Source organism: Scomber japonicus, chromosome 2 (assembly GCF_027409825.1).
Source record: "Scomber japonicus isolate fScoJap1 chromosome 2, fScoJap1.pri, whole genome shotgun sequence".
Lineage (NCBI taxonomy): Eukaryota > Metazoa > Chordata > Actinopteri > Scombriformes > Scombridae > Scomber > Scomber japonicus.
In genome coordinates, this window is record NC_070579.1 from 656589 (window position 1) to 722458 (window position 65870).

A 65870-nucleotide genomic window follows, 5' to 3' on the forward strand; every position below is an offset into this window, starting at 1 on the left:
TGTTTTCACAGATGTTGTGGCTTCAGCTTCCTCTTATTGTGTAACGCTGTAATCCATCAAATGTTTAGTATCTTCTTTTAATAATCTTCTGTCCATTTCCCAGCTGATCCAAACAGATCCTGATAATAACTTTCAATCATTTTCTGATGTGAATGGGATCATTGATCATATTGTTCTCCTGATCTATGAGAGAAAAAAGGAAAAATCCCTTTTTCTTCATTTCTTCCTTCTTGTTTTACAATGGAGTCGGGATCAGGTGGATTAAATAAAGTGAAAGAGAAGAAAATAAAGCCACAGAGGTGTTACATGTCAGTGTTGTCCTGCAGAGGGCAGCAAACACCTGCCAACACTGAGTCAGAAGCTCTGTGAGAGAGGAAGATGAGTCTTTCTGAGATGAAGATGTTCCTGTTACACTGAACAATAATCAGCTGTCCAATCACAGCTTGGAGGCAGATGGGAAGTCAAACATGACACACATATACACACATACTCTCAGAAAATGATTAAATCTAAACTAATAGTTTAGATTGATGGGCACATTTTGTGAATCACAGACATATTGTAAGTCATTCAGTTCCATCTTTTTAAAGACTGGCCTTGTCTTTTATGTGTTTTCACAGATACTCTGATTACTGGATGTTAACTTCTTACCTTCCATCAGCAGGTTGTCCATCTTTAAACACAATAGGACGCTCCATAGAGTCGTCACTCTTCATGGACACACAGCTGGGTTCAGGAGAGTCTGCTCTCTGCTGCTGCATCCTGATATGAATAAAGAAGTGAAAAAAGTATGTCGTTAACACCAAAGAACTGCTGTCCAGCTTCACTGAGTCTCTGCTGTCCAGCTTCACTGAGTCTCTGCTGCCCAGCTTCACTGAGTCTCTGCTGCCCAGCTTCACTGAGTCTCTGCTGCCCAGCTTCACTGAGTCTCTGCTGTCCAGCTTCACTGAGTCTCTGCTGCCTCCACAGACACACAGCCAGCTCCAAAAACATCAGCCCCCCTGCTGAGGTCCTCCTGTCTCTTGGTCTCCTTTCTACGTGGTTTTGTTGACAACTTGGTCTCCAAAGTTTCTGCCCTGAGCAGCTCTTTCAGGCTCCAGAGTGGTCCTGCCCATCTGTCCTGCCTTCTTTCTCCTCTTTGTTTTCTCCCTCCTGACCAGCCTGGAGGGACATTTGGGAGCTGTCCCTTGAGGGGCGACTGTCATGTTTCCTGTTTAAGCTCTGTTTGTGTTGTCCTGTCTGTTTCTGTCCCTGCCTTCAGTTTCAAACCCACCTGCTCACCTGCTGCCACTGTGTAATTCCCTCATCAGCTCCTCACTACATATACTGCTCTCACTCATTTTCTTTCATTCTAGACACTAGATTGTGATGCTGTTCCTGTCTGTTCCTGTTCCTCTTGTTACCTGTTCCTGCTGGTTTCAACCTTATTTGAACTGCTTTCCCTTTATGGTCTGTAAGCCTGTCTGTTGGTTTCTGAGCATTAAAGCTGTTTCCATTTAACCTGTCTGTGGTGTTTGTGCCTGGTTCACCTGCTCCGCCCCACATAACACAGGAGGTTTATTCAGCCCAAACAGCCAACCAACCATTTTTAACGTCTTACCTTCCATCAGCAGGTTGTCCGTGTAAAGTGAATTCAGACATTTTCTTCTAAACACATTAAATAGGTCATAAATATATTTCTAAAAAAAGGTGTAAAAAGCATTTCAACCATTCAGAAATGTTTAGTATCTTCTTTTAATAATCTTCTGTCCATTTCCCAGCTGATCCAAACAGATCCTGATAATAACTTTCAATCATTTTCTGATGTGAATGGGATCATTGATCATATTGTTCTCCTGATCTATGAGAGAAAAAAGGAAAAATCCCTTTTTCTTCATTTCTTCCTTCTTGTTTTACAATGGAGTCGGGATCAGGTGGATTAAATAAAGTGAAAGAGAAGAAAATAAAGCCACAGAGGTGTTACATGTCAGTGTTGTCCTGCAGAGGGCAGCAAACACCTGCCAACACTGAGTCAGAAGCTCTGTGAGAGAGGAAGATGAGTCTTTCTGAGATGAAGATGTTCCTGTTACACTGAACAATAATCAGCTGTCCAATCACAGCTTGGAGGCAGATGGGAAGTCAAACATGACACACATATACACACATACTCTCAGAAAATGATTAAATCTAAACTAATAGTTTAGATTGATGGGCACATTTTGTGAATCACAGACATATTGTAAGTCATTTAGTTCCATCTTTTTAAAGACTGGCCTTGTCTTTTATGTGTTTTCACAGATACTCTGATTACTGGATGTTAACTTCTTACCTTCCATCAGCAGGTTGTCCATCTTTAAACACAATAGGACGCTCCATAGAGTCGTCACTCTTCATGGACACACAGCTGGGTTCAGGAGAGTCTGCTCTCTGCTGCTGCATCCTGATACAAACAAACAACAAATCAAAGAGTTTAAAAAGATGAATTTTGAGTAGACTGTCAGCAGCTGAAGTTTTAGAAGCAGAATGAAAATCAGTAAGAAGACAGTGGATGAGAAACGTTCTCCTGTTCATCAAAATGTCATCTGATGAAAGATGCTGTCTCATCTTAGTTGATTAGTTGACTAATCAGTGGTTGAGCTCTTTGTTAACTCACAAAGTTAGTAGTTCATTCTGAGTTATTGTGACTTATTATTCAGTAGTTGAGTGTCAGATGTGACAGTGAGTGTGAATAATGATGGTGGAGTGATGTGAGTGGAGAACAGTGATGGACAGTTAGAGATCCTCATCTCACCTCTGAGCTTTGGTCTGGCTGTCATGTTCCCCACACAGAGAGCTTTTAGAGGGAGGGACTCCCTCCTCTCTGTCCTCACACTGATCCATAGCAGAGAAACAGCTGCTGGGAGAGCTGCACTCACTCACTACAACATGGAAGATGTTCAGCTGCTCAGTTCACATCCAGTCACAGAGACTTTGGAGCTTCAGCTGTGGAGGAAACACAGAGAGAGAAGATGCTGCTGATTCTCCTTCATCAGTCCATCTGATGTGAGGCTGCTGTCACTTCATCATCACTTCACTGTCAAAGTCTACAAACATCAAATGTGCTTCTACTGACAGCTGGAGGAGGGACCACACCACCATCATCCATTACGAACAGCCAGGAGACAAACATCTGACAAGCTGCTGCTCAACATCAGCTAAACCAATCAGCTGATAGATTTTAGGAGACGGGAGGTGAAGACACATGAGTGTGTCTACATGAAAGGAGCTGAGGTGGAACAGGTGAACAGCTTCAGGTTCCTGCATCACTGACTCTCTACTGTTCTCTCTACTGTTCTCTGATGCTCTGGACATCAGCTGTTTCTATTATTTAGTCCACCCTCATTGATAGAAATGGACTAAATATGAGAAACAGCTCTCAGTAGAACAATATCATTCAACAGCAGCACAAAGTGCAGCCTCCAAAATGAGCAAGAAGCTGAATGAACACAAAGTGAACATTAAAGCTTGATGAAGGAGGATTTACTGCAGGACTGTTGGATCACACTGCAGCAGCTGGACCTCACAAACTGACTCTAACTGCTTTATTTCACTTCTCTCATTCTAATGACATGTGTTTGTGTCTCAGCTGCATTTCACTGTACAGTCCTGGGTTGTGTGATGACAGTAAAGCTGAAGCAGCAGACTGACTTTATTCAGAGTTTCCTCACAAGTGAAATGAGTCACATGACTCCCTCTCTCCTCCACCTTGTTACCCTGCTGCTGCTCTCTGACTCTGTTCATTCTCTACTAATCTAATGACATCAGAGTAATGACATCTGTACCTGTGTAACACCACACTATTTCACTGGACAGGAATCTAATCCAACATCATTTCTCACCTGTCTTTTTCTCTCTCAACAATAAATGAAGTTCAAGCTGTCAGAGGAAAACCTCCATTAACATGATGATACATTTAACATCTGCTCCCTGTATACTCTGTAGTATAGACTACTCCATAGTATACAGTATATAGACTACTATATAGTACACAACTGAGTATTTATAATATTATTATAGAAAGACCAAACTGACAAAATGGCGGACTGAGAGAAAAAGTCCGTCTGAGTCTGTTCTGGATCAAAGTTGATTCCCACTCAGTCCTGGACTAATCAGAGTCAGCTGTTAACTGAGCTGAGCTCCTCTCAACACTAACAGCAGCTTCACTTTCTGCTCTTTACACTTTTTACTGTCAAATAACTGAAAACTGTCACTTACCCGAGCTTCACACGGAGAAAATATCTGCGTCACAGTAAAAAGTCCAAAGGTTAAAGTATGAACCAGGAAATAAGCAGAGATAATAAAAACAGGTGCAGTAGAGATAAAATCACACTTCTGTCTGTGAGGATGTTGAATCTAAAAGCTACAACAGTTCAACTAGTTTCTAGATCCTGGAAATGAGTTCAGCAGGCTTCATATTATTACTACTAACAGTACAGGAAGAAGTACTCTGATACTTTACTTTGTCTTCTTGAAGCTGAACATAAACTTGTCATAGACGAGCAAAGTCAGGTTGAAGAGTTACTGCAGTATTATAGTGATGTAGTATGCAGTATTACAGTAAAAGTACTGCAGTATTATAGTGATGTAGTATGCAGTATTACAGTAAAAGTACTGCAGTATTATAGTGATGTAGTATGCAGTATTACAGTAAAAGTACTGCAGTATTATAGTGATGTAGTATGCAGTATTACAGTAAAAGTACTGCAGTATTATGAGTGATGTAGTATGCAGTATTACAGTAAAAGTACTGCAGTATTATAGTGATGTAGTATGCAGTATTACAGTAAAAGTACTGCAGTATTATAGTGATGTAGTATGCAGTAACCCATTATGCTAGTTAGCTTTGGGGCTAATCTGACAAGTTATGTACTAAGCTAGGTAGCTGTTCCTTTAATGTGCTTTTAGCTGCTAATTAGAAAGCATTTAATCAGCTGGATAACGTTAGCTTTCATTATCTGCCAAACTTTGTCATTTAGAGTTAAACTAAAATAAACATTAGCGTTTGTGTGGCTAATGTTAGCGTAGTTAATAATAGTTATAGTAATAATAATATGAATAGTTAATAACAGGACAGTTATCATGCTGGGTTCATTAATTCACTTTATTAAAGACTGATCTTTAGATGATCTCACAACACTGGAACAGTAGCGAACATCTTTTCATGTTTCGTTAAATGAAATGAAACCAGTTAAACATCTTACTGACATTATTCCACTTTTACATTCGGGGACAAAATGAAATAAAAGTTCTACAGTTTCATTCTCAGGATGTCAGATATTCTTTTTCAGGGTATAAAATTCTCCACATTTATGGTTTAATATCTTTAAAATATGTCATTAATATGTAATATGTTGTAGTGTACAAAAATAGTAGATGACAGTAGAGACTCGTCAGTTGTTCATCAGGCTGTTTAACGTTAGCTAGCGGAGGCGTCGCTCTTGTTGCTATGGTAACCTGTGATTGAAGGAAGCGTGTTTGGACCCTGCGGAGCTCCAGCAGGAAACAAGAGACTCCATTAAAGTTTGATTTATTTCTGAAGGTTCAACTTTAACCTCCTGCCTCCTCATATGGAGACGACATTAAACTTCACTCTGCTGAACTTTGACCGGCTGTCCACGTTCATAAACACCTCTTTGTGCCACCTAGTGGTCAAAAAAGCACATTACACATTAATCAGTGTAGAAACCAGATGGCTTCTTGGTCACATCAATCAGCTGATCCCAGATAAAAGTGGAGCAGGAACAAAACCTGTTTAATAATGTTTATTTATGTTTAATAATGTTTATATGAATTTGACTCATTTTAGCAACAAGCTACGACACTGCTAATCAGGACATTTGAGGACGTTGGGATTTTATTATCATTGGTGTAAATGTGAGGAAATAAATGGTTTTATACACTGATGAATTAATTGTGTTACAGTAAAATAATCATTGGATCCTGACAGTAACAACAGCAGAGTCAACTGAGACTAATCAATGAATCATGTAGAAGGAAAAATAACTGAGTGTTTGAGTCTGAGACAGATCTGCTTCACAGTGCAGAGTGTGTGTGATGTTTGATTTCAGCAGCTGATCTTCAGTCAGCAGGGTTTCTGTCCACAGGAGAGACTCTCCCTCCTACAGAGGAACCAGAGAGACTCTCCCTCCTACAGAGGAACCAGAGAGACTCTCCCTCCTACAGAGGAACCAGAGAGACTCTCCCTCCTACAGAGGAACCAGAGAGACTCTCCCTCCTACAGAGGACACAGAGAGACTCTCCCTCCTACAGAGGAACCAGAGAGACTCTCCCTCCTACAGAGGACACAGAGAGACTCTCCTCCTACAGAGGAACCAGAGAGACTCTCCCTCCTACAGAGGAACCAGAGAGACTGAACCAGAACAGACTCTAAACCCAGCACAAAGAGGTTGAGTGAATGTGGTGTTGAAGGTGTGGAGGTGGATCAGTGTGTCAGAGGAGACTCTGTAGAAGGACAGAGTGCCAGCAGGACAGTCCACATACACTGCTACTCTGTTAGAGACAGAGGAGGAGGACGAGGATGAGGAGATGGGTGTTTCTCTCTTATTGTGCCAGACAGAGTAACAACCAGCAGCAGAGCACTTCAGACTCCAGGACTGATCATTACGTCCAAACAAACTGTCAGCACTGTTTCCTTTCCTTCTGATTCTTCTGTAACTCACTGATATAGAAACATATCCTCTCCACTCGACCTCCCAGTAACAGCGACCAGTCAGAACATTTCTACACAACAGCTGAGGACAGTAGTCAAATCTGTCTGGATGATCAGGATATGACTGATCCTCCTCCACACGTGTCACTTTCCTGTTGTTATCAGACAGTTTGAGTCTACTGTTCATTGTGTTTGGATCCAGTTCCAGTTCACAGGCATCTGATGGAGAGAACGAGACACAATACAGCTGCAGTTTATCATCTGTTGATTTATGAACTACTTTACTGAAACCATTCAAACTTAAAGCGTCTCCATGACGACCGTGTTGGCCTCATACCAGCAGACAGAAGCAGGTGTGCACACAGTCACACAGCCTGATAACAAAGGCTGCATATCAACTCTCTTATTTCATATTTCCTCCTCCATCCTGCCTGAACAGGAAGTAGTTCTGGTCCTCCATTTAACGTTGGTCCCAAGTCTTTCTACAGTATTTCTGCTCTGAGGAAACGTGAGAGCAGCCTTCACTCAAGTCTTTTAGCAGCTCAGAGGAAGTTTACAATTAAAGTTTTTAAATTTGATATTTTCCCTGGTCCTTATTTTAAATAGGTCATAAAAAAACTACAATTATGGATAACGACTGATATGAAACACTTTTATCGTGATGCAGTTTTCAGCCGTATTATGTTATTATACACACACACATCATTGGTCTCTGACCTCAGGGAGGCAACACCTACAGTTGAAACCAGAAGTTTACATACACTGTATAATAGAACATATAACCTTTGTTTCTGTCACTGCCTGACTTTATATCAGACGAAACTTTTCCTGTTTTAGGTCAGTTAGGATTACAAAAATATTTATATTTGCTAAATGCCAGAATAATGAGAGAGATAATTTTTAGACAATTTTTTATTACTTTCTTCAAAGTCAGAAGTTTACATACACTAAGATTACTGATGTCATGGCTTTGGAAGATTCTTCCATTTGAGTTAACCTGTTAACACCTGTGGATGTATTTTAAGGCACACCTCAAACACACTGCTTCCTGTGTGTGTGACATCATGGGAAAATCAAAAGAAATCAGCCAAGATATCAGGAAGAGAAATGTGGACTTCCACAAGTCTGGTTCATCCTTGTGTACAATTTCCAGATGCCTGAAGGTGTTCAAACAATTATACACAAGTATAAACACCATGGGAATGTCCAGCCATCATACCGCTCAGGAAGGAGACGTATTCTGTGTCTGAATGGTTAAACCATTGTCGTCTACAACTAAATGTGTCAAAAACCACAAGCATGTATTTCACTAAGAAAGCCAGTAAAACTGTTCAGCCACACATACTTGTACTCGGACAAAGACTAGAAATTGTTAAAGAGGTCAAATACATTGGGATTGTGATAGATTCTTATCTTTCTTTTAAAACTCAGATGAAGAAGGTCTGCAACAGGGTAAAGTACAACCTGTCAACTGAGGCAGCTACAGTGTACATGAATGCCATGATCATATCACACCTAACTTACTGTCTAACAAGTTGAGACCACTGGAATCATTATAACCAAACCATGAAAACACTCGACAAGAAGCCTCATAGCTTTCACCACTGCAACATACTGCAAACATATGCCTCATTTACAAAAGAATTCATGGTCTGGCTCCTCCTCCACTCAGTAGCTTTGTTAGGTGACGAGTAAATCCAAATCAGGTCACTAGAGGAGTCACAAGAGGAAGCTGTATTATCCTACTGCACCAGTCCACATCAGGGACATTACCACTTACAGGTCTTTCTCTAGACAATTAAGAACATGGCTCATAAGTCTCCAAACCTGTCAGCACTAATCTGATAAAACTCATCACCTTACTAAACTGACCTGTTGCTAAAACTGCTGTTTATCGCTCATGTATGTTTTTCCTGTTTTTACTTGTTCCTGCTCGTCTGTCTTTGTGTTTGCTGTTAAAATATCTTGTTGCCTGACCCGTTTCATTTTTATCATGTTTCTTGAACTTGTTTTTCTTCTGTCTGTCCCTGTTCATGCAGTTGAATTGTCCTGTTGTGTTACTGCTGTCCTGCTTCTGGTTTGATTGCTGTTCATATGTGTTTGACCTGCTTACGTCCATTTTATCTCACCTTAGTTCTTGCTTATGTCTGCTGCTGTCTAACTGCTCTGTGACTGTTTGTTTGTTGCTTTGTTCAAACGTAGTTTGCTTTGCTTTTACTGTGTGCTGCTTATGTCACTCTGTGTTTTATACTTATTGTAACTCACTTGTCTTATAATGTTTAAATCTGTTTCTTGATTTTAGGCTGCCAACTCACAGCTGGCCAGGGACAACAGATGAAAACTAGCCTTTGGGCTAATTCTGGCATATTTACAGATATGTTTATTAATATGCGCTGTCCCTGACAAATAAACTAATAAAATAAAATAAATCCACAGTGAAACGAGTCCTGTACTGACATGGGCTGAAAGGCCACTCAGCGAGGAAAAAGCCATTACAATGCAAACAAGGACAAATACCTTTATTTTTGGAGACGTGTCCTGTGGTCCTGTGGTCTGATGAAACTAAAATTGAACAGTTTGGCCATAATGACCATCGTTATATTTGGAGGTAAAAGGGGAAGCTTGCAAGCCTGAGAACACCATCCCAACTGTGAAGTACGGGGGTGTTTTGCTGCAGGAGGGACTGGTACACTTCACAAAATATATGGCATCATGAGGAAAGAACATTATGTAGAAATATTGAAGCAACATCTCAAGAAATCTGCCAGGAAGTTAAAGCTTGGGCGCAAATGATTTGTGGGCAAAGCTGAAAAGGCGTGTGTGAGCAAGGCGGCCTACAAACCTGACTCAGTTACACCAGTTCTGTCAGTTTGTGGAAAGATATTCAAAACGTTTGACCCAAGTCATACAGTTTAAAGGCAATGCAACCAAATACTAATGAAATTTATGTAAACTTCTGACTTTGTAGAAAGTCTAACAAAAAGTCTAAAAAATTCTCTCTCATTATTCTGGAATCAAGTAAAAATAAATAATTTAGGTAATCCTAAATGACTAAAAACAGGAAAAGTTTATTTATGTCTTTTTATACAGTGTATGTAAACTTCTGCTTTCAACTGTAATTATTCATTCATATTCATGTTTTTATTGATTTTTAATGATTATCTTTAATAACTATTACTTATTGCTGATAATCAAACCTGCTCCTACTGAGTCCCAACAACTGAGACATCACTGAGGAAGACCATGAGATGTTACTGAAAGCTTTGGACATACAGAGTAAGTGAACCTTTAACAGTTCAGTTAGAACATGAACAGTCAACATGACAGTGATATTCAGTAATATTCATGTTTGTTCATCAGGTTTGGTGTAAAGTGAAGGTCTTTGCACATCAAGTCTGTTATTTTCATCTCAAACTGTCGTCTGTTACAAACACATTTTAGTCCAAATGCTCCAAACAGCTGAAGTCAGTATGAATGAATGAACTTTATCTGCAGGAGAGACATGAGGGACATTTTGGAGCAGGTAGCGCCACCATGTGGACATTTATAAAACATTTCTCTTTTAACTCCTGAACTGTGACCAACAGAAGGAAATTTCTGTTTCATGGATTCATTGGTTCATGATAAATGTCAGTTTAGGCCACGCCCATTTCTGACTAAACACATTTTCCATCATTTTGAACTTTTTTCACTTCTTTTACATATTTCATCCAGTTTTTCTCAAAGTTCTCATGAATCAAACTGAAAACACACTCACACTTCCTCAGACCAGGTTTCAGTCTCTGCGGTCCACCATGGTCCATCCTGGAGGAAGAGACAAAGACACAATCAGCTTCATACACCTTCACTCATATCCACCATTAAACATGAACCACAGTCCCTCAGTTAGTCAGAGTGTCTGTCCATCTGTCCATACCTGAGAGTGTCCACCTGTCTGTCCATACCTGAGAGTGTCCATCTGTCCATACCTGAGAGTGTCCACCTGTCTGTCCATACCTGAGAGTGTCCATATGTCTGTCCATACCTGAGTGTCCATCTGTCCATACCTGAGTGTCCATCTGTCCATACCTGAGAGTGTCTATCTGTCTGTCCATACCTGAGAGTGTCCATCTGTCCATACCTGAGAGTGTCTACCTGTCTCTCTCTACCTGAGAGTGTCCACCTGTCTGTCCATACCTGAGAGTGTCCACCTGTCTGTCCATACCTGAGAGTGTCCATCTGTCTGTTCATACCTGAGAGTGTCCAGTCTCCAGTGTGGATCCTCCAGTCCAGCAGACAGGATCTTCTCTCCTGAGTCTCCTGGATGATTGTATCTCAGGTCCAGCACTCTCAGATGGGAGGGGTTGGCACTCAGAGCTGAGGCCAGAGAAGCACAGCCTTCCTCTGTGATCAGACATCCTGACAGACTGAACACACACAACACTTCATCTAATGAGCTTAAAAACATTCTCAACTCTCAACAGGATTTTGTCCTTCAGGCCTTTATGTTCACACTCAGCGCCCCCTGCTGTATGTTTAGGTTAGTAGGAGAGGGTTAGGGTTACCACCTGTTGCTGCTGGAGGCTGAATTACTGAAGCTCAGAGTTTAATCTGATGACATTCTGTTTTAACTGTGGCAGAAGAAATGTCTTTAAAGTTAAATATTATTTGACAACATTTCTAAAGACACTAAGAAGATTTAATAGGCTAGACTACTGTAATTCATTATTATCAGGCTGTCCTAACAAGTCTCTATAGACTCTCCAGCTGGTCCAGAACGCAGCTGCTTGTGTTCTGACAAAAACTATCAAGATCATATTACTCCCATCTTGGCTTCACTCTCAACTCAACTCAACTCAACTTTATTTATATAGCACTTTAAAACACTGCATCGGCTTCCCGTAAAATTCAGAATAAAATTCAAAATCCTTCTCCTCACCTTCAAAGTTCTCAATGTTCAGGCTCCATCATATCTTAAAGAGCTCATAGAACCTTCCTCTCTCTACTCTTCCTCTCCTTCCTCTCTCTCCTCTTCCTCTCCTCTCCTTCCTCTTCCTCTCTCTCCTCTCCTTCCTCTCTCTCCTCTCTACTCCAACCGGTCCAGGCAGATGTTCTCCCACTCTGAGTCTGGTTCTGAGGGTTCTTCCTGTTAAAAGATGTTCTCCCACTCTGAGTCTGGTTCTGAGGGTTCTTCCTGTTAAAAGATGTTCTCCTACTCTGAGTCTGGTTCTGAGGGTTCTTCCTGTTAAAAGATGTTCTCCCACTCTGAGTCTGGTTCTGAGGGTTCTTCCTATTAAAAGATGTTCTCCCACTCTGAGTCTGGTTCTGAGGGTTCTTCCTGTTAAAGGGAGTTTTTTCTCTCCACTGTCACCAAGTGCTGCTCATGTGGGAATGTTGGGTCTCTTTAAAGTAGCTGTATGTAACAAATATATTCCAAGTAATCATAAAATTGCCCTAAATATCATCAGACATTAAGGAATCATGTTAATTTCAAACACTGATATCACTGATAGTAGTAGTCCAGCCAGAATATTCACATTTGAAAAGCTCAGTTGCAGCCCTCAAGTAATGTTTATGTTGTCATTCTGTGTTTTGGCCTGATGCGCCACCCACCACCTAGCTACCAATCACCAAGTCACTAGCGTTTCAGCATCTAGGTTGCCAGGTGCCACTGAGCTGCAGCTAGGAACACCTCAGATAATGTCTGATGTTACAAAACCAAAAAAAACCTCATGACTCTCAAATACGTCGTGAATATTTGAGAAACAAAACCAGGGTGTGTATAGGAGATGCCTTTGAAACATGGAGACGGTTACAGCGTCATACAGCATTCAGCTGCACCCGCTGATACGGAGGAGGATATGCAGGATCACGTCCAACAACTGGCAACCCGCGTGAAGTAGACTCTGGCAGGGAGGGGGCGAGGAGTAACAGCTCTCTCCAGTGTTTTGAACGTGGGCCACAGTACCATTTCTAAACACTTGGTGTCAGAGTTACATACTTCAACTTTAAATAAAACCTGAAGAGTTCGGTTTAGACCTGCTCTATGTGGAAAGAGCCTTCACATGACTTTGGTGTGATTTGGTGCTTTATAAATAAAGATTGATTGATAATAGAAATATGATGTTTACGGTATGCACATTGAGTCTTCATTAAAAATTAAATGACAGGAACACATTCTGACTCACACGTCACTGTACTTTTTTAATTCACGAAGTCCTATTGAATCTGTCAAGTTCTTGTCTTTATTATTTTTCTTCTGACAAAGTAACGCCCTTTTTGACCGTGCCCCAAAACTCACCAAACTTTGCATACAAGCCAGACCTGGTGAAAAATGTGATACTTTATGGTTTGCATAAATAGGCGTGGCTAAATAGCTCTCTAGCGCCCCCTTGACAAATAAAAAAAATTGAGCCCCTCGCCACAGATTGACATAGACAAATGAAACTCAGTACACATGTTCATCATGTCAAGACGCACCAAAAAGTCTAGGGGACCCATGACGTCACTCCAACAGGAAGACAGCCATTTTGAATCAAATTGTCGATTTTAATGCCGAATTTGGCATCATATTTGAGCGAACTAGTCCTAGAGATTTCATCCCATCCACTTCAAATTCACACAGAATCATCTTGAGACATTGGAGATGAAAAGCTATCAAAAGCTTTTTTGTCCGTCATTCCTGGTTGCCGTGGTGACGTGGCGAATTTCGATGTCTCGCCATGAAATTTCAAACCCTCATAACTTGACTCCACATGGTCTGAGCTTTCCCAAATTTCAGATGCTTGTTCAGCGTCCTGGTCTGAACACATGTACAGTCTCATATTTAGTGACAGTCATAGCGCCACCTACTGGCAACAGGAAGTGACTTGCTTCATTCTTTCACTAATTACTCCCATAATCTTAAGTATTTATACCTGAAATTGACATAACACCAGTTATCAAAATCTTTTTTATGACTTCTTCCTGGGCGTGCTTCGCAATGAAGCAGGAAGTCCTTATAACTCCTACAGACATTGTCCCACCTACACCAAATTCATCATGCATGTAGAGGGTCCTGCCCTGAACACATCTATGTATCAATACTGTGTCAAATACACAGCGCCACCTACTGGACACAGGAAGTCAGCCTCATATGACAAATATTATCTGATTTATATGAAATTTAGAGGATGTGTTCTCCACATCATACACTGCAACATGACTTATGAATAGTGGCTATGTGTGTTACTTTGTGGCTGTTTTGTAGCTCCACATAGTGAACACAGGAAGTGATATTTCACAACTTCATGAGACATCAAATAAAAGCCTACGTGCGCGCCCTCTGACTGAGCCGCAGCCTGACATGCGTGGGGGGGCGAGGGCCCGTTCATCGCTGCTTGCAGCTTTAATTATAATTGTTCTTTTCAGGTGTCTCCTCAGCAGTGAAGAAAGATTAAAAAGATTTTTTTTAAAACCCAATGCATTATGCTCAGCTCCTTAATCACATCATGTTAATGCTAACAGCCCTAATATTTATATAACATGTATATTATATATTTGTTTATTTATTATATATTTATATGTATATATATTCTGACATATGGTTTGTGGCAAAATTAGAAGGTGTCTAGTGTTTTTTTTTGACAAAAGAGCAAAACTTTCCTTTTTTGTGTGCCAAGAACTTTTTTGGTTTTGTTGAGTTATCACATGAGGTAAAAATTAATTTTTACTTTTTACATTTGTACTTACATACATTTCAGAGCCTGAACCCTCTAACTTTTACTTGAGCAAACAGTTGAATCAGAAAATATGTTTAGTGTAAGAACTCTTCATGTAAACTAGTAACTGGGGAAAACTAAATATTACTTTATAATCATTATCATAAAAACTGACCTGAGAGTTTCCAGTCCACAGTGTGGACTCTCCAGTCCAGCAGAAAGCTGCTTCACTCCTGAATCCTGCAGGTTGTTGTTACTCAGGTCCAGCTCTCTCAGACTAGAGGACTGGGAGCTGAGGACTGAGGACAGAGATGCACAGCTTCTCTCTGAGAGGTTACAGCCACTCAACCTGGAAATATAAAGAAAAACCAAACAAGAAATAGGTTACTTATTTAATTTATTTTAAAAAGACAGCAGAGTACCTAAATAATAGGGGCGACGGTGGCTCAGGAGGTAGAGCGGTCGTCCTCCAATTGGATGATTGGCGGCTCGACATGTCCACATGTCGATGTGTCCTTGGGCAAGACATTTAACCCCAAATTGCTCCCGTGGTAGCCCCTACTATCAGTGTATGAATGTGTGTGAATGGGTGAATGACATGTAATGTGAAGAAAGGCGCTATATGAGTACAGTCCATTTACCATTTACCATATAGATAGATTCCTTTATTGTCATTGTATAAAATACAACGAAATTCAAAACCCAAGGTAGAGAACGGAGCTCAATTAAAAAGTAATAAATAGTAAAATTTAATAAAATAAAGCCAACTATGAGTACTTACAGAGCTCTTTTGGAGGCTTTGACCATTGGCAGCAGCCTCAGAAGAACCGCCTCTGAAGCAGAGTATTTCTTCAGGTCAAACACGTCCAGATCTTTTTCTGATGGCAGCAGGAGAGTTTCCAGTCCACAGTGTGGACTCTCCAGTGCAGCACACAGCTGCTTCACTCCTGAATCTGGCAGGTTGTTGTTACTCAGGTCCAGATCTCTCAGACTAGAGGACTGGGAGCTGAGAACTGAGGACAGAGCTGCACAGCTTCTCTCTGAGAGGTTACAGTCAGTCAACCTGGAGAAGAATCAGCAGAACAAAAGAAAACTATTGTAAATATGACTTGAGCAAAGATTAATCTGGATAGTTCTGTGTGCACCTACAGAGCTTTGTTGGAGGCTTTGACCACTGGCAGCAGCCTCAGAAGAGCCTCCTCTGAAGCAGAGTATTTCTTCAGGTCAAACACGTCCAGATCTTTTTCTGATGACAGTAAGATGAAGACCAGAGCTGACCACTGAGCAGGAGACAGTTTATCTGTGGAGAGACTTCCTGATCTCAGGGACTGTTGGATCTCCTCCACTAGAGAACGATCATTCAGTTCATTCAGACAGTGGAACAGATTGATGCTTCTCTCTGCAGACACATTCTCACTGATCTTCTTCTTGATGTACTCGACTGTTTTCTGATTGGTCTGTGAGCTACTTCCTGTCTGTGTCAGCAGACCTCGTAGGAGAGTCTGACTGGTCTGCAGTGAAAGACCCAGGAGGAAGCGGAGGAACAAGTCCAGGTGTCCATTAGGACTCTTTAAGGCCTCGTCCACAGCTCTCTGGTAGAAACGTATCTGGGATATTGTTTGTTCTTCTGCCAGCAGATTGACTCCAGACTTGATGAATATCAGATGGACATGAAGAGCAGCCAGAAACTCCTGAACGCTCAGATGGACGAAGCAGAACACCTTGTCCTGGTACAGCCCTCTCTCCTCTTTAAAGACCTGTGTGAACACTCCTGAGCATACTGAGGCTGCTCTGATATCGATGCCACACTCTGTCAGGTCTGATTCATAGAAGATCAGGTTGCCTTTCTGCAGCTGCTCAAAAGCCAGTTTTCCCAGAGACTCAATCATCTTCCTGCTCTCTGGATTCCAGTGTGGATCTGTCTCAGCTCCTCCATTATACTTGATGTTCTTCAGTTTGGACTGAAGCACCAGGAAGTGGATGTACATCTCAGTCAGGGTCTTGGGCAGCTCTCCTCCCTCTCTGCTTTTCACCACATCCTCCAGAACTGTAGCAGTGATCCAGCAGAAGACTGGGATGTGGCACATGATGTGAAGGCTTCGTGATGTCTTGATGTGGGAGATGATGGTTCTGGCCTGCTTCTCATCTCTGAATCTCTTCTTGAAGTACTCCTCCTTCTGTGGGTCAGTGAACCCTCTGACCTCTGTCACCATGCCGACACACTCAGGAGGGATCTGATTGGCTGCTGCAGGTCGTGTGGTTATCCAGAGGCGAGCAGAGGGAAGCAGTTTCCCCCTGATGAGGTTAGTCAGCAGCACATCCACTGAGGTGGACTCCGTAACATCAGTCAGAATCTCAGTGTTGTGGAAGTCCAGAGGAAGTCGACACTCATCCAGACCGTCAAAGATGAACACAACCTGGAACTCTTCAAACCTGCAGATTCCTGCTTCTTTGGTTTCAGTAAAGAAGTGATGAACAAGGTCCACCAAGCTGTACTTTTTCTTTTTCAGCACATTCAGCTCTCTGAAAGTGAATGGAAATGTGAAGTGTATGTCCTGGTTGGCTTTGTCTTCAGCCCAGTCCAGAGTGAACTTCTGTGTTAAGACTGTTTTCCCAATGCCAGCCACTCCCTTTGTCATCACTGTTCTGATTGGTTCATCTCTTCCAGGTGAGCCTTTAAAGATGTCTTCTTGTCTGATTGTTGTTTCTGGTCTGTCTGGTTTCCTGGATGCTGTTTCAATCTGTCTGACCTCATGTTCATCATTGACCTCTGCAGTCCCTCCCTCTGTGATGTAGAGCGGTGTGTAGATCTGATTCAGAAGGGTTGGGTTTCCTGCTTTAGCGATCCCCTCAAACAGACACCGGAACTTCTTCTGCAGGTTAGACTTGAGTTTACGTCGACACTTTGCAGCACGAGCTCCTGAATGAACAAACAAATGAAATCAGTGAGTGGTTCCTACAGAAAGTCTAGAAATCTGAACATGTAAGTGTGTCTGTGAGGTTTTTCCTCCTCCATCAGTTTTATTCAGCTCATCAGTGGAGGACAAACAGCCTCTGATCTGATGCAGATGTGTGCAGCATATTTACAGCAGAGTTTGAAATATAAACCTCTCCCATGTTGCCTCCATTTCCTCTCCATCATGTTAAATCTGTTAAAATCCTCTTACTGCTCTGCAGATGCTCAGCCAGCTCCTCCTGCTTCATTCTCCTCAGGAAGTGCACTGTGATCTTCAGAAATGCCTCTCTGCTCCTCCTCCTCTGCTCTTCCTCCTCACCATCCAACACCTCCTCATCCTCACTCTGACTCTCTAAGCATTCTGGGCAATCTGGACTCAGACCCCTCTGGACTCTCTTCAGCTCGTTCTTCACAAAAGTGAAGATGTTCTCCTCCAGCATCTGGAACAGAAAGATAAAGTGAACATTTCATTTAAACTGGTAGAACACAACATGTGATTCATGTGTCCGTCTGAAGGCCTGCTGGTCTAAACAGAGCAGCATGGACACTGTTAGGACCTGAATGCTACTTTACTATTTCATCTGTGGTTGATGGAGTTAATAGTAAAAGGTGTGTTTGTACATGTACACACCATAAATATGGAGTCCAGCTGTGTTTGATGCTGCTGTGCACACTGATCACTGGGAACCTCTGAGCTCTGCTGCTGAACTCTGTGGAGAAAACATCACGTTTAAGGACATTTAATGACTCAAATCTGCACTCAGCTTATTAAAGATGTTCTGTCATGATGACTAAATGAACTCCTGTAAATGCTGCTCTGATTACTGGATGTTAACTTCTTACCTTCCATCAGCAGGTTGTACATCTTTAAACACAATAGGAAGCATCATAGACTGGTCACTCTTCATGGACACACAGCTGGGTTCAGGAGAGTCTGCTCTCTGCTGCTGCATCCTGATATGAATAAAGAAGTGAAAACAGCATGTAGTTAACACCAAAGAACTGCTGCTCAGTGCCTCCACAAACACCCAACCAGGCCAGAAGGGATATCTAATCCCTCCAGCATTTTCTGGGTCTCGTCCCAGTTGGATGTGCCTGGAACACCTCTAAAAGGGGGGCATCCAGGAGGATCCTGACCAGGAGCCCAAACCACCTCAGCTGGCTCCTTTCCATGTGAAGGAGCAGCGGCTCTACTCCTAGCCTCCCTTGGATGTCTGAACTCCTGACCCGATCTCTAAGGCTGAGCCCAGACTCTCTCTGCTTGGATCCAGCATCTCATTGTTTGGGTCACTACCCAAAGCTGGTGAGCAGAGGTGAGGGTTGGGACGTAGACTGACTGCTGAACTGAGAGTTTCACCTTCAGGCTCAGCTCTTTCTCCACCAGGACAGTCATCACTGCTGATGCTACACCCATCCACCTGCTGCTGCACCCATCCACCTGATGCTGCACCCATCCACCTGATGCTGCACCCATCCGCCTGTCGATCTCACACTCTATCTTACCCTCACAACATCATCCACAAAAAGCAGAGAGGAGATTCTGAGGTTCCCAAACTGGACTCTCCTCCCCCCAGCTGCACCTTGAGACTCTGTCCATGAAGATCACAAACAGGATCAGAGACCAGGGACAGCTCTGACGGAGGCCAACACCCACTGAGACCAGGTCTGACGTACTGCAGAGAATGTGAACACAGCTCTCAAAGCGGTTGTTTGGGGACCCAAACTCAAACTCCCACAACACCTCCCACAAGGGGGGGGGGGCACGGTCCTAAGCCTTCTCCAAGTCCACAAGGCACATGTAGACTGGATGTGTGAACTCCCATGACCCCTCCAGTATCCATCCATCCATCTTCTTCCGCTTATCCGGGGTCGGGTTGCGGGGGCAGCTGCCTAAGCAGGGAAGCCCAGACTTCCCTCTCCCCAGCCACTTCGTTCAGCTCTTCCCGGGGGATCCCGAGGTGTTCCCAGGCCAGCCGAGAGACATAGTCTCTCCAGCGTGTCCTGGGTCTTCCTCGGGGTCTCCTACCGGTGGGTGCGGAGGAGCAGCTCTCTCTTCACCACGACGGATCTGTGCAGAGTCCGCATTACTGCAGACGCCGCACCGATTTGCCTGTCAATCTCCCGCTCCATCCTTCCCTCACTCGTGAACAAGACCCCGAGGTACTTGAACTCCTCCACTTGAGGCAGAATCTCATCCCCGACCCGAAGAGTGCCACTCCAACCTTTTCCAGGGAGAGCTGGAGGTCACGGTCTGATGAAGCCAGCAGGACCACATCATCTGCAAAAAGCAGTGACCCAATCCTGAGGTCACCAAACCGGACCCCCTCCACACCCTGGCTGCGCCTAGAAATCCTGTCCATAAAGATTATGAACAGGATCGGTGACAAAGGGCAGCCCTGGCGGAGTCCAACCCTCACTGGAAACAAGTCCGACTTATTACCGGCGATGTGGACCAAGCTCTGACACCGGTCATACAGGGAACGATACCCCCTACTCCCGGAGAACCCCCCACAGGACTCCCCGAGGGACACGGTCGAATGCCTTCTCCAAGTCCACAAAACACGTGGACTGGTTGGGCAAACTCCCATGCACCCTCATCAAGGATCCTGCAGAGGGTGTAGAGCTGGTCCACTATTCCACGGCCTGGACGAAAACCACACTGCTCCTCCTGAATCCGAGGTTCGACTATCCGACAGACCCTCCTCTCCAGCACCCCCGAATAGACCTTACCAGGGAGGCTGAGGAGTGTGATTCCCCTGTAATTGGAACACACTCTCCGGTCCCCCTTCTTAAAAAGAGGGACCACCACCCCAGTCTGCCAATCCAGAGGCACTGCCCCCGATGTCCACGCGATGCTGCAGAGTCGTGTCAACCATGACAGCCCCACAACATCCAGGGGCTTCAGGAACTCGGGGCGGATCTCATCCACCCCCGGGGCCCTGCCACCGAGGAGCTTTTTAACCACCTCGGCGACCTCCACCCCAGAGATAGGAGAGCCCACACCCGAGCCCCCCGCCCCTGCTTCCTTACCGGAAGGCGTGTCAGTGGGATTGAGGAGGTCTTCGAAGTATTCCTTCCACCGATCCACAACGTCTCGAGTCGAGGTCAGCAGCGCACCGTCCCCACCGTACACAGTGTTGACGGCGCACTGCTTCCCCCTCCTGAGACGCCGTCCGGAAGTCTTTTTCCATGGCCTCACCGAACTCCTCCCATGTCCGGGTTTTTGCCTCAGCGACCGCCCTAGCTGCGTTTCGCTTGGTCTGCCGGTACCTGTCTGCTGCCTCCGGAGTCCTACAGGCCAAAAAGGACCTATAGGACTCCTTCTTCAGCTTGACGGCATCCCTCACCGCCGGTGTCCACCAGCGGGTTCGGGGATTGCCGCCCCGACAGCTCCGGTCGGCCGCCTTAACAATGGAGGCACGGAACATGGCCCACTCATGGACTCAATGTCCCCCGCCTCCCCCGGTACGTGGTCGAAGCTCTCCTGGAGGTGTGAGTTGAAACTCTCTCTGACAGGAGACTCTGCCAGACGTCCCCAGCAGACCCTCACAATGCGTTTGGGTCTGCCAGGTCTGCCCGGCATCCTCCCCAACCATCGGAGCCAACTCACCACCAGGTGGTGATCAGTTGACAGCTCCGCCCCTCTCTTCACCCGAGTGTCCAAGACATGCGGCCGCAAGTCCGACAACACGACTACAAAGTCAATCATGCAACTGCGGCCTAGGGTGTCCTGGTGCCAAGTGCACATATGGACCCCCTTATGCTTGAACATGGTGTTCGTTATGGACAACCTGTGACGAGCACAGAGGTCCAATAACAGAACACCGCTCGGGTTCAGATCGGGGGGGCCATGCCTCCCAATCACACCCTTCCAGGTCTCACTGTCGCTACCAACATGGACGTTGAAGTCCCCCAGCAGAACGAGGGAATCCCCAGGGGGGACTCTTCAGCCCCCCCTCCAAGGAGTCCAAGAAGGGTGGATACTCTGAGCTGCTGTTTGGACCATAGGCACAAACAACAGTCAGGATCCGTCCCCCCACCTGAAGGCGGAGGGAAGCTACCCTCTCGTCTACCGGGTTGAACTCCAACATACCAACATACTGTACAGGCACCAAGCCGGGGGGGCAATAAGTATTGCCACCCCTGCCCGGCGCCTCTCACCAGTGGCAACTCCAGAGTGGACGAGAGTCCAACCCCTCTCGAGGAGACTGGTTCCAGACTGGTTCCAGACTGGTTCCAGAGCCCTTGCTAGCCGGAACTTCTCAACCTCACGCACCAGCTCAGGCTCCTTCCCCAACAGAGAGGTGACGTTCCACGTCCCTAGAGCTAGTTTCTGCAGCCGAGGATCGGACCACCAAGGTCCCCGCCTTCGGCTGCCGCGCAGCTCACACTGCACCCGACCCCTTTGGCCCCTCCCACTGGTGGTGGGTTTGTGGGAGTGGGGGGCAGCCAACATGGTTTTGTTGACACCTTGGTCTCCAAAGTTTATGTCCTGAGCAGCTCTTTCAGCCTCCAGAGTGGTCCTGTCCATCTGTCCTGCCTTCTTTCTCCTCTTTGTTTTCTCCCTCCTGACCAGCCTGGACGGACATTTGGGAACTGTCCCTTGAGGGGTGACTGTCATGATTCCTGTTTAAGCTCTGTTTGTGTTGTCCTGTCTGTTTCTGTCCCTGCCTTCAGTTTCAAACCCACCTGCTCACCTGCTGCCACTGTGTAATTCCCTCATCAGTTCCTCACTACATTTACTGCTCTCACTCATTTTCTTTCATTCTAGACACTAGATTGTGATGCTGTTCCTGTCTGTTCATGTTCCTCTTGTTACCTGTTCCTGCTGGTTTCAACCTTATTTGAACTGCTTTCCCTTTATGGTCTGTAAGCCTGTCTGTTGGTTCCTGAGCATTAAAGCTGTTTCCATTTAACCTGTCTGTGGTGTTTGTGCCTGTTTCACCTGCTCCGCCCAACATAACACAGGAGGTTTATTCGGCCCAAACAGCCAACCAACCATTTTTACATTCTCACCTTCCATCAGCAGGTTGTCCATCGTTAAACTTAACAGGACGATCCATAGACGCATCACTCTTCATGGACACACAGCTGGGTTCAGGAGAGTCTGCTCTCTGCTGCTGCATCCTGATACAAACAAACAACAAATCAAAGAGTTTAAAAAGATGAATTTTGAGCAGACTGTCAGCAGCTGAAGTTTTAGAAGCAGAATGAAAATCAGTAAGAAGACAGTGGATGAGAAACGTTCTCCTGTTCATCAAAATGTCATCTGATGAAAGATGCTGTCTCATCTTAGTTGATTAGTTGACTAATCAGTGGTTGAGCTCTTTGTTAACTCACAAAGTTAGTAGTTCATTCTGAGTTATTGTGACTTATTATTCAGTAGTTGGGTGTCAGATGTGACAGTGAGTGTGAATAATGATGGTGGAGTGATGTGAGTGGAGAACAGTGATGGACAGTTAGAGATCCTCATCTCACCTCTGAGCTTTGGTCTGGCTGTCATGTTCCCCACACAGAGAGATTTTAGAGGGAGGGACTCCCTCCTCTCTGTCCTCACACTGATCCATAGCAGAGAAACAGCTGCTGGGAGAGCTGCACTCACTCACTACAACATGGAAGATGTTCAGCTACTCAGTTCACATCCAGTCACAAAGACTTTGGAGCTTCAGCTGTGGAGGAAACAAAGAGAGAGAAGATGCTGCTGATTCTCCTTCATCAGTCCATCTGATGTGAGGCTGCTGTCACTTCATCATCACTTCACTGTCAAAGTCTACAAACATCAAATGTGCTTCTACTGACAGCTGGAGGAGGGACCACACCACCATCATCCATTACAAACAGCCAGGAGACAAACATTTGACAGGTTGCTGCTCAACATCAGCACAACCAATAAGCTGATATATTTTAGGAGACGGGAGGTGAAGACACATGAGTGTGTCTACATGAAAGGAGCTGAGGTGGAACAGGTGAACAGCTTCAGGTTCCTGCATCACTGACTCTCTACTGTTCTCTCTACTGTTCTCTGATGCTCTGAACATCAGCTGTTTCTATTATTTAGTCCACCCTCATTGATAGAAATGGACTAAATATGAGAAACAGCTCTCAGTAGAACAATATCATTCAACAGCAGCACAAAGTGCAGCCTCCAAAATGAGCAAGAAGCTGAATGAACACAAAGTGAACATTAAAGCTTGATGAAGGAGGATTTACTGCAGGACTGTTGGATCACACTGCAGCAGCTGGACCTCACAAACTGACTCTAACTGCTTTATTTCACTTCTCTCATTCTAATGACATGTGTTTGTGTCTCAGCTGCATTTCACTGTACAGTCCTGGATTGTGTGATGACAGTAAAGCTGAAGCAGCAGACTGACTTTATTCAGAGTTTCCTCAGAAGTGAAATGAGTCACATGACTCCCTCTCTCCTCCACCTTGTTACCCTGCTGCTGCTCTCTGACTCTGTTCATTCTCTACTAATCTAATGACATCAGAGTAATGACATCTGTACCTGTGTAACACCACACTATTTCACTGGACAGGAATCTAATCCAACATCATTTCTCACCTGTCTTTTTCTCTCTGAACAATAAATGAAGTTCAAGCTGTCAGAGGAAAACCTCCATTAACATGATGATACATTTAACATCTGCTCCCTGTATACTCTGTAGTATAGACTACTCCATAGTATACAGTATAGAGGCTACTATATAGTACACAACTGACTATTTATAATATTATTATAGAAAGACCAAACTGACAAAATGGCGGACTGAGAGAAAAAGTCTGTCTGAGTCTGTTCTGGATCAAAGTTGATTCCCACTCAGTCCTGGACTAATCAGAGTCAGCTGTTAACTGAGCTGAGCTCCTCTCAACACTAACAGCAGCTTCACTTTCTGCTCTTTACTTTTTACTGTCAAATCACTGAAAACTGTCACTTACCCGAGCTTCACACGGAGAAAATATCTGAGTCACAGCTGAGAGAGAAAAGTTAAACAACTGCTGCAACGAGGAAATGAACAGAGAGACAAACACCTGCCAGGTGCTGCGTCATGAAACAAGTTCAACTAGTTTCTCGATCCAGGAAATGATTTAATCTGATCAGATTAAAAACATTCAGCAGGCTGGAAGAAGTACTCTGATACTTTACTGCAGTAAAACTACTAATGCACTAACAAATACTCCATTACAAGTACACAGAAAAAATATCTGAGTCACAGTAAAAAGTGCAAAGGTTAAAGTATGAACCAGGAAATAAGCAGAGATAATAAAAACAGGTGCAGTAGAGATAAAAACACTCTTCTGTCTGTGAGGATGTTAAATACATATATAATATTGAATATATATTGTTATTATCACTTATTGATTCATAACTTTACACTGACAATAAGAGAAGCTTATTTATTTATTATTAAGTTATTTATTTCTGGTTCTCAGTAGTTTTTTGGATATTTAGTTTTTTAGCTCACCTCAATGGAAAACTAATTTAATTGATATTAATCCTATTTTTTTCTGTTTAGACTGTGTTTTGTCTTTTCATTTTATTATATCATGATAGTTTTTCTTTGTAGCTGTCTGGTCTGGTCATGTGACTGTTAGTAGACAATAAAAAGATGTTTCCTCTCACGCTGTAATTATTGTCAGATGACTGTGAATAACCCCTCCCTGAGCTACTACCTTACCGTGGTGGAGGGGTTTGCGTGTCCCAATGACCCCAGGAGCTCAGTTGTCGGGGGCTTTATGCCCCTGGTAGGGTCTCCCATGGCAAACAGGTCCCGGGGGTGGGGCCAGACAAAAGGTAGCTCAGAAGACCCCAATGACGAGCAACAAAATTGGTCTTCCGTGTCCCTTGCCCGGACGCGGGTCACCGGGGCCCCCCCCTGGAGCCAGGCCTGGGGGCGGGGCTCGGAAGCGAGCGCTTGGTGGCTGGCCGGGCACAGCCCGAAAAAGGGACATGGGACCCCTCTCCCACAGACCCACCACCAGTGAGAGGGGCCAAAGGGGTCGGGTGTGTAATGAGCTGGGCCGCAGCCGAAGGCGGGGACCTTGGCGGTCCGATCCTCGGCTGCAGAAGCTGGCTCTAGGGACGTGGAACGTCACCTCTCTGGTGGGGAAGGAGCCTGAGCTGGTGCGTGAGGTTGAGAAGTTCCGGCTAGATATAGTCGGCCTCACCTCGACGCACAGCAAGGGCTCTGGAACCAGTCTCCTCGAGAGGGGTTGGACTCTCGTCCACTCTGGAGTTGCCACTGGTGTCAGGCGCCGGGCGGGGGTGGCAATACTTATTGCCCCCCGGCTTGGTGCCTGTATGTTGGAGTTTACCCCGGTAGACGAGAGGGTGGCCTCCCTCCGCCTTCGGGTGGGGGGACGGATCCTGACTGTTGTTTGTGCCTATGGTCCGAACAGCAGCTCAGAGTATCCAGCCTTTTTGGACTCCTTGGAGGGGGTGCTGGAAAACACTCCCCCTGGGGATTCCCTCGTTCTGCTGGGGGACTTCAACGCCCATGTTGGTAGCGACAGTGAGACCTGGAAGGGTGTGATTGGGAGGAACGGCCCCCCTGATCTGAACCCGAGCGGTGTTCTGTTGTTGGACTTCTGTGCTCGTCACGGATTGTCCATAACGAACACCATGTTCAAGCATAAGGGTGTCCATATGTGCACTTGGCACCAGGACACCCTAGGCCGCAGTTCGATGATTGACTTTGTAGTCGTGTCGTCGGACTTGCGGCCGCATGTCTTGGACACTCGGGTGAAGAGAGGGGCGGAGCTGTCATCCGATCACCACCTGGTGGTGAGTTGGCTCCGATGGTGGGGGGAGGATGCCGGTCAGACCTGGCAGGCCCAAACGCATTGTGAGGGTCTGCTGGGAACGTCTGCCAGAGTCTCCTGTCAGAGAGAGTTTCAACTCACACCTCCGGGAGAGCTTCAACCATGTGCCGGGGGAGGCGGGGGACATTGAGTCCGTTTGGGCCATGTTCCGTGCCTCCATTGTTAAGGCGGCTGACCGGAGCTGTGGCCGCAAGGTGGTCAGTGCCTGTCGGGCCGGCAATCCCCGAACCCGCTGGTGGACACCGGCGGTGAGGGATGCCGTCAAGCTGAAGAAGGAGTCCTATAGGGCCTTTTTGGCCTGTAGGACTCCGGAGGCAGCAGACAGGTACCGGCAGACCAAGCGGAGCGCAGCTAGGGCGGTCGCTGAGGCAAAAACCCGGACATGGGAGGAGTTCGGTGAGGCCATGGAAAAAGACTTCCGGACGGCTTCGAAGAGATTCTGGACCACCATCCGGCGTCTCAGGAGGGGGAAGCAGTGCGCCGTCAACACTGTGTACGGTGGGGACGGTGTGCTGCTGACCTCGACTCGGGACGTTGTGGATCGGTGGAGGGAATACTTCGAAGACCTCCTCAATCCCACCAACACGCCTTCCGGTAAGGAAGCAGGGCCGGGGGACTCGGATGTGGGCTCTCCTATCTCTGGGGCTGAGGTTGCCGAGGTGGTTAAAAAGCTCCTCGGTGGCAGGGCCCCGGGGGTGGATGAGATCCGCCCCGAGTTCCTGAAGCCCCTGGATGTTGTGGGGCTGTCATGGTTGACACGACTCTGCAGCATCGCGTGGACATCGGGGGCAGTGCCTCTGGATTGGCAGACTGGGGTGGTGGTCCCCCTTTTTAAGAAGGGGGACCGGAGGGTGTGTTCCAATTACAGGGGAATCACACTCCTCAGCCTCCCTGGTAAGGTCTATTCGGGGGTGCTGGAGAGGAGGGTCCGTCGGGTAGTTGAACCTCGGATTACGGAGGAGCAGTGTGGTTTTCGTCCGGGCCGTGGAACAGTGGACCAGCTCTACACCCTCTGCAGGATCCTTGAGGGTGCATGGGAGTTTGCCCAACCAGTTCACATGTGTTTTGTGGACTTGGAGAAGGCATTCGACCGTGTCCCTCGGGGGATTCTGTGGGGGGTTCTCCGGGAATACGGGGTATCGGACTCCCTGATAAGGGCCGTCCGTTCCCTGTATGACCGGTGTCAGAGCTTGGTCCGCATTTCCGGCAATAAGTCGGACTTGTTTCCGGTGAGAGTTGGACTCCGCCAGGGCTGCCCTTTGTCACCGATCCTGTTCATAATTTTTATGGACAGGATTTCTAGGCGCAGCCAGGGTGTAGAGGGGGTCCGGTTTGGTGACCTCAGGATTGGGTCACTGCTTTTTGCAGATGATGTGGTCCTGTTGGCTTCATCAGACCGTGACCTCCAACTCTCACTGGATCGGTTCGCAGCCGAGTGTGAAGCGGCCGGGATGAGAATCAGCACCTCCAAATCCGAGGCCATGGTCCTCAACCGGAAAAGGGTGGAGTGCACTCTTCGGGTCGGGGATGAGATTCTGCCTCAAGTGGAGGAGTTCAAGTACCTCGGGGTCTTGTTCACGAGTGAGGGAAGGATGGAACGGGAGATCGACAGGCGGATCGGTGCGGCGTCTGCAGTAATGCGGACTCTGCACAGATCCGTCGTGGTGAAGAGAGAGCTGAGCCGAAAGGCGAAGCTCTCAATTTACCAGTCGATCTTCGTTCCTACCCTCACCTATGGTCATGAGCTTTGGGTAGTGACCGAAAGAACAAGATCGCGGGTACAAGCGGCCGAAATGAGCTTCCTCCGTAGGGTGGCTGGGCTCTCCCTTAGAGATAGGGTGAGAAGCTCAGTTATCCGGAGGGAGCTCGGAGTAGACCCGCTGCTCCTCCACGTCGAGAGGAGCCAGATGAGGTGGTTTGGGCATCTAATCAGGATGCCTCCCGGACGCCTCCCTGGTGAGGTGTTCAGGGCACGTCCCACCGGTAGGAGACCTCGGGGAAGACCCAGGACACGCTGGAGAGACTATGTCTCTCGGCTGGCCTGGGAACGCCTCGGGGTCCCCCGGGAAGAGCTGGACGAAGTGGCTGGGGAGAGGGAAGTCTGGGCTTCCCTGCTTAGGCTGCTGCCCCCGCGACCCGACCCCGGATAAGCGGTAGAAGATGGATGGATGGATGGAATTCTTACCTTCCATCAGCAGGTTGTACATCTTTAAACACAGGAGGAAGACGACCCATAGACCGGTCACTCTTCATGGACACACAGCTGGGTTCAGGAGAGTCTGCTCTCTGCTGCTGCATCCTGATATGAATAAAGAAGTGAAACAAGCATGTAGTTAACACCAATGAACTTCTGTCCAGCTTCACTGAGTCTCTGCTGGTCAGCTTCACTGAGTCTCTGCTGCCCAGCTTCACTGAGTCTCTGCTGTCAGCTTCACTGAGTCTCTGCTGTCCAGCTTCACTGAGTCTCTGCTTCCAAGCTTCACTGAGTGTCTGCTGCCCAACCTCACTGAGTCTCTGCTGTCCAGCTACACTGAGTCTCTGCTGCCTCCACAGATACCCAGCCAGCTCCCAAAACATCAGCCCCCCCTGCTGAGGTCTCCTCCCAGTTTGATGTGCCTGGAACTCCCCTAAAGGGGGGCATTGAGGAAGACCCTGACCAGGAGCCCAAACACCTCAGCTGGCTCCTTTCCATGTGAAGGAGCAGCGGCTCTACTCCTAGCCTCCCCCGGATGTCTGAACTCCTGACCCTATCTCTAAGACTGAGCCAAGACACTCTCTGCTTGGATCCAGCATCTCATTGTTTGGGTCACTACCCTAAGCTGGTGAGCAGAGGTTAGGGTTGGGACGTAGACTGACTGCTGAACTGAGAGCTTCACCTTCTGGCTCAGCTCTTTCTTCACCAGGACAGTCCAGTAAACTCCTCCACCATGGCCTCAGATCCTCAGATTTAGAGGTGCTGACTCTCATCCCGACCACTTCACATTCAGCTGTAAAACCATCCCAGAGCCTGTTGGAGGACTTCACCTGTAGAGTCCAACAGAACAACATCAACCGTAAAAAGCAGAGAGGAGATTCTGAGGTCCCCAAACTGGACTCTCTCCTCCCCCCGGCTGCACTTTGACACTCTGTCCATGAAGATCACAAACAGGATCAGAGACCAGGGACAGCCCTGATGGAGCCCAACACCCACTGAGACCAGGTCTGACTTATGCAGAGAATGTCAACACAGCTCTCACAGCGGTTGTATAGGGACCCAATGGCTCACAGCAGAGACCCCGGTACCCCAAACTCCCACAACACCTCCCACAAGGTCCCCCAAGGGACACGGTCCTAAACCTTCTCCAAGTCCACAAAGCACATGTAGACTGGATGTGTGAACTCCCATGACCCCTCCAGGATCCCTGCAGGATTCCACGGCCAGTATCCACATCGCTCCTCCTGAATCAGAGTTTCGACAATCGGCCAACCATTTTTTAAACTCTTACCTTCCATCAGCAGGTTGTACATCTTTAAACATTTGGACACACAGCTGGGTTCAGGAGAGTCTGCTCTCTGCTGCTGCATCCTGATACAAACAAACAACAAATCAAAGAGTTTAAAAAGATGAATTTTGAACAGACTGTTAGCAGCTGAAGTTTTAGAAGCAGAATGAAAATCAGTAAGAAGACAGTGAATGAGAAACGTTCTCCTGCTCAACATCAGCAAAACCAATCAGCTGATAGATTTTAGGAGACGGGAGGTGAAGACACGAGTGTGTCTACATGAAAGGAGCTGAGGTGGAACAGGTGAACAGCTTCAGGTTCCTGCATCACTGACTCTCTACTGTTCTCTGATGCTCTGAACATCAGCTGTTTCTATTATTTAGTCCACCCTCATTGATAGAAATGGACTAAATATGAGAAACAGCTCTCAGTAGAACAATATCATTCAACAGCAGCACAAAGTGCAGCCTCCAAAATGAGCAAGAAGCTGAATGAACACAAAGTGAACATTAAAGCTTGATGAAGGAGGATTTACTGCAGGACTGTTGGATCACACTGCAGCAGCTGGACCTCACAAACTGACTCTAACTGCTTTATTTCACTTCTCTCATTCTAATGACATGTGTTTGTGTCTCAGCTGCATTTCACTGTACAGTCCTGGATTGTGTGATGACAGTAAAGCTGAAGCAGCAGACTGACTTTATTCAGAGTTTCCTCAGAAGTGAAATGAGTCACATGACTCCCTCTCTCCTCCACCTTGTTACCCTGCTGCTGCTCTCTGACTCTGTTCATTCTCTACTAATCTAATGACATCAGAGTAATGACATCTGTACCTGTGTAACACCACACTATTTCATTGGACAGGAATCTACCAACATCATTTCTCACCTGTCTTTTTCTCTCTGAACAATAAATGAAGTTCAAGCTGTCAGAGGAAAACCTCCATTAACATGATGATACATTTAACATCTGCTCCCTGTATACTCTGTAGTATAGACTACTCAATAGTATACAGTATATAGACTACTATATAGTACACAACTGAGTATTTATAATATTATTATAGAAAGACCAAACTGACAAAATGGCGGACTGAGAGAAAAAGTCTGTCTGAGTCTGTTCTGGATCAAAGTGGATTCCCACTCAGTCCTGGACTAATCAGAGTCAGCTGTTAACTGAGCTGAGCTCCTCTCAACACTAACAGCAGCTTCACTTTCTGCTCTTTACACTTTTTACTGTCAAATAACTGCAAACTGTCACTTACCCGAGCTTCACACGGAGAAAATATCTGAGTCACAGCTGAGAGAGAAAAAGTTAAACAACTGCTGCAACGAGGAAATGAACAGAGAGAAAAATACCTGCTAGGTGCTGCGTCATGAAACAAGTTCAACTAGTTTCTACATGCAGGAAATGAGTTCAGGGTTAACCCTAACAGTACTGGAAGAAGTACTCTGATACTTTACTGCAGTAAAACTACTAATACACTAACAAATACTCCATTACAAGTAAAAGTACTGCAGTATTATAGTGATGTAGTATGCAGTATTACAGTAAAAGTACTGCAGTATTATAGTGATGTAGTATGCAGTATTACAGTAAAAGTAATGCAGTATTATAGTGATGTAGTATGCAGTAACCCATTATGCTAGTTAGCTTTGATGCTAATCTGACGAGGTTTGTGCTAAGCTAGCTAGCTGTGCCTTTATTGTGCTAGCTGCTAATTAGAAACCATTTAATCAGCTGGATAACGTTAGCTTTCATTATCTGCCAAACTTTGTCATTTAGAGTTAAACTAAAATAAACATTAGCGTCTGTGTGGCTAATGTTAGCGTAGTTAATAATAGTTATAGTAATAATAATATGAATAGTTAATAACAGGACAGTTATCATGCTGGGTTCATTAATTCACTTTATTAAAGACTGATCTTTAGATGATCTCACAACACTGGAACAGTAGCGAACATCTTTTCATGTTTCGTTAAATGAAATGAAATCAGTTAAACATCTTACTGACATTATTCCACTTTTACATTCGGGGACAAAATGAAATAAAAGTTCTACAGTTTCATTCTCAGGATGTCAGATATTCTTTTTCAGGGTATAAAATTCTCCACATTTATGGTTTAATATCTTTAAAATATGTCATTAATATGTAATATGTTGTAATGTACAAAAATAGTAGATGACAGTAGAGACTCGTCAGCTGTTCATCAGGCTGTTTAACGTTAGCTAGCGGAGGCGTCGCTCTTGTTGCTATGGTAACCTGTAATTGAAGGAAGCGTGTTTGGACCCTGCGGAGCTCCAGCAGGAAACAAGAGACTCCATTAAAGTTTGATTTATTTCAGAAGGTTCAACTTTAACCTCCTGCCTCCTCATATGGAGACGACATTAAACTTCACTCTGCTGAACTTTGACCTGCTGTCCTCGTTCATAAACACCTCTTTGTGCCACCTAGTGGTCAAAAAAGCACATTACACATTAATCAGTGTAGAAACCAGATGGCTTCTTGGCCACATCAATCAGCTGATCCCAGATAAAAGTGGAGCAGGAACAAAACCTGTTTAATAATGTTTATTTTATTTAAATTTGACTCATTTTAGCAACAAGCTACGACACTGCTCATCAGGACGTTTGAGGACGTTGGGATTTCATTATCATTGGTGTAAATGTGAGGAAATAAATCGTTTTATACACTGATGAATTAATTGTGTTACAGTAAAATAATCATTGGATCCTGACAGTAACAACAACAGAGTCAACTGAGACTAATCAATGAATCATGTAGAAGGAAAAATAACTGAGTGTTTGAGTCTGAGACAGATCTGCTTCACAGTGCAGAGTGTGTGTGATGTTTGATTTCAGCAGCTGATCTTCAGTCAGAAGAGTTTCTGTCCACAGGAGAGACTCTCCCTACGATAGAGGAACCAGAGAGACTCTCCCTCCTACAGAGGACAGAGAGACTCTCCCTCCTACAGAGGAACCAGAGAGACTCTCCCTCCTACAGAGGACACAGAGAGACTCTCCCTCCTACAGAGGAACCAGAGAGACTCTCCCTCCTACAGAGGAACCAGAGAGACTCTCCCTCCTACAGAGGACACAGAGAGACTCTCCCTCCTACAGAGGAACCAGAGAGACCCTCCCTCCTACAGAGGAACCAGAGAGACTGAATCAGACCAGGACCAGACTGTAAACCCAGCACACAGAGGTTGAGTGAATGTGGTGTTGAAGGTGTGGAGGTGGATCAGTGTGTCAGAGGAGACTCTGTAGAAGGACAGAGTGCCAGCAGGACAGTCCACATACACTGCTACTCTGTTAGAGACAGAGGAGGAGGAGGAGTAGGAGGAGGAGGGGGGGATGGGTGTTTGTCTCTTATTGTGATGGACAGAGTAACCACCAGCAGAGCAGCTCAGACTCCAGGACTGATCGTTCCATCCAAACTCACAGTCATCACTGCGTCCTTTCCTTCTGATTCCTCTGTAACTCACTGATATATAAACTGTTCCTCTCCACTCGACCTCCCAGTAACAGCGACCAGTCAGATCATTTCTACACAGCAGCTGAGGCTTTACATCAAATCTGTCTGGATGATCAGGATATGGCTGATCCTTCTCCACTCGTGTCACCTTCCTGTTGTTATCAGACAGTTTGAGTTTTCTGTTCATTGAGTATGGATCCAGTTCCAGTTCACAGGCATCTGATGGAGAGAACGAGACACAATACAGCTGCAGTTTATCATCTGTTGATTTATGAACTACTTTACTGAAACCATTCAAACTTAAAGCGTCTCCATGACGACTGTGTTGGCCTCATACCAGCAGACAGAAGCAGGTGTGCACACAGTCACACAGCCTGATAACAAAGGCTGCATCTCAACTCTCTTATTTCATATTTCCTCCTCCATCCTGCCTGAACAGGAAGTAGTTCTGGTCCTCCATTTAACGTTGGTCCCAAGTCTTTCTACAGTATTTCTGCTCTGAGGAAACGTGAGAGCAGCCTTCACTCAAGTCTTTTAGCGGCTCAGAGGAAGTTTACAATTAAAGTGTTTAAATTTGATATTTTCCCCTGGTCCTTATTTTAAATAGATCATAAAAAAACAACAATTATGGATAACGACTGATATGAAACACTTTTATCGTGATGCAGTTTCAGCCGTATTATGTTACTAGTAAAAAAACCTCATGTGATGTAACACACACACACACACACACACACACACACACACACACACACACACACAGGTCTCTGACCTCAGGGAGGAAACACCTACAGTTGAAACCAGATTGATGATGCTGATGTCTCCTGTGACTCGAAGTTTACATACACTGTATAAAAAGACATAACCTTTGTTTCTGTCACTGCCTGACTTTATATCAGACGAACCGTTTCCTGTTTTAGGTCAGTTAGGATTACAAAAATTATTTATATTTTTGGTAAATGCCAGAATAATGAGAGAGATAATTTTTTGACAATTTTTTATTACTTTCTTCAAAGTCAGAAGTTTACATACACTAAGATTACTGATGTCATGGCTTTGGAAGATTCTTCCATTTGAGTTAACCTGTTAACACCTGTGGATGTATTTTAAGGCACACCTCAAAACACACTGCTTCCTGTGTGTGTGACATCATGAGAAAATCAAAATAAATCAGCCAAGATATCAGGAAGAGAAATGTGGACTTCCATCAGTCTGGTTCATCCTTGGGTACAATTTCCAGATGCCTGAAGGTGCCACATTCATCTGTTCAAACAATTATACACAAGTATAAACACCATGGGAATGTCCAGCCATCATACCGCTCAGGAAGGAGACGTATTCTGTGTCTGAATGGTTAAACCATTGTCGTCTACAACTAAATGTGTCAAAAACCACGAGCATGTATTTTACTAAGAAAGCCAGTAAAACTGTTCAGCCACACATACTTGTACTCGGACAAAGACTAGAAATAGTTAAAGAGGTCAAATACATTGGGATCCTGATAGATTCTTATCTTTTTCTTTTGAAAATCTGCTTTTAGTCAATCTGCCTTCTCAATCAAAGCTGTCTAACTGATCGTAGTTTGCTTTGTTTTTATGTCTGCTGCTGTCTATCTGCTCTATGACTGTTTGTTTGTCGCTTTGTTCAGTCGTAGTTTGCTTTGTTTTTACTGTCTGCTGCTTATGTCACTCTGTGTTTTATACTTATTGTAACTCACTTGTCTTATAATATTTTAAATCTGTTTCTTGATTTTAGGCTGCCAACTCACAGCTGGCCAGGGACAACAGATGAAAACTAGCCTTTGGGCTAATTCTGGCCTATTTACAGATATGTTTATTAATATGCACTGTCCCTGACAAATAAACTAATAAAATAAAATAAATCCACAGTGAAACGAGTCCTGTACTGACATGGGCTGAAAGGCCACTCAGCGAGGAAGAAGCCATTACAATGCAAACAAGGACAAATACCTTAATCTTTGGAGACATGTCCTGTGGTCCTGTGGTCTGATGAAACTAAAATTGAACTGTTTGGCCATAATGACCATTGTTACATTTGGAGGTAAAAGGGGAAACTTGTAAGCCTGAGAACACCATCCCAACTGTGAAGTACGGGGGTGTTTTGCTGCAGGAGGGACTGGTGCACTTCACAAAATATATGGCATCATGAAGAAAGAACATTATGTAGAAATATTGAAGTAACATCTCAAGAAATCAGCCAGGAAGTTAAAGCTTGGGTGCAAATGGGTCTTCCAAACGGACAATGACCCTAAGCATACCTCCAAATTAGTTACAAAGTGGCTTAAGGACAACAAAGCCAATGTTTTGGAGAGACCATCACTGATCTCAATCCTATAGAAGATTTGTGGGCAGAGCTGAAAAGGCGTGTGTGAGCAAGGCGGCCTACAAACCTGACTCAGTTACACCAGTTCTGTCAGTTTGTGGAAGGATATTCAAAACGTTTGACCCAAGTCATACAGTTTAAAGGCAATGCAACCAAATACTAATGAAATGTATGTAAACTTCTGACTTTGAAGAAAGTAATTAAAACAAGTCTAAAAGATTCTCTCTCATTATTCTGAAATTAAGCTAAAATAAATAATTTAGGTAATTCTAAATGACAGAAATCAGGAAAAGTTTTGTCTGATATGTCAGACAGAGACAACTGTAATTACTTCTTTTACATATTTCATCCAGTTTTTCTCAAAGTTCTCATGAATCAAACTGAAAACACACTCACACTTCCTCACACCAGGTTTCAGTCTCTGCGGTCCACCATGGTCCATCCTGGAGGAAGAGACAAAGACACAATCAGCTTCATACACCTTCACTTATATCCACCATTAAACATAAACCAGAGTCCCTCAGTTAGTCAGAGTGTCTGTCCATCTGTCCACACCTGAGTGTCCACCTGTCTGTCCATACCTGACAGTGTCCATCTGTCTGTCCATACCTGAGAGTGTCCATCTGTCTGTCCATACCTGAGAGTGTCTGTCCATACCTGAGAGTGTCCATCTGTCTGTCCATACCTGAGAGTGTCCATCTGTCTGTCTCTACCTGAGAGTGTCCATCTGTCCATACCTGAGAGTGTCTACCTGTCTGTCCATACCTGAGAGTGTCCATCTGTCTGTCTCTACCTGAGAGTGTCCATCTGTCCATACCTGAGAGTGTCTACCTGTCTGTCCATACCTGAGAGTGTCTGTCCATACCTGAGAGTGTCCACCTGTCTGTCCATACCTGAGAGTGTCCATCTGTCTGTCCATACCTGAGAGTGTCCACCTGTCTGTCCATACCTGAGAGTGTCTGTCCATACCTGAGAGTGTCTGTCCATCTGTCCATACCTGAGAGTGTCTGTCCATCTGTCCATACCTAAGAGTGTTCATCTGTCTGTTCATACCTGAGAGTGTCTGTCCATACCTGAGAGTATCCACCTGTCTGTCCATACCTGAGAGTGTCGACCTGTCTGTCCATACCTGAGAGTGTCCATCTGTCTGTTCATACCTGAGAGTGTCCACCTGTCTGTCCATACTTGAGATTGTCCATCTGTCTGTCCATACCTGAGAGTGTCCACCTGTCTGTCCATACCTGAGAGTGTCCATCTGTCTGTCCATACCTGAGAGTGTCCATCTGTCTGTCCATACCTGAGAGTGTCCATCTGTCCATACCTGAGAGTGTCCAGTCTCCAGTGTGGATCCTTCAGTCCAGCAGACAGGATCTTCTCTCCTGAGGCTCCTGGATGATTGTAGCTCAGGTCCAGCTCTCTCAGATGGGAGGGGTTGGCACTCAGAGCTGAGGCCAGAGAAGCACAGCCTTCCTCTGTGATCAGACATCCTGACAGACTGAACACACACAACACTTCATCTAATGAGCTTAAAAACATTCTCAACTCAGTAAACAGGATTTTGTCCTTCAGGCCTTTATGTTCACACTCAGCGCCCCCTGCTGTATGTTTAGGTTAGTAGGAGAGGGTTAGGGTTACCACCTGTTTCTGCTGGAGGCTGAATTACTGAAGCTGGTTTAATCTGATGCCATTCTGTTTTAACTGTGACAGAAGAAATGTTAGAGTAAAGTTAAATATTATTTGACAATATTTTTAAAGACAGTGAGAAGATTTAATAGAAATGTAATGATGCTTACTGTATGCACATTGAGTCTTCATTAAAGATTAAATCACAGAAACACATATTCTGACCAACATGTACTCCCTACATTTGATAGAATTTTTTCTTTTGGTGTGTTTTCTTTTTGTCCCCAGTAAGATCCCCCCCCCCCCCCAGGGTGACTTAGGGTCAGGGGTCAGAGGTCAGGGTTAACCCCTGGCTGACTGCTCATATCTAAATGTGCTACTGAAGGAAAGTCCAACAGTAAGTAGACAGCAGCAGGAAGACTCTACTATATGAACACATGCTGAGCACTGAGCTCACTTTACACTACTCAATTACAACACCACGAATATTATACATTATATATTATATATATTTATATAACACAATCTGTGACAGTCAGTGAAGAAAGATTAATCACATCATGTTAACACTAACAGTCCTAATATTTTTAAAAACATGTATATTGTATATTTGTTTATTTATTATATATTTATATGTATATATATTCTGACATATGGTTTACGGCAAAACTGGCCTGTGTTCCTTTTTTGTGCCAAGAACTTTTTTGGTTTTGTTGAGTTATCAAATGAGGTAAAAATTAATTGATACTTTTGTACTTACATACATTTCATAGCCTGAACTTTCTGACTTTTACTTGATATTACAACACATCGACTCAGATGGTACAGAAAGTATGTTTAGTATAAGAACTCTTCATGTAAACTAGAAACTGGGAAAAACAAAATATTACTTTATTAACATAATCATAAAAACTGACCCAAGAGTTTCCAGTCCGCAGTGTGGACTCTCCAGTCCAGCAGAAAGCTGCATCGCTCCTGAATCCTTCAGGTTGTTGTTACTCAGGTCCAGATCTCTCAGACTAGAGGACTGGGAGCTGAGAACTGAGGACAGAGCTGCACAGCTTCTCTCTGAGAGGTTACAGTCACCCAACCTGGAGAAGAATCAGCAGAACAAAAGAAAACAATTGTAAATATGACTTTAGCAAAGATTAATCTGGATAGTTCTGTGTGCACCTACAGAGCTTTGTTGGAGGCTTTGACCACTGGCAGTAGCCTCAGAAGAGCCTCCTCTGAAGCAGAGTATTTCTTCAGGTCAAACACGTCCAGATCTTCTTCTGATGACAGTAAGATGAAGCCCAGAGCTGACCACTGAGCAGGAGACAGTTTATATCTGGAGAGACTTCCTGATCTCAGGGACTGTTGGATCTCCTCCACTAGAGAACGATCATTCAGTTCATTCAGACAGTGGAACAGATTGATGCTTCTCTCTGCAGACATATTCTTACTGATCTTCTTCTTGATGTACTCAACTGTTTTCTGATTGGTCTTTGAGCTACTTCCTGTCTGTTTCAGCAGACCTCGTAGGAGAGTCTGATTGGTCTGCAGTGAAAGACCCAGGAGGAAGCGGAGGAACAAGTCCAGGTGTCCATTTGGACTCTTTAAGGCCTCGTCCACTGCACTCTGGTAGAAATGTGTTGATTTGTCTCTGAACATTTCAGGCCACCTGGATGTTGTTTGTTCTTCTGCCAGCAGACTGACTCCAGAGTTGATGAATGTCAGATGGACATGAAGAGCAGCCAGAAACTCCTGAAGGCTCAGATGGACGAAGCAGAACACCTTGTCCTGGTACAGCCCTCTCTCCTCTTTAAAGACCTGTGTGAACACTCCTGAGCACACTGAGGCTGCTCTGATATCGATGCCACACTCTGTCAGGTCTGATTCATAGAAGATCAGGTTGCCTTTCTGCAGCTGCTCAAAAGCCAGTTTTCCCAGAGACTCAATCATCTTCCTGCTCTCTGGACTCCAGTGTGGATCTGTCTCAGATCCTCCATCATACTTGACCTTCTTCAGTTTGGCCTGAAGCACCAGGAAGTGGATGTACATCTCAGTCAGGGTCTTGGGCAGCTCTCCTCCCTCTCTGCTTTTCAACACATCCTCCAGAACTGTAGCAGTGATCCAGCAGAAGACTGGGATGTGGCACATGATGTGGAGGCTTCGTGATGTCTTGATGTGGGAGATGATGGTTCTGGCCTGCTCCTCATCTCTGAATCTCTTCCTGAAGTACTCCTCCTTCTGTGAGTCAGTGAACCCTCTGACCTCTGTCACCATGCCGACACACTCAGGAGGGATCTGGTTGGCTGCTGCAGGTCGTGTGGTTATCCAGAGGCGAGCAGAGGGAAGCAGTTTCCCCCTGATGAGGTTTGTCAGCAGCACATCCACTGAGGTGGACTCTGTAACATCAGTCAGGATCTCAGTGTTGTGGAAGTCCAGAGGAAGTCGACACTCATCCAGACCGTCAAAGATGAACACAACCTGGAATTCTTCAAACCTGCAGATTCCTGCTTCTTTGGTTTCAGTAAAGAAGTGATGAACAAGTTCCACCAAGCTGTACTTTTTCTCTTTCACCACATTCAGCTCTCTGAAAGTGAATGGAAATGTGAAGTGTATGTCCTGGTTGGCTTTGTCTTCAGCCCAGTCCAGAGTGAACTTCTGTGTTAAGACTGTTTTCCCAATGCCAGCCACTCCCTTTGTCATCACTGTTCTGATTGGTTCATCTCTTCCAGGTGAGGCTTTAAAGATGTCTTCATGCCTGATTGTTGTTTCTGGTCTGTCTGGTTTCCTGGATGCTGTTTCAATCTGTCTGACCTCATGTTCATCATTGACCTCTGCAGTCCCTCCCTCTGTGATGTAGAGCGGTGTGTAGATCTGATTCAGAAGGGTTGGGTTTCCTGCTTTAGCGATCCCCTCAAACAGACACTGGAACTTCTTCTCCAGGTTAGACTTGAGTTTACGTCGACACTTTGCAGCACGAGTTCCTGAATGAACAAACAACAAATGAAATCAGTGAGTGGATCCTACAGAAAGTCTAGAAATCTGAACATGTAAGTGTGTCTGTGTAGTTTTCCCTCCATCAGTTTTAATCAGCTCATCAGTGGAGGACAAACAGCCTCTGATCTGATCAGATGTGTGCAGCATATTTACAGCAGAGTTTGAAATATAAACCTCTCCCATGTTGCCTCCATTTCCTCTCCATCATATTAAATCTGTTAAAATCATCTTACTGCTCTGCAGACGCTCAGCCAGCTCCTCCTGCTTCATTCTCCTCAGGAAGTGCACTGTGATCTTCAGAAATGCCTCTCTGCTGCTCCTCCTCTGCTCTTCCTCCTCACCGTTCAACACCTCCTCATCCTCACTCTGACTCTCTAAGCATTCTGGGTCATCTGGACTCAGACCCCTCTGGACTCTCTTCAGCTCGTTCTTCACAAAAGTGACGATATTCTCCTCCAGCAGCTGGAACAGAAAGATAAAGTGAACATTTCATTTAAACTGGTAGAACACAACATGTGATTCATGTGTCAGTCTGAAGCATAGACTGTATATAAGAAATGGACGTAACATCCGTGACGTCACCCATTGGTTTGTGGACTGCTGCTCGGAAGCCAATAGTATCGAATCTAGGCAGCGCCATCTTGAAAATTTCAGGTGCATGCCGGGAAAAAAAGAACACGGATTCTACTTATATGGACATGAGGCGGATTCATGGAATGACGTATGGGCAGGACCAACGGCAGAGCAGGGAGGCTGCGATTGGTTGCTAGGGCTGGATCTCAAGGACATTGGTCAATCAACCTGTCAATCAGGACGTAGCCACGCCCTAATGCATACCCTGCTTTATCGTCAAATATAAAATCAGAGAGGCCAAAATTTCACAAATGAACACCAGACTGCATTGAAGAAGGCTTTAAACTAGCGATTGAGACCATAAACACATTTTGAAAACGTTTACTGAGGTTAGAAATCAAGTGAGAAGTTGGTGAATTCTCCATTGATTTGTATAGAGACGGAAGTCTTTTTGAACACAAAACGATCGCCCCCTGGTGGCCTTTTGATAGAATGCAGCTCTAAGTTACTTCCGCATTGGCTTCTTTTCAGAGGACAGGAACTCCCCGCCTGGTCTGAAGGCGTGCTGGTCTAAACAGAGCAGCATGGACACTGTTAGGACCTGAATGCTACTTTACTATTTCATCTGTGGTTGATGGAGTTAATAGTAAAAGGTGTGTTTGTACATGTACACACCATAAATATGGAGTCCAGCTGTGTTTGATGCTGCTGTGCAGACTGATCACTGGGAACCTCTGAGCTCTGCTGCTGAACTCTGTGGAGAAAACATCACGTTTTAGGACATTTAATGACTCAAATCTGCACTCAGCTTATTAAAGATGTTCTGTCATGATGACTAAATGAACTCCTGTAAATGCTGCTCTGATTACTGGATGTTAAATTATTACCTTCCATCAGAAGGTTGTCCATCTTTAAAGCTAATAGAACGACCCATAGACCGGTCACTCTTCATGGACACACAGCTGGGTTCAGGAGAGTCTGCTCTCTGCTGCAGCATCCTGATATGAATAAAGAAAAAAGCATGTATTTAACACCAAAGAACTGCTACTCAGTGCCTCCACAGACAATCAGGCCAGAAAGGATATATAATCCCTCCAGTGTGTTCTGGGTCTCCTCCCAGTTTGACGTGCCTGGAACTCCCCTAAAGGGGGGCATTGAGGAAGACCCTGACCAGGAGCCCAAACACCTCAGCTGGCTCCTTTCCATGTGAAGGAACAGCGGCTCTAATCCTAGCCTCCCCCGGATGTCTGAACTCCTGACCCTATCTCTAAGACTGAGCCAAGACACTCTCTGCTTGGATCCAGCATCTCATTGTTTGGGTCACTACCCAAAGCTGGTGAGCAGAGGTGAGGGTTGGGATGTAGACTGACTGCTGAACTGAGAGCTTCACCTTCAGGCTCAGCTGCACCCATCCACCTGTCAATCTCACGCTCCATCTGACCCTCACTGTGAAGAAGACCCCGAGATAGTTAAACTCCTCCACTTGGGGCAGCACCCCTCCCCGGTCCCCTCCCCCTCCCCACCCCCAACCCTGAGGGTGCAGTCCACCTTTTTACAGCAGAGCACCATGGCCTCAGATTTAGAGGTGCTGACTGTAATCCTGACCACTTCACATTCAGCAGCAAACTGTCCCAGAGCCTGTTGGAGGTCTTCACTTGTAGAGTCCAACAGAACAACATCAACCACAAAAAGCAGAGAGGTGATTCTGAGGTTCCCAAATTGGACTCTCTCCTCACCCCAGCAGTACTTTGAGACTCTGTCCATGAAGATCACAAACAGGATCAGAGACCAGGGACAACCCTGATGGAGCCCAACACCCACTGAGACCAGGTCTGACTTACTGCAGAGAATGTGAACACAGCTCTCACAGTGGTTGTATAGGGACCCAATGGCTCGCTGCAGAGACCCTGGTACCCCAAACTCCCACAACACCTCCCGAGGGACACGGTCCTAAGCCTTCTCCAAGTCCACAAAGCACATGTAGACTGGATGTGTGAACTCCCATGACCCCTCCAGGATCCCTGCAGGGTGAAGAGCTGGTCCTGAATCAGAGGTTCAACAATGGGCCAACCATTTTTAAATTCTTACCTTCCATCAGCAGGTTGTCCATCTTTAAAATTAAGAGGAAGCATCATAGACCGGTCACTCTTCACGGACACACAGCTGGGTTCAGGAGAGTCTGCTCTCTGCTGCTGCATCCTGATACAAACAAACAACAAATCAAAGAGTTTAAAAAGATGAATTTTGAGCAGACTGTCAGCAGCTGAAGTTTTAGAAGCAGAATGAAAATCAATCTGCTCTGATTACTGGATGTTAAATTATTACCTTTCATCAGCAGGTTGTCCATCTTTAAAGCTAATAGAACGACCCATAGACCAGTCACTCTTCATGGACACACAGCTGGGTTCAGGAGAGTCTGCTCTCTGCTGCTGCATCCTGATATGAATAAAGAAAAGAGCATTTAGTTAACACCAAAGAACTGCTACTCAGTGCCTCCACAGACACTCAATCAGGCCAGAAGGGATATATAATCCCTCCAGTGTTTTCTGGGTATCCTCCCAGTTTGACGTGCCTCGAACTCCTCTAAAGGGGGGCATCCAGGAGGATCCTGACCAGGAGCCCAAACCACCTCAGCTGGCTCCTTTCCATGTGAAGGAGCAGCGGCTCTACTCCTAGCCTCCCCCGGATGTCTGAACTCCTGACCCGATCTCTAAGGCTGAGCCCAGACTCTCTCTGCTTGGATCCAGCATCTCATTGTTTGGGTCACTACCCAAAGCTGGTAAGCAGAGGTGAGGGTTGGGACGTAGACTGACTGCTGAACTGAGAGTTTCACCTTCAGGCTCAGCTCTTTCTCCACCAGGACTGTCATCACTACTGATGCTGCACCCATCCACCTGCTGCTGCACCCATCCACCTGTCAATCTCACGCTGCATCTTACCCTCACTGTGAACAAGACCCCCAGATACTTAAACTCCTCCACCTGGGGAACTTGAAGAGCTGGTCCTGAATCAGAGGTTCAACAATGGGCCAACCATTTTTAAATTCTTACCTTCCATCAGCAGGTTGTCCATCTTTAAAATTAAGAGGAAGCATCATAGACCGGTCACTCTTCATGGACACACAGCTGGGCTCAGGAGAGTCTGCTCTCTGCTGCTGCATCCTGATACAAACAAACAACAAATCAAAGAGTTTAAAAAGATGAATTTTGAGCAGACTGTCAGCAGCTGAAGTTTTGGAAGCAGAATGAAAATCAGTAAGAAGACAGTGGATGAGAAACGTTCTCCTGTTCATCAAAATGTCATCTGATGAAAGACGCTGTCTCATCTTAGTTGATTAGTTGACTAATCAGTGGTTGAGCTCTTTGTTAACTCACAAAGTTAGTAGTTCATTCTGAGTTATTGTGACTTATTATTCAGTAGTTGAATGTCAGATGTGACAGTGAGTGTGAATAATGATGGTGGAGTGATGTGAGTGGAGAACAGTGATGGACAGTTAGAGATCCTCATCTCACCTCTGAACTTTGGTCTGGCTGTCATGTTCCCCACACAGAGAGCTTTTAGAGGGAGGGACTCCCTCCTCTCTGTCCTCACACTGATCCATAGCAGAGAAACAGCTGCTGGGAGAGCTGCACTCACTCACTACAACATGGAAGATGTTCAGCTGCTCAGTTCACATCCAGTCACAGAGACTTTGGAGCTTCAGCTGTGGAGGAAACACAGAGAGAGAAGATGCTGCTGATTCTCCTTCATCAGTCCATCTGATGTGAGGCTGCTGTCACTTCATCATCACTTCACTGTCAAAGTCTGCAAACATCAAATGTGCTTCTACTGACAGCTGGAGGAGGGACCACACCACCATCATCCATTACAAACAGCCAGGAGACAAACATCTGACAGGCTGCTGCTCAACATCAGCTAAACCAATCAGCTGATAGATTTTAGGAGACGGGAGGTGAAGACACATGAGTGTGTCTACATGAAAGGAGCTGAGGTGGAACAGGTGAACAGCTTCAGGTTCCTGCATCACTGACTCTCTACTGTTCTCTCTACTGTTCTCTGATGCTCTGAACATCAGCTGTTTCTATTATTTAGTCCACCCTCATTGATAGAAATGGACTAAATATGAGAAACAGCTCTCAGTAGAACAATATCATTCAACAGCAGCACAAAGTGCAGCCTCCAAAATGAGCAAGAAGCTGAATGAACACAAAGTGAACATTAAAGCTTGATGAAGGAGGATTTACTGCAGGACTGTTGGATCACACTGCAGCAGCTGGACCTCACAAACTGACTCTAACTGCTTTATTTCACTTCTCTCATTCTAATGACATGTGTTTGTGTCTCAGCTGCATTTCACTGTACAGTCCTGGGTTGTGTGATGACAGTAAAGCTGAAGCAGCAGACTGACTTTATTCAGAGTTTCCTCAGAAGTGAAATGAGTCACATGACTCCCTCTCTCCTCCACCTTGTTACCCTGCTGCTGCTCTCTGACTCTGTTCATTCTCTACTAATCTAATGACATCAGAGTAATGACATCTGTACCTGTGTAACACCACACTATTTCACTGGACAGGAATCTAATCCAACATCATTTCTCACCTGTCTTTTTCTCTCTGAACAATAAATGAAGTTCAAGCTGTCAGAGGAAAACCTCCATTAACATGATGATACATTTAACATCTGCTCCCTGTATACTCTGTAGTATAGACTACTCCATAGTATACAGTATATAGACTACCATATAGTACACAACTGAGTATTTATAATATTATTATAGAAAGACCAAACTGACAAAATGGCGGACTGAGAGAAAAAGTCTGTCTGAGTCTGTTCTGGATCAAAGTTGATTCCCACTCAGTCCTGGACTAATCAGAGTCAGCTGTTAACTGAGCTGAGCTCCTCTCAACACTAACAGCAGCTTCACTTTCTGCTCTTTACACTTTTTACTGTCAAATCACTGAAAACTGTCACTTACCCGAGCTTCACACGGAGAACATATCTGCGTCACAGCTGAGAGAGAAAAAGTTAAACAACTGCTGCAACGAGGAAATGAACAGTCTGGTCTTGTCATGTGACTGTTAGTAGACAATAAAAAGATGTTTCCTGTCACACTGTAATTATTGTCAGATGACTGTGAATAATACACTGAGTGGTAAACAGCACACTGACTACAGCTGATCTGGAGTCTGTTATCAGCTGACCTGGAGTCTGTTATCAGCTGACCTGGAGTCTGCTATCAGCTGACCTGGAGTCTGTTACCAGCTGACCTGGAGTCTGTTATCAGCTGACCTGGAGTCTGTTATCAGCTGACCTGGAGTCTGCTATCAGCTGACCTGGAGTCTGTTACCAGCTGACCCGGAGTCTGTTATCAGCTGACCTGGAGTCTGTTATCAGTTGACCCGGAGTCTGTTATCAGCTGACCTGGAGTCTGTTATCAGCTGACCTGGAGTCTGTTATCAGCTGATCTGGTTGTTCATGTGCTCGTCTATAAGATGTGATATGACGCTGTCGTCTCCACTCCATTAAATATGGGTCATTTAATAAGCAAATAAATATGATATCTATGATAAGATGCTCCATAAAGTAGAGGAGTCAAACTCATTTTCATTAAAGGGCCACAGACAGACCAATATGATCTGATGTGGGCCGGATCATTAACAAGATGGAAGGAAGGAAGGAAGGAAGGAAGGAAGGCCAGACGAAAGGACAGAAGGAAGTAAGGGAGGAAGGACAGATGCAAGGAAGGACAGAAGGAAGAAAGGGAGGAAGGACAGATGGAAGGAAGGAAGGGAGGAAGGCCTTCCTTCCATCTTTCCTTCCTTCCTTCCTTCATTCCTGTCTACTCTTCCTTCTCCTCCTTCTTTTCCTTCCATCTTTCATTCCTGTCTACTCTTCCTTCTCGTCCTTCTTTTCCTTTCTTTCTTCCTTTTATCTGTCCTTCCTCCCTTTCTTCCTTCCATCTTTCCTTCCTTCCTCCCTTCCATCTGTCCTTCCTCCCTTTCTTCCTTTCTTCCATCTTTCCTTCCTTCCTTCCTTCCTTCATTCCTGTCTACTCTTCCTTCTCCTCCTTCTTTTCCACCCTTTCTTCGTTCTGTGTCCTTCCTCCCTTTCTTCCTTCCTTCCATCTGTCCTTCCTTCCTTCCTTCATTCTATCTGTCCTTCCTTCCTTCCTTCATTCTATCTGTCCTTCCTCCCTTTCTTCATTCTATCTGTCCTTCCTCCCTTTCTTCATTCTATCTGTCCTTCCTCCCTTTCTTCATTCTATCTGTCCTTCCTCCCTTCCTTCCTCCCTTCCTCCCTTCCTTCCTTCCTTCCTTCCTTCCTTCCTTCCTTCTATTTGTCCTTCCTCCCTTTCTTCCTTCCTTCCTTTCATCTTTTTAATGATCCGGCCCATGTGAGATTAAATTTGGGAAGTATGTGGCCCTTAAATGAAAATGAGTTTGACTCCTCTGCCCTAAATATATATTAACAGTATTAGTAGAAATGTTTTACTTGAGGTTCCTCCTCCTGTCCCCTCGGTACTTGAGGTTCCTCCTCCTGTCCCCTAGGTACTTGAGGTTCCTCCTCCTGTCCCCTAGGTACTTCAGGCTCCTCCTCCTGTCCCCTAGGTACTTGAGGCTCCTCCTCCTGTCCCCTAGGTACTTTAGCAGTTCAGAGTATCCAGCCTCTTTGGACTCCTTGGAGGGGGTGCTGGAAAACACTCCCCCTGGGGATTCCCTCGTTCTGCTGGGGGACTTCAACGCCCATGTTGGTAGCGACAGTGAGACCTGGAGGGGTGTGAGAGTTACAACTCACACCTCCGGGAGAGCTTCGACCATGTACCGGGGGAGGCGAGGGACATTGAGTCCGAGTGGGCCATGTTCCGTGCCTCCATTGTTAAGGCAGCCGACCGGAGCTGTGGCTGTAAGGTGGTCAAACTGAAGAAGGAGTCCAATAGGTCCTTTTTGGCCTGTAGGACTCCGGAGGCAGCAGACAGGTACCGGCAGGCCAAGCGGACTGCAGCCAGGGCGGTCGCTGAGGCAAAAACCTGGACATGGGAGGAGTTCGGCGAGGCCATGGAGAATGACTTCCGGACGGCTTCGAAGAGGTTCTGGACCACCATCCGGCGTCTCAGGAGGGGGAAGCAGTGCGACGTAAACACTGTGTACGATGGGGACGGTGCGCTGCTGACCTCGACTCGGGACGTTGTGGATCGGTGGAAGGAATACTTCGAAGACCTCCTCAATCCCACCAACACGCCTTCTGGTAAGGAAGCAGGGCCTGGGGGCTTGGGTGTGGGCTCTCCTATCTCTGGGGTGGAGGTCACCGAGGTGGTTAAAAAGCTCCTCGGTGGCAGGGCCCCGGGGGTGGATGAGATCCGCCCCGAGTTCCTCAAGGCCCTGGATGCTGTGGGGCTGTCATGGTTGACACGACTCTGCAGCATCGCGTGGACATCGGGGGCAGTGCCTCTGGATTGGTAGACTGGGGTGGTGGTCCCTCTTTTTAAAAAGGGGGACCGGAGGGTGTGTTCCAATTACAGGAGGATCACACTCCTCAGCCTCCCTGGTAAGGTCTATTCAGGGGTGCTGGAGAGGAGGGTCCGTCGGATAGTCGAATCTCGGATTCAGGAGGAGCAATGTGGTTTTCATACGGGCCGTGGAACTGTGGACCAGCTCTACACCCTCTGCAGGATCCTTGAGGGTGCATGGGAGTTTGCCCAGCCAGTCCACATGTGTTTTGTGGACTTGGAGGAACCTCTGGGAATCCTGTGGGGGGTTCTCCGGACCTCCTGATAAGGGGCGTCCGTTCCCTGTACGACTGGTGTCAAAGCTTGGTCCGTATTTCCGGTAATAAGTCGGACTTGTTTCCAGTGAGGGTTGGACTCCGCCAGGGCTGCCCTTTGTGACCGATCCTGTTCATAACTTCTATGGACAGGATTTCTAGGCGCAGGGTGTGGAGGGGGTCTGGTTTGGTGACCTCAGGGTTGGGTCACTGCTTTTTGCGGATGATGTGAAAGGGTGGAGTGCACTCTCTGGGTCGGGGATGAGATCCTGCCCCAAGTGGAGGAGTTCAAGTACCTCGGGGTCTTGTTCACGAGTGAGGGAAGGATGGAGCGTGAGACCTCCCTGGTGAGGTGTTCAGGCCCCGTCCCACCGGTAGGAGACCCAGGACACGCTGGAGAGACTATGTCTCTCGGCTGGCCTGAGAACGCCTCGGGATCCCCCGGGAAGAGCTGGACGAAGTGGCTGGGGAGAGAGAAGTCTGGGCTTCCTGCTTAGGCTGCTGCCCCCACGACCCGACCCCGGATAAGCGGAAGAGGACGGACGAACGGACACCTATTGTCATTATGCTAGTTAGCTTTGGGGCTAATCTGACCAGCTTTGTGCTAAGCTAGCTAGCTGTTCCTTTAACATGCTTTTAGCTGCTAATTAGAAACCATTTAAACAGCTGGATAACGTTAGCTTTCATTATCTGCCAAACTTTGTCATTTAGAGTTAAACTAAAATAAACATTAGCGTTTGTGTGGCTAATGTTAGCGTAGTTAATAATAGTTATAGTAATAATAATATGAATAGTTAATAACAGGACAGTTATCATGCTGGGTTCATTAATTCACTTTATTAAAGACTGATCTTTAGATGATCTCACAACACTGGAACAGTAGCGAACATCTTTTCATGTTTCGTTAAATGAAATGAAACCAGTTAAACATCTTAGTGACATTATTCCACTTTTACATTCGGGGACAAAATGAAATAAAAGTTCTACAGTTTCATTCTTAGGATGTCAGATATTCTTTTTCAGGGTATAAAATTCTCCACATTTATGGTTTAATATCTTTAAAATATGTCATTAATATGTAATATGTTGTAATGTACAAAAATAGTAGATGACAGTAGAGACTCGTCAGCTGTTCATCAGGCTGTTTAACGTTAGCTAGCGGAGGCGTCGCTCTTGTTGCTATTGTCAAGTTGTTCCGTTTTGTTTGGTTTGTCTGGATTATCCTCTGTACATTTTTCCCCAACTTGAAATGGATGACACTGATGGAGCTGAAGGCACTGGAATTTACTCAAAGACTTGGGACAAGACAACTTTGTTCCGTTTTAGTTTCTCCTTTTTCTTTTCTTTTTATTTAGTTCAAGGTACAAGTCCAAGGAAATTGAAGACAGTTAGTACCAGGAAACAGAGCAGGAGTCTTTTGTCCCTTGGTTAGCTAGCAGTAGTAGGTAAAAAACCTGAAGGGAGATATGGCAGAATGAGGAACATGACAAATTAATTAGGCAGTAATGTGCAATGGTTTGTGCAAAATGCAAATATGTAATGTGCAAAAAATGCTTAATATAAATATGCCATAAAAATAAACATTTGTAATATAAGTTAGACATAAATATAAGCGTCTGCAGCATTCAAACAGTATTAAACACAAATGTCAAGCGTTAGTAACATCACGCCAACTTGGGCCTGGCCATTAACCTTACAAAGTTATAAGGGGTGAAACAAAAGAAGAAACTATTTACTTCCCCAGTGCGAAGACCAATGCTACCACATAATGCACTGTCACAAGACAAACAGTTTAAATTATGTCTCACTACAAACAACCAGTACTACCGCAATGTAAAACAAAAACCACAAGTGCTTACCGGCTGCCTCTCCAAATTTCAGTGTCATGCAAAGGATGTCCAAGATATCTAAGTCACACACAGCAAGCTTTTGTGTGTGACTCTCACCAGTGTTTTTCCCAACTGAGACACAAACCACCTAATTAAAACACCTGTGTGCCAATCAGCTTGATTGGGGACAGCTGACACTGATTAGTCGGCTCACGCTTCTCTTAATTAGCTTGCGTTTACCATGGCAAAGGCAACACCCATTTTTTTCTACTGTTTTTCCCTTTTTTTCCCCGTGTGCTTTTTCCAGTGAAACTAAAATCAGCTGCAGACCTAGTGTGACTCGACAGCTATGGTAACCTGTAATTGAAGGAAGCGTGTTTGGACCCTGCGGAGCTCCAGCAGGAAACAAGAGACTCCATTAAAGTTTGATTTATTTCTGAAGGTTCAACTTTAACCTCCTGCCTCCTCATATGGAGACGACATTAAACTTCACTCTGCTGAACTTTGACCTGCTGTCCTCGTTCATAAACACCTCTTTGTGCCACCTAGTGGTCAAAAAAGCACATTACACATTAATCAGTGTAGAAACCAGATGGCTTCTTGGCCAAATCAATCAGCTGATCCCAGATAAAAGTGGAGCAGGAACAAAACCTGTTTAATAATGTTTATTTATATGAATTTGACTAATTTTAGCAACAAGCTACGACACTGCTAATCAGGACGTTTGAGGACGTTGGGACTTTATCATCATTGGTGTAAATGTGAGGAAATAAATCGTTTTATACACTGATGAATTAATTGTGTTACAGTAAAATAATCATTGGATCCTGGCAGTAACAACAGCAGAGTCAACTGAGACTAATCAATGAATCATGTAGAAGGAAAAATAACTGAGTGTTTGAGTCTGAGACAGATCTGCTTCACAGTGCAGAGTGTGTGTGATGTTTGATTTCAGCAGCTGATCTTCAGTCAGCAGAGTTTCTGTCCACAGGAGAGACTCTCCCTCCGACAGAGGAACCAGAGAGACTCTCCCTCCTACAGAGGAACCAGAGAGACTCTCCCTCCTACAGAGGAACCAGAGAGACTCTCCCTCCTACAGAGGAACCAGATAGACTCTCCCTCCTACAGAGGAACCAGAGAGACTCTCCCTCCTACAGAGGACACAGAGAGACTGAGGAACCAGACCAGACTGCAAACCCAGCACACAGAGGTCCAGTGAATGTGGTGTTGAAGGTGTGGAGGTGGATCAGTGTGTCAGAGGAGACTCTGTAGAAGGACAGAGTGCCAGCAGGACAGTCCACATACACTGCTACTCTGTTAGAGACAGAGGAGGAGGAGGAGGAGGAGGAGGAGGAGGAGGAGGAGGAGATGGATGTTTCTCTCTTATTGTGATAGACAGAGTAACGACCATCATCGGAGCATCTTAGTCTCCAGGACTGATCGTTCCAACCAAACAAACAGTCATCACTGTTTCCTTTCCTGCTGATTCTTCTGTAACTCACTGATATATCAACATATCCTCTCCACTCGACCTCCCAGTAACAGCGACCAGTCAGATCATTTCTACACAGCAGCTGAGGCCAGGAGTCAAACCTGTCTGGATGATCAGGATATGACTGATGCTCCTCCACATTTGTCACCTTCCTGTTGTTATCAGACAGTTTGAGATTTCTGTGCATTGAGTTTGGATCCAGTTCCAGTTCACAGGCATCTGATGGAGAGAACGAGACACAATACAGCTGCAGTTTATCATCTGTTGATTTATGAACTACTTTACTGAAACTATTCAAACTTAAAGCGTCTCCATGACGACTGTGTTGGCCTCATACCAGCAGACAGAAGCAGGTGTGCACACAGTCACACAGCCTGATAACAAAGGCTGCATCTCAACTCTCTTATTTCATATTTCCTCCTCCATCCTGCCTGAACAGGAAGTAGTTCTGGTCCTCCATTTAACGTTGGTCCCAAGTCTTTCTACAGTATTTCTGCTCTGAGGAAACGTGAGAGCAGCCTTCACTCAAGTCTTTTAGCGGCTCACACGCCTCCTTATTTATTGATGAGCTGCTGCAGCTGATCACACTGATCTGATTCATCACAACATCTCTGCTGTTTCATACTGAAGTGGAGACACATTACACATTCAGCTCAACTCAATCATGTTTACATTTCATCTCCTGTGATTGGTTGTTGATGAGGTCACTGTTCATATCTCTGATGTTTGGTTAGTGGTCTCTGACCTCAGGGAGGCAACACCTAATTATTCATTCATATTCATGTTTTTATTGATTATTAATGATTATCTTTGATAACTATTACTTATTGCTGATAATCAAACCTGCTCCTACTGAGTCCCAACAACTGAGACATCACTGAGGAAGACCATGAGATGTGACTGAAAGCTTTGGACATACAGAGTAAGTGAACCTTTAACAGTTCAGTTAGAACATGAACAGTCAACATGACAGTGATATTCAGTAATATTCATGTTTGTTCATCAGGTTTGGTGTAAAGTGAAGGTCTTTGCACATCAAGTCTGTTATTTTCATCTCAAACTGTCGTCTGTTATAAACACATTTTAGTCCAAATGGTCCAAACAGCTGAAGTCAGTATGAATGAATGAACTTTATCTGCAGGAGAGACATGAGGGACATTTTGGAGCAGGTAGCGCCACCATGTGGACATTTATAAAACATTTCTCTTTTAACTCCTGAACTGTGACCAACAGAAGGAAATTTCTGTTTCATGGATTCATTGGTTCAAGATAAATGTCAGTTTAGGCCACGCCCATTTCTGACTAAAACACATTTTCCATAATTTTCAACTTTTTTCACTTCTTTTACATATTTCATCCAGTTTTTCTCAAAGTTCTCATGAATCAAAGTGAAAACACACTCACACTTCCTCACACCAGGTTTCAGTCTCTGCGGTCCACCATGGTCCATCCTGGAGGAAGAGACAAAGACACAATCAGCTTCATACACCTTCACTCATATCCACCATTCAACATGAACCACAGTCCCTCAGTTAGTCAGAGTGTCTGTCCATCTGTCCATACCTGAGAGTGTCCACCTGTCTGTCCATACCTGAGAGTGTCTACCTGTCTGTCCATACCTGAGAGTGTCCACCTGTCTGTCCATACCTGAGAGTGTCCATCTGTCTGTCCATACCTGAGAGTGTCCATCTGTCTGTCCATACCTGAGAGTGTCCAGTCTCCAGTGTGGATCCTTCAGTCCAGCAGACAGGATCTTCTCTCCTGAGTCTCCTGGATGATTGTAGCTCAGGTCCAGCTCTCTCAGATGGGAGGGGTTGGCACTCAGAGCTGAGGCCAGAGAAGCACAGCCTTCCTCTGTGATCAGACATCCTGACAGACTGAACACACACAACAGTTCATCTAATGAGCTTAAAAACATTCTCAACTCAGTAAACAGGATTTTGTCCTTCAGGCCTTTATGTTGACACTCAGCGCCCCCTGCTGTATGTTTAGGTTAGTAGGAGAGGGTCAGGGTTAGGAAGACTCTACTATATGAACACATGCTGAGCACTGAGCTCACTTTACACTACTCAATTACAACACCACGAATATTATACATTATATATTATATATATTTATATAACACAATCTGTGACAGTCAGTGAAGAAAGATTAATCACATCATGTTAACACTAACAGCCCTAATATATTTATAAAACATGTATATTATATATTTGTTTATTTATTATATATTTATATGTATATATATTCTGACATATGGTTTCTTTTTACAAAAGAGCAAAACTTTCCTTTTTTGTGCGCCAAGAAACTTTTTTTCATGAGGTAAAATTCATTTTTACTTTTTACTTTTGTACTTAAATACATTTCAGAGCCTGAACTTTCTGACTTTTACTTGAGCAAAGAGTTGAATCAGTACTTCTACTTTAGTACAGAATAAGAAGACTTTTGCCACCTCTGATGTTACAACACATCGGCTCAGAATGTACAGAAAGTATATTTAGTATAAGAACTCTTCATGTAAACTAGAAACTGGGGAAAACATAATATTACTTTATAAACATAATCATAAAGACTGACCTGAGAGTTTCCAGTCCACAGTGTGGACTCTCTAGTCCAGCAGAAAGCTGCTTCACTCCTGAATCCTGCAGGTTGTTGTGACTCAGGTCCAGATCTCTCAGACTAGAGGACTGGGAGCTGAGAACTGAGGACAGAGCTGCACAGCTTCTCTCTGAGAGGTTACAGTCAGTCAGTCTGGAAATATAAAGAAAAAACAAACAAGAAATAGGTTACCTATTTAATGATAGACAGATAGACAGATAGACAGATAGATTCCTTTATTGTCGTTGTATAAAATACAACTAAACGCAAGGTAGAGAATGGAGCTCAATTAAAAAGTAATAAATAGTAAAAATGTAATTAAATAAAGCCAACTATCTGTGTACTTACAGTGACGTAGGGTCAGGGGTCAGAGGTCAGGGTTAACCATATCTAAATGTGCTACTGAAGGTATATGACAGCAGCAGGAAGACTCCACTATATGAACACATGCTGAGCACTGAGCTCACTTTACACTACTCCATTACAACACCACTAATAAAAACATTATATATAATATATATTTATATAACACAATCTGTGACAGTCAGTGAAGAAAGATTAACAAGATTTATTTTTAAAACAAAGCGTTATGCTCTGCTCCTTAATCACATGATGTTAACTCTAACAGTCCTAATATTTATATAACATGTATATTATATATTTGTTTATTTATTATATATTTATATGTATATATATTCTGGCAACACTAGCCTGTGTTCCTTTTTTGTGCCAAGAACTTTTTTGGTTTTGTTGAGTTATCAAATAAGGTAAAAATTAATGTATACTTTTGTACTTACATACATTTCAGAGCCTGAACTTTCTGACTCCTACTTGAGCAAAGAGTTGAATCAGTACTTCTACTTTAGCACAGAATGAGAAGACTTTTGCCAGCTCTGATATTACAACACATCGGCTCAGAAGGTACAGAAAGTATATTTAGTATAAGCAGTCATCATGTAAACTAAAAACTGGGGAAAAACAAAATATTACATCATATACATAATCATAAAAACTGACCTGAGAGTTTCCAGTCCACAGTGTGGACTCTCCAGTCCAGCAGAAAGCTGCTTCACTCCTGAATCCTGCAGGTTGTTGTTCCTCAGGTCCAGATCTCTCAGACTAGAGGACTGGGAGCTGAGAACTGAGGACAGAGCTGCACAGCTTCTCTCTGAGAGGTTGCAGCCAGTCAGTCTGGAAATATAAAGAAAAAACAAACAAGAAATAGGTTACTTATTTAATTTATTTTAAAAAGACAGCAGAGGGTGGTGGTGTTTAGCTCAGTGGGTAGAGCACCCAGCCCATATGTTGAGGCTACAGTGCTCGCTGCAGGCGACCCTGGTTCAAATCCCACACTGAGCAGTCCTATCCTGCGTGTCACTGCCCCCCTCTCTGCCTCCTGTTTGTACTAACCTGTATAAAAAAGGCAAAAAAAGCCTGTTTCCCAGCCCCAAAAAAGTATACTTTAAAAAAAAGACAACAGAGTATCTAGATAGATAGATCCCTTTATTGCCATTATATCAAATCCAACGAAATTCAAAATAGTAAAAATGTAATTAAATGTAATTAAATAAAGCCAACTATCTGAGTACTTACAGAGCTTTTTTGGAGGCTTTGACCATTGGCAGCAGCCTCAGAAGAACCGCCTCTGAAGCACAGTATTTCTTCAGGTCAAACACGTCCAGATCTTTTTCTGATGGCAGTAGGAGAGTTTCCAGTCCACAGTGTGGACTCTCCAGTGCAGCACACAGCTGCTTCACTCCTGAATCCTGCAGGTTGTTGTTACTCAGGTCCAGATCTCTCAGACTAGAGGACTGGGAGCTGAGAACTGAGGACAGAGCTGCACAGCTTCTCTCTGAGAGGTCACAGCCAGTTAACCTGGAGAAGAATCAGCAGAAAAGCAAGAAAAGAAAACAATTGTGAATATGACTTGAGCAAAGATTAATCTGATAGTTCTGTGTGTACCTACAGAGCTTTGTTGGAGGCTTTGACCACTGGCAGCAGCCTCAGAAGAGCCTCCTCTGAAGCAGAGTATTTCTTCAGGTCAAACACGTCCAGATCTTTTTCTGATGACAGTAAGATGAAGACCAGAGCTGACCACTGAGCAGGAGACAGTTTATCTGTGGAGAGACTTCCTGATCTCAGAAACTGTTGGATCTCCTCCACTAGAGAACGATCATTCAGTTCATTCAGACAATGGAACAGATTGATGCTTCTCTCTGCAGAAAGATTCTCACTGATCTTCTTCTTGATGTAGTTCACTGTTTTCTGATTGGTCTTTGAGCTACTTCCTGTCTGTCTCAGCAGACCTTGTAGGAGAGTCTGATTGGTCTGCAGTGAAAGACCCAGGAGGAAGCGGAGGAACAAGTCCAGGTGTCCATTTGGACTCTTTAAGGCCTCGTCCACAGCACTCTGGTAGAAACGTGTTGATTTAGTTTTGCTTCTTTTTGGTTTTGGGCGCAGGGATGCTGATTGTTGTGCCAGCAGATTGACTCCAGACTTGATGAATGTCAGATGGACATGAAGAGCAGCCAGAAACTCCTGAATGCTCAGATGGACGAAGCAGAACACCTTGTCCTGGTACAGCCCTCTCTCCTCTTTAAAGACCTGTGTGAACACTCCTGAGCACACTGAGGCTGCTCTGATATCGATGCCACACTCTGTCAGGTCTGATTCATAGAAGATCAGGTTGCCTTTCTGCAGCTGCTCAAAAGCCAGTTTTCCCAGAGACTCAATCATCTTCCTGCTCTTCTTACTCCAGTGTGGATCTGTCTCAGCTCCTCCATCATACTTGATGTTCTTCAGTTTGGACTGAACCACCAGGAAGTGGATGTACATCTCAGTCAGAGTCTTGGGCAGCTTACCTCCCTCTCTGCTTTTCAACACATCCTCCAGAACTGTAGCAGTGATCCAGCAGAAGACTGGGATGTGGCACATGATGTGGAGGCTTCGTGATGTCTTGATGTGGGAGATGATGGTGCTGGCCTGCTCCTCATCTCTGAATCTCTTCCTGAAGTACTCCTCCTTCTGTGGGTCAGTGAACCCTCTGACCTCTGTCACCATGCCGACACACTCAGGAGGGATCTGATTGGCTGCTGCAGGTCGTGTGGTTATCCAGAGGCGAGCAGAGGGAAGCAGTTTCCCCCTGATGAGGTTTGTCAGCAGCACATCCACTGAGGTGGACTCTGTAACATCAGTCAGGATCTCAGTGTTGTGGAAGTCCAGAGGAAGTCGACACTCATCCAGACCGTCAAAGATGAACACAACCTGGAACTCTTCAAACCTGCAGATTCCTGCTTCTTTGGTTTCAGTAAAGAAGTGATGAACAAGTTCCACCAAGCTGTACTTTTTCTCTTTCAGCACATTCAGCTCTCTGAAAGTGAATGGAAATGTGAAGTGTATGTCCTGGTTGGCTTTGTCTTCAGCCCAGTCCAGAGTGAACTTCTGTGTTAAGACTGTTTTCCCAATGCCAGCCACTCCCTTTGTCATCACTGTTCTGATTGGTTCATCTCTTCCAGGTGAGGCTTTAAAGATGTCTTCTTGTCTGATTGTTGTTTCTGGTCTGTCTGGTTTCCTGGATGCTGTTTCAATCTGTCTGACCTCATGTTCATCATTGACCTCTGCAGTCCCTCCCTCTGTGATGTAGAGCGGTGTGTAGATCTGATTCAGAAGGGTTGGGTTTCCTGCTTTAGCGATCCCCTCAAACACACACTGGAACTTCTTCTCCAGGTTAGACTTGAGTTTACGTCGACACTTTGCAGCACGACTTCCTGAATGAACAAACAACAAATGAAATCAGTGAGTGGATCCTACAGAAAGTCTAGAAATCTGAACATGTAAGTGTGTCTGTGTAGTTTTTCCTCCTCCATCAGTTTTATTCAGCTCATCAGTGGAGGACCAACAGCCTCTGATCTGATGCAGATGTGTGCAGCATATTTACAGCAGAGTTTGAAATATAAACCTCTCCCATGTTGCCTCCATTTCCTCTCCATCATGTTAAATCTGTTAAAATCTTCTTACTGCTCTGCAGACACTCAGCCAGCTCCTCCTGCTTCATTCTCCTCAGGAAGTGCACTGTGATCTTCAGAAATGCCTCTCTGCTGCTCCTCCTCTGCTCTTCCTCCTCACCGTCCAACACCTCCTCATCCTCACTCTGACTCTCTAAGCATTCTGGGTCATCTGGACTCAGACCCCTCTGGACTCTCTTCAGCTCCTTCTTCACAAAAGTGACGATGTTCTCCTCCAGCAGCTGGAACAGAAAGATAAAGTGAACATTTCATTTAAACTGGTAGAACACAACATGTGATTCATGTGTCAGTCTGAAGGCCTGCTGGTCTAAACAGAGCAGCATGGACACTGTTAGGACCTGAATGCTACTTTACTATTTCATCTGTGGTTGATGGAGTTAATAGTAAAAGGTGTGTTTGTACATGTACACACCATAAATATGGAGTCCAGCTGTGTTTGATGCTGCTGTGCAGACTGATCACTGGGAACCTCTGAGCTCTGCTGCTGAACTCTGTGGAGAAAACATCACGTTTAAGGACATTTAATGACTCAAATCTGCACTGAGCTTATTAAAGATGTTCTGTCATGATGACTAAATGAACTCCTGTAAATGCTGTTCTGATTACTGGATGTTAAATTCTTACCTTCCATCAGTAGGATGTCCATCTTTAAACGCAATAGGACGACCCATAGACCGGTCACTCTTCATGGACACACAGCTGGGTTCAGGAGAGTCTGCTCTCTGCTGCTGCATCCTGATATGAATAAAAAAGAGACAAAAGCATGCAGTTAAAACCAAAGAAATGAAGGAACAGAGTGACTGATGAGTTCATATTGCTGTAGTGATGAAAAGAGGATTTGTCATATTTGGACATAAAATGAGATAAAAGCTCATTAAACTGTTTGTTATAAATGCAGTTTTGTTTGGGAGGTCTGTAAATTATTAAAATTACCACCGGATCAATGAACAATAAAACCAAGGTGTTCAGTAAACCAAAAGAACTGATAGTGGACTTCAGGAGAAAGAGGAGTGTGGAACCCGCTCCCCTGCACATCAAAGGACACGAGGTTGAGAGGATCAGTGACTTTAGATTCATGGGTACACACATCTCTCAGGATCTCTCATGAAGAAGGCACAGCAGAGCCCCTACTTTCTGAGGACACTAAGGAAAGTTAACCTCTCTCAGAAGCTGCTGCTGTCCTTCTATAGATGTTCAGTGGGAAGCATCCTGGTGTGGTTTACAAGCTGCACCAAGGCTGAGAGGAAAACACTACAGAGAGCAATAAACACTGCACAGACCATCACCAACACACACCTCCCTTCCCATGAAGACATCTACAGGTTCCGCTGCTTACGACGGGCCACTAACACAGTAAAAGACTCCTCACGCTACGACGCTCTGGTAGGCGCTACAGGTGCCTTAAAACCTGCACTTCACGACTCCTGAGCAGCTTCTATCCTTCTGCCACCAAGGAGCTGGACAGCAATCTCCAGAAATAGACTCTTTTAAATTATTAACTTTAAATAAGTACAATACAATGTGAAATGCAGACTGCAGCATCTACACTAACTTGTTTATATGATGACTGTATATGATTATGTTTTTTATATATATTTTATATTTTTATACTGTTATGTTTATGTTGTTTATGTCGCACCACGGAGGGGATGCACGAGAATTTGGTTGAAGCAGTAATGGTCAATGACAATAAAGTATTCTGATTCAGATTAAATGTCAGAATGAAACAGAAATGTTTCAGAACAGAGTGACTGATGAGTTCATATTGCTGCAGTGATGAAAAGAGGATGGCAGTGACTTGGTCATGAGTCAACAGAAGAAGAAGGAAGTGAGGATGTTCCACAGCAGTTCTATGGCTCAGTAACAATCTGTGTTAACCTCAATAACTAAAGATGGAAATATAAACATCCCAGTTCACCTTCAGATGGATGAACACAGCATCAAGCAGCTTTTATTCTGTACAGACTCTTAGAGCAGCTACAAGGTGATCCAAACATCTTTTTAAAGACTGGCCCTGGTGCTTTATGTGTTTTCACAGATGTAAATGCTGCTCTGATTACTGGATGTTAAACTCTTACCTTCCATCAGCAGGTTGTTCATCTTTAAACTTAATGAGACCACCCTTAGACCGGTCACTCTTCATGGACACACAGCTGGGTTCAGGAGAGTCTGCTCTCTGCTGCTGCATCCTGATATGAATAAAATAGAGACAAAAGCATGAAGTTAAAACCAAAGAACTGCTGTCCAGGGTCACCGAGTCTCTGCAAACCCACCTGCTCACCTGCTGCCACTGTGTAATTCCCTCATCAGCTCCTCACTACATATACTGCTCTCACTCATTGTCTTTCATTCTAGACACTAGATTGTGATGCTGTTCCTGTCTGTTCCTGTTCCTCTTGTTACCTGTTCCTGCTGGTTTCAACCTTATTTGAACTGCTTTCCCTTTATGGTCTGTAAGCCTGTCTGTTGGTTTCTGAGCATTAAAGCTGTTTCCATTAAACCTGTCTGTGGTGTTTGTGCCTGGTTCACCTGCTCCATCCCACATAACACAGGAGGTTTATTCAGCCCAAACAGCCAACCAACCATTTTTAACTTCTTACCTTCCATCAGCAGGTTGTCCATCTTTAAACTTAATAAGACCACCCATAGACCGGTCACTCTTCATGGACACACAGCTGGGTTCAGGAGAGTCTGTTCTCTGCTGCTGCATCCTGATATGAATAAAGAAGTGGAAAAGCATGTAGTTAACACCAAAGAACTGCTGCTCAGTGCCTCCATAGACACCCAACCAGGTCAGAAGGGATATATAAACCCTCCAGCGTTTTCTGGGTCTCCTCCCAGTTGGACGTGCCTGGAACTCCTCTAAATGGGGGAGTCCAGGAGGATCCTGATCAGACCCCAAACCACTTCAGCTGGCTCCTTTCCATGTGAAGGAGCAGCGGCTCCACTCCTAGCCCCCCCCCCCCCCGCCGGATGTCTGAACTCCTGACCCGATCTCTAAGGCTGAGCCCAGACTCTCTCTGCTTGGACCCAGCATCTCATAGTTTGGGTCACTACCCAAAGCTGGTGAGCAGAGGTGAGGGTTGGGACGTAGACTGACTGCTGAACTGAGAGCTTCACCTTCAGGCTCAGCTCTTTCTACACCAGGACGGTCATCACTGCTGATGCTGCACCCATCCACCTGTCAATCTCATGCTCCATCTTAATCTCACTGTGAAGAAGACCCCGAGATACTTAAACTCCTCCACTTGGGGCAGCACCCACCCCCCCCTCCCCCTAAAATCTGAGGGGGCAGTCCACCTAGTTCCAGCAGAGCACCATGACCTCATATTTGGAGGTGCTGACTCTAATCCTGACCACTTCACTCGGCTGCAAACCGTCCCAGAGCCTGTTGGAGGACTTCACCTGTAGAGTCCAACAGAACAACATCAACCACAAACAGCAACTGGACTCTGCACTTTGACACTCTGTCCATGAAGATCACAAATGGGATCAGAGACAAGGGACAGCCCTGATGGAGCCCAACACCCACTGAGACCAGGTCTGACTTACTGCAGAGAATGTGAACACAGCTCTCACAGCGGTTGTAAGCATTTTTAAATTCTTACCTTCCATCAGCAGGTTGTCCATCTTTAAACTTAACAAGACCACCCTTAGACCGGTCACTCTTCATGGACACACAGCTGGGTTCAGGAGAGTCTGCTCTCTGCTGCTGCATCCTGATACAAACAAACAACAAATCAAAGTTTAAAAAGATGAATTCTGAGCAGACTGTCAGCAGCTGAAGTTTTAGAAGCAGAATGAAAATCAGTAAGAAGACAGTGGATGAGAAACGTTCTCCTGTTCATCAAAATGTCATCTGATGAAAGATGCTGTCTCATCTTAGTTGATTAGTTGACTAATCAGTGGTTGAGCTCTTTGTTAACTCACAAAGTTAGTAGTTCATTCTGACTTATTGTGACTTATTATTCAGTAGTTGAGTGTCAGATGTGACAGTGAGTGTGAATAATGATGGTGGAGTGATGTGAGTTGAGAACAGTGATGGACAGTTAGAGATCCTCATCTCACCTCTGAGCTTTGGTCTGGCTGTCATGTTCCCCACACAGAGAGCTTTTAGAGGGAGGGACTCCCTCCTCTCTGTCCTCACTCTGATCCATAGCAGAGAAACAGCTGCTGGGAGAGCTGCACTCACTCACTACAACATGGAAGATGTTCAGCTGCTCAGTTCACATCCAGTCACAGAGACTTTGGAGCTTCAGCTGTGTAGGAAACACAGAGAGAGAAGATGCTGCTGATTCTCCTTCATCAGTCCATCTGATGTGAGGCTGCTGTCACTTCATCATCACTTCACTGTCAAAGTCTACAAACATCAAATGTGCTTCTACTGACAGCTGGAGGAGGGACCACACCACCATCATCCATTACAAACAGCCAGGAGACCAACATCTGACAGGCTGCTGCTTAACATCAGCTAAACCAATCAGCTGATAGATTTTAGGAGACGGGAGGTGAAGACACATGAGTGTGTCTACATGAAAGGAGCTGAGGTGGAACAGGTGAACAGCTTCAGGTTCCTGAATCACTGACTCTCTACTGTTCTCTCTACTGTTCTCTGATGCTCTGAACATCAGCTGTTTCTATTATTTAGTCCACCCTCATTGATAGAAATGGACTAAATATGAGAAACAGCTCTCAGTAGAACAATATCATTCAACAGCAGCACAAAGTGCAGCCTCCAAAATGAGCAAGAAGCTGAATGAACACAAAGTGAACATTAAAGCTTGATGAAGGAGGATTTACTGCAGGACTGTTGGATCACACTGCAGCAGCTGGACCTCACAAACTGACTCTAACTGCTTTATTTCACTTCTCTCATTCTAATGACATGTGTTTGTGTCTCAGCTGCATTTCACTGTACAGTCCTGGATTGTGTGATGACAGTAAAGCTGAAGCAGCAGACTGACTTTATTCAGAGTTTCCTCACAAGTGAAATGAGTCACATGACTCCCTCTCTCCTCCACCTTGTTACCCTGCTGCTGCTCTCTGACTCTGTTCATTCTCTACTAATCTAATGACATCAGAGTAATGACATCTGTACCTGTGTAACACCACACTATTTCACTGGACAGGAATCTAATCCAACATCATTTCTCACCTGTCTTTTTCTCTCTGAACAATAAATGAAGTTCAAGCTGTCAGAGGAAAACCTCCATTAACATGATGATACATTTAACATCTGCTCCCTGTATACTCTGTAGTATAGACTAGTCCATAGTATACAGTATATAGACTACTATATAGTACACAACTGAGTAGATTCCCACTCAGTCCTGGACTAATCAGAGTCAGCTGTTAACTGAGCTGAGCTCCTCTCAACACTAACAGCAGCTTCACTTTCTGCTCTTTACACTTTTTACTGTCAAATAACTGAAAACTGTCACTTACCCGAGCTTCACACGGAGAAAATATCTGAGTCACAGCTGAGAGAGAAAAGTTAAACAACTGCTGCAACGAGGAAATGAACAGAGAGAAAAATACCTGCTAGGTGCTGCGTCATGAAACAAGTTCAACTAGTTTCTCGATCCAGGAAATGATTTAATCTGATCAGATTAAAAACATTCAGCAGGCTGAAAGAAGTACTCTGATACTTTACTGCAGTAAAACTACTAATGCACTAACAAATACTCCATTACAAGTACACGGAGAAAATATCTGCGTCACAGTAAAAAGTCCAAAGGTTAAAGTATGAACCAGGAAATAAGCAGAGATAAAAAAAACAGGTGCAGTAGAGATAAAAACACACTTCTGTCTGTGAGGATGTTAAATACATATATAATATTGAATATATATTGTTATTATCACTTATTAATTCATAACTTTACTCTGACAATAAGAGAAGTTATAAACTCTCTGGTCTCAAACTGAAGTTATTTATTTCTGTTTCTATCTCAGTAGTTTTTTGTATATTTAGTTTTTTATCTCACTTCAATGGAAAACTAATTTAATTGATATTAATTCTATTTTTTTTAACTGTCTGTTTTTTTCTTTTCATTTTATTGTATAATGAGTGTTTCTTTGTAGCTGTCTGGTCTTGTCATGTGACTGTTAGTAGACAATAAAAAGATGTTTCCTGTCACACTGTAATTATTGTCAGATGACCGTGAATAATACACTGAGTGGTAAACAGCACACTGACTACAGCTGACCTGGAGTCTGATATCAGCTGACCTGGAGTCTGACTACAGCTGACCTGGAGTCTGTTATCAGCTGACCTGGAGTCTGTTATCAGCTGACCTGGAGTCTGTTATCAGCTGACCTGGAGTCTGATATCAGCTGACCTGGAGTCTGACTACAGCTGACCTGGAGTCTGTTATCAGCTGACCTGGAGTCTGTTATCAGCTGACCTGGAGTCTGTTATCAGCTGACCTGGAGTCTGACTACAGCTGACCTAGAGTCTGTTATCAGCTGACCTGGAGTCTGTTATCAGCTGACCTGGAGTCTGTTCTCAGCTGACCTGGAGTCTGACTACAGCTGACCTGGAGTCTGTTATCAGCTGACCTGGAGTCTGTTATCAGCTGACCCGGAGTCTGTTATCAGCTGACCTGGAGTCTGTTATCAGCTGACCTGGAGTCTGACTACAGCTGACCTGGAGTCTGTTATCAGCTGACCTGGAGTCTGACTACAGCTGACCTGGAGTCTGTTATCAGCTGACCTGGAGTCTGACTACAGCTGACCTGGAGTCTGTTATCAGCTGACCTGGAGTCTGTTATCAGCTGACCTGGAGTCTGTTCTCAGCTGACCTGGAGTCTGACTACAGCTGACCTGGAGTCTGTTATCAGCTGACCTGGAGTCTGTTATCAGCTGACCTGGAGTCTGTTATCAGCTGACCTGGAGTCTGTTATCAGCTGACCTGGAGTCTGACTACAGCTGACCTGGAGTCTGTTATCAGCTGACCTGGAGTCTGACTACAGCTGACCTGGAGTCTGTTATCAGCTGACCTGGAGTCTGTTATCAGCTGACCTGGAGTCTGTTATCAGCTGACCTGGAGTCTGTTATCAGCTGACCTGGAGTCTGTTATCAGCTGACCCGGAGTCTGTTATCAGCTGACCTGGAGTCTGTTATCAGCTGACCTGGAGTCTGACTACAGCTGACCTGGAGTCTGTTATCAGCTGACCTGGAGTCTGATATCAGCTGACCTGGAGTCTGACTACAGCTGACCTGGAGTCTGTTATCAGCTGACCTGGAGTCTGACTACAGCTGACCTGGAGTCTGTTATCAGCTGACCTGGAGTCTGTTATCAGCTGACCTGGAGTCTGTTATCAGCTGACCTGGAGTCTGACTACAGCTGACCTAGAGTCTGTTATCAGCTGACCTGGAGTCTGTTATCAGCTGACCTGGAGTCTGACTACAGCTGACCTAGAGTCTGTTATCAGCTGACCTAGAGTCTGTTATCAGCTGACCTGGAGTCTGTTATCAGCTGACCCGGAGTCTGTTATCAGCTGACCTGGAGTCTGTTATCAGCTGACCTGGAGTCT

General features: G+C 44.9%; 1 protein-coding gene across 1 annotated transcript; it reads right to left on the reverse strand.

The window, feature by feature from the left end:
* Window positions 1-51336: 51336 nt before the first annotated feature.
* Window positions 51337-59412, reverse strand: LOC128375895 (NLR family CARD domain-containing protein 3-like). Its single transcript, XM_053336303.1, has 9 exons — window positions 59269-59412; window positions 58748-58813; window positions 58328-58556; window positions 56277-58077; window positions 55328-55501; window positions 54290-54463; window positions 53416-53589; window positions 53117-53163; window positions 51337-51931 (listed from the first exon to the last, which is right to left on the reverse strand). The coding sequence occupies exons 1-9, from the start codon at window positions 59410-59412 to the stop codon at window positions 51372-51374; spliced, it is 3369 nt and encodes a 1122-aa protein (XP_053192278.1). The 3' UTR covers window positions 51337-51371.
* Between the last annotated feature and the right edge of the window lie 6458 nt (window positions 59413-65870).

Bases quoted from the DNA above. Each gene is read 5' to 3' on its own strand.
- LOC128375895 (XM_053336303.1), bottom strand. From the start codon at position 59,412: ATGAATCTAAAGTCACTGATCCTCTCAACCTCGTGTCCTTTGATGTGC. The intron at 55,502-56,276 runs GTAGGTACACAC...TTATATTTCCAG, and splicing joins AAAGCCTCCAACAAAGCTCT to ACTGACTGGCTGCAACCTCT. The intron at 54,464-55,327 runs GTCAGTTTTTAT...TTATATTTCCAG, and splicing joins TGTGGACTGGAAACTCTCAG to ACTGACTGACTGTAACCTCT.